This window comes from Nycticebus coucang, chromosome X (assembly GCF_027406575.1).
Source record: "Nycticebus coucang isolate mNycCou1 chromosome X, mNycCou1.pri, whole genome shotgun sequence".
Lineage (NCBI taxonomy): Eukaryota > Metazoa > Chordata > Mammalia > Primates > Lorisidae > Nycticebus > Nycticebus coucang.
In genome coordinates, this window is record NC_069804.1 from 68,867,375 (window position 1) to 68,939,463 (window position 72,089).

Sequence of the window (72,089 nt, forward strand, 5' to 3'; positions counted from 1 at the left end):
TTGTCGGATAAGAGTATGTCTATAATAGAATGCTTTGACTCTGAGGTTCAGTATGGAGTCATCAGTTAACTTCTCATTATTTTCTTCCAAAATCTCAAAAAAATAGACAAATAATATTTATAAATAAAAATAAAAGATAATTTCCAAAAACAGATCATGCCAAATCTTATAGACAATAGAAAAAGAAGAAATACTTCAAAATTATTCTACTTCATCTGGATATACCTGATATTAAAATTGGAAAAAATATATTATTGTAAAGGAAAATTACAAACATATTTCACTTATTAATGAAGATTCAATATTCTAAACAACATATTAACAAGTTGAATTAAAGATTAATGTTCAAGAAATGTACTTTGGTCAAAATTAAATCCAATTTATGTGAGAATTAGTCACTATTTTCTTTTATTTTTTTTCTTTTACTTCTCCTCACCCACTCCCCCATCTCTGTCTGCTCTCCCCTTCCTCCATTTCCTCACTGTGTCACTAATTGTCATTAATTGTCCTCATATCAAAGATGAATACATAGGATTCATACTTCTCCATTCCTGTGAGGCTTCACTGAGAATAATGTGTTCCACCTACATCCAGGTTAGTACGAATGCTGCAAAATCTCCATTTTTTCAATGGCTGAATAGTATTCCATGGTATAGATATACCACAGCTTGCCAATCCATTCCTGGGTTGAAGGGCATTTAGGCTGTTTCCACATTTTAGCAATTGTAAATTGAGCTGCGATAAACAGTCTAGTACAAGTGTCTTTATAATAAAAGGGTTTTTCTCCTTTTGGATAAATGCCCAGTAATGGGATTGCAGGATCAAACAGGAGGTCTAGGTTGAGTTCTTTGAGGTTTCTCCATACTTCTTTCAAAAAGATTGCATTAGTTTACAGTCCCACCAGCAGTGTAAAAGTGTTCCTTTCTCTCCATATCCACGACAGCATCAGCATTTTTGAGATTTTGTTATATAGGCCATTCTCGATGGGGTTAGATGATATCTTCTTCATAAAGTGTTTCCCCAGGCCAATATCTGTCAGTGTTTTTTCTATTTTTTCTTTGAGCATTTTTTATCATCAGCAAAGATGGAGAGTTTGACCTTCTCTGATCCCATTTGTATGAACTTTATTTTCTTGTCTTGCCTAATTGAATTGGCTAGAACTTCCAGCACTATGTTGAATAGTAATGGTTACAGAGGACAACCTTGTCTGGTTCCACTTCTAAGTGGAAAAGCTTTCTGTTTAACTCCATTCAGTAAAATATTAGCTGTGACTTTTCATAGATAGCTTCAACCAGTTTAAGAAAGTGACACCTATGCCTAAATTCTTCAGTGTTCTAATTGGAAAAGGATGCTGGATTTTATCAAATGCTTTTTCTGCATCTATTGAGAGGATCATATACACTTTGTTTTTGCTTCTGTTGATATGGTGACTAACAAATATGAATTTATGTATATTAAACCAGCCTTGCATCCCTGGGATGAAACCTACTTCATCACGATGTATGGCTTTTCATGTTAATTGTTAATTTATAGCTGTGTACATTAGTGCAATCAATGGGTACAATGTGCTGGCTTCATATACAACCAGAAATATTCTCTGCAAACTGTTCAATGTAGCCTTCATGGCATTTTCTTAGTTATTGTATGTAGACATTTGTATTCTGCATTTAGTAGGTTTCGCCTGTACCCATTCTAAGATGTACCACAGGTGTGGCCCCACCCTCTACCCTCCCTCCATCCTAACCTCCCCACTCCCTTCTCCTGCCTTGGCCCTTTCCCCATATTCTTGTGCTATAGTTGGGTTATAGCCTTCATATGAAAGCTATAAATTAGCTTCATAGTAGGACTGAGAACATTGGATACTTTTTCTTGCATTCTTGAGATACTTTGCTAAGAAGGATATGTCCCAGCTCTATTCATGTAAACATGAATGAGGTAAAGTCTCCATCTTTCTTTAAGGCTGTATAAAATTTTATGGTATACTTGTACCACAATTTGCTAGTCCATTCGTGGGTTGATGGGCACTTGGGCTTCTTCCATGACTTAGCAATTATGAATTGGGCTGAAACAAACATTCTGGTACAGATGTCTTTGTTATATTGTGATTTTTGGTCTTCTGGGTATATACCTAGTAAAGGATTTATAGGATCGAATGGCAGGTTTATTTTTAGATCTCTAAGTATTCTCCAAAAAATCCTTCCAAAAAGAACGTATTAGTGTGCATTCCCACCAGCAGTGTAGAAATGTTCCCTTTTCTCCACACGAATTCCAATATCTCTGGTTTGGGGATTTTGTTACGTGGGCTACACTTACTGAGGTTAGGTGATATCTCAAAGTAGTTTTGATTTGCATTTCTCTGATGATTAAGGATGATGAGCTTCTTCTCATGTGTTTGTAAATCATGCATCTGTGTTCTTTAGAAAAGTTTCTCTTCAAGTCCTTTGCCCACCCTGAGATGGGATCACTTGTTCTTTTCTAACTAATACGTTTGAGTTCTCTGTGGATTCTGGTTATTAAATCTTTATCGGAGATATAACCTGCAAATATTTTATCCCATTCTGAGGGCTGTCTGCTTGCTTTTCTTACTATGTTCTTGTCTGTGCAGAAGTTTTTAGTTTGATCAGGTAACAGTAATGTATTTTTGATACTGCTTCAATTTCCTGGGGAGTCCTCCTCATAAAGTTTTCAACCAGGCTGATTCCTTCGAGAGTTTTCCCTGCACTTTCTTCAAGTATTTTTATAGTTTCATGTCTTAAGTTTAAATCTTTTATCCAGTAAGAGTCTATCTTAGTTAATGGTGAAAGGTGTGGGTCCAGTTACAGTCTTTTACAGGTCGCCAGCCAGTTCACACAGCACCATTTGTTAAATAGGGGATCTTTTCCCCACTAAATGTTTTTAATTGGCTTGTCAAAAATCAGATAACAGTAAGTAGCTGGATTCATCTTTTTGTTGTAGATTTCTGTTCCAGACAGAATTCTTGCATTCTTGAGATACTTTGAATTCTCTGTTTTTGTGCCAGTACCATGCTGTTTTGAGCACTATCAATTTATATTACAGTCTCAGGTCTGGTAGTGTGATTCTTCCTGCTTTGTTTTTATTTCTGAGTAATGTTTTGGCTATTCGAGGTTTTTTCTGATTCCATATAAAACAAAGTATTATTTTTTCAAGATCTTTAAAATATTATGATGGAGCTTTAATAGGAATTGCATTAAAATTATATATTGCTTTGGGTAGTATACACATTTTAACAATGTTGATTCTTCCCAGCCATGAGCATGGTATGTTTTTTTCATTTGTTAACATCTTCAGCTATTTCTTTTCTTAAAGTTTCATAGTTCTCCTTATAGAGATCTTTCACGTCCTTTGTTAGATAAACTCCCAAATATTTCATCTTCTTTGTCACTACTGTGAAAGGAATAGAGTCCTTGACTGTTTTTTTCGGCTTGGCTATTGTTGGTGTATATAAAGGCTACAGATTCATGAGTGTTGAATTTGTATCCTGTGACATTGATGTATTTCTTGACCACTTCTAAAAGTTTTGTAGTAGAATCTCTAGTGTTTTCCAGATATATAATCATGTCATCTGCAAAGAGTGAAAGTTTGATCTCTACTGACCCTATATAGATACCCTTGATCTCCTTTTCTTTCCTAATTGCAATGGCTAAAACTTCCATTACAATGTTAAGAGCAATGGATACAATGGGAAACCTTGCCTGGTTCCTGATCTAAGTGGAAATGATTTCAATTTAACTCCATTCAATACGATGTTGGCTGTGGGTTTGCTCTAGATGGCCTCTAATAGTTTAAGAAATGTCCCTTCTTTACCAATTTTCTTAAGTGTTCTGTTCATGAAGGGATGCTGGATATTATCAAAAGTTTTTCTGCATCAATTGAGATAATCATATGGTCTTTATTTTTTAGTTTGTTTATGTTCTGAATTACATTTATAGATTTTCGTATATTGAACCAGCCTTGAGATCCTGGGATAAATCCCACTTGGACATGTTGTATAAATTTTTTGACGTGTTGTTGGATTCTGTTTGTGAGTATCTTATTGAGTATTTTTGCATCAATATTCATTAGTGATATTGGTCTATAATTTTCTTTTCTTGTTGGGTCTTTCCCTGTTTTAGGGATCAAGGTGATGTTTGATTTGTAGAATGTGTTGAGTAGTATTCCTTCTTTTTCTATATTTTGGAAGAGGTTTAGTAGCATAGGTACTAGTTCATTAATGGTTTGGTAAAATTCTGACGTAAAGCCATCTGGTCCTGAGATTTCTTTTTAGGGAGATTTTGTATAGTTGATGCTATTTACGAACTTGATATAGGCCTCTTCACCATTTCCATTTCATTCTGGCTAAGTCTTGGTAGGTGGTGTACTTTCAGGTATTGGTCAATTTCTTTCAGATTTTCACATTTCTGAGAATAAAGTTTCTTGTAATATTCATTAATAATTTTTTGAGTTTCTGAGAGGTCTTTTGTTATTTCATCTTTACCTTTTCTGATTGATAAAATCAGAGATTTTGCTCTTTTTTTTTTCCTGGTTAGGTTGGTCAAAGGTTTATCTATTGTATTGATCTTTTCAAAAAGCCCACTTTTGGATTTATTGATCTGTTGTATAATTCTTTTATTTTCAATTTCATTTAATTCTGCTTTGATTTTGCTTATTTCTTTTCTTCTGCTGGGTTTAGGGTTGGAATGTTCTTCCTTGTCCAGTTGCTTGAGTTGTCCCATTAAGTTATTAACTTTATCTCTTTCCGTTTTCTTGAGGAATGCTTGCTATCAATTTCCCTCTTAGGACTGCCTTTGAAGTATCCAAGAAGTTCTGATAATTTGTATATTCATTGTTGTTTTGTTCCAAAAATTTGGTGATTTCCTTATTAATCTCTTCTATAACCCTTCTGCATTTCAGCATAAGGTTATTTAGCTTCCATGTTTTTGTATGGGTATGCAGATTCCTGTATTTATTGAGTTCAACTTTTATTACATGATGGTCTGAGAAGATACAAGGAATAATTTCTATTTTTTTTAATTTGCTGAGGTTAGATTTGTGGCCTAGGATGTCATCGATTTTTGAGTATGTTCTGCAGGCTGATGAGAAGAATGTGTATTCAGTTTTGTTGGGATGAAATGTTCTGTAGATGTCTGTTAAGTCCAGATGTTGAATGGTTAAGTTTAAATCTAAAATTTCTTTGCTTAGCTTCATTTTGGAGGATCTATTCAGCACTGCTAAAGGGGTGTTAAGATCTCCAACTACTATGGAACTGTAGGAAATGAAGTTGCTCATGTCTGTTAGAGTTTCTTTTATAAATTGAGGCGCATTCTCGTTTGGTGCATAAATATTAATAATTGAACTCTCATCATATTGAGTATTACCTTTAACAAATATGAAGGGTCCATCCTTATCTTTCCTTATTTTGGTTTGTTTAAAGCCTATTGCATCTGTAAATAGGATTGAAATGCCTGCTTTTTCTGCTTCCCATTTGCCTGGAGTATAGATGACCATCCCTTCACCTTGAGTCTATATTTGTCTTTTAATGTAAGATGAGATTCTTGTATGCAATAGATATCTGGCCTGAGTTTTTTTATCCGGTCAGCCAACCTGTGCCTTTTTTTATTTTTTATTTTTTGTAGAGACAGCGTCTCACTGTACCGCCCTCAGTAGAGTGCCGTGGCGTCACACGCAGCTCACAGCAACCTGCAGCTCTTGGGCTTATGTGATTCTCTTGCCTCAGCCTCCCAAGCAGCTGGGACTACAGGCGCCCGCCACAACACCTGGCAATTTTTTTGTTGTTGTTGCAGTTTGGCCGGGGCTGGGTCCGAACCCGCCACCCTCGGTATATGGGGCCGGCGCCCCACTCACTGAGCCATAGGTGCCACCCCAACATGTGCCTTTTTAAAGGACAATTTAAACCATTCACATTAATTGAGAATATTGATAAGCTTTCTAGAGTCTGGTGGAAATTTTTAATACTTTTGCAACTGTGGAAGTTGGAATTTGATCAAAATTTTCTGGGTGGGTTTACTTTTGTGGTGGAGGATTATGCTGGTCTTTATGGAGGATAGGTTTGAGAATATCCTGAAGAGCTGGTTTAGTTAAGGCAAATTTCTTCAACATGTGAATGTCATTAAAGTATTTAATTTCTCCATCATAAATGAAACTCATTTTAGCTGGGTATAGGATACTGGGTTCAAAGTTATTTTGTTTTAGGAAATTAAAATTCAATGACCATCCTCTTCTAGTTTGAAAGGTTTCAGCAGAGAGATCTACAGTTATTCTAATATTCTTCCCCATTACCTAATGGTTTTCTTTCATCTGGCTGCTTTCAGAATTTTCTTTTTCATATTAATTTTAGTGAAATTGATTATGTTGTGTCTGGGGTATGTCTTATTCAGGTTGAGTCATGCTGTAGTTCAGAAACTGCTATCTGAATTTCAGTCTCTTGGCATGTCTGGAATGTTCTCTTTCATAATCTCATGGAGAAGAGACTTTGTGCCTTGTGAAGCCACTTCATCACTTTCGGGGACCCCTATAAGACGAATACTGATGTTCTTCAAATTATCACAGAGCTCTCTGAGACAGTGATCTGTTTTTGCCCTCCATTTCTCTTCCTCTTTGAGAGTTTGGAAGCATTTAACAGCTTTGATTTCAATGTCAGAAATCCTTTCTTCTGCTTGTTCCATTCTGTTGCTGAGGGATTATACTGTGTTTCTCAGATCTTTGAGGGCTGCAACTTCTTGTCTCAATGTGTCAAAATCTTTGGTCACTTGGTCTTTAAATTCATTTTATTCTTGAGACATCTTTTGCGTTACTGCTTGGAATTCTAATTCAATCTTATTTGCTCTCCAGATTCTGAATTAGATTTCTTAAATCTCAGCTATTTGTTTGTGCATGGGATCTTGTGCTGTGTGTGCCCCATTGTTACTTGGGGGAGTTGATCTACTATGATTATTTATATTGCAAGAGTATTTTTGTTGATTTCACCTCATGATTGTTCTTTATCATTGCCTCTCATCTTCCTCAGAGTTGGGGAGGTGTTTCTCTGGGATTAGACCCCAGTGGCATCACTCTACTGTTGCTGGATCTTTCTAGGGAATGTAGTTAGCTCCTCTGGGGCTGCCCTAGCCAGGGAGTTATGGTTGTGGGAGAAGCTCCAGAGTGTGACACACCCATATTCAGCAAGAGAGCTGGGGGTGGTGCACACGGTTCTGGGAGTGCCTGGCGCCCAGTGACTTTGGCTCAGAGGTCCCAAGACTCCATCAGTCTCTGGCCAGGAGAAGGGCTCTGTGCAGAGGCAGGGAGGGCTCTGGAGTGCACACGGCTACCAGAGTCCCTGGCCAGATTATCGGGCTGGTGTGGAAGCAGGGAGGGTGCAGGAAGGATGATGCGGGGTTGCGCTGCACCTGGAGTTCCTGGTCAGGGTGTGTAGAGGCTCAGCGGGCACAGGTCGTGGGTTGTGGCACCACTTGTATGGAAGTCCGGGCAGGTGCTGGTCACAGGTCGTGGCACAGCTCTTGCAAAGGTCCGAGCTGGCACTGATTGCGGGTTGGCCGCTGTACAGCTCTTCTGGAGGTCCCGGCAGACTTCGGTCATGGGTCACGGTGCAGGCATGCCTTGTTCACAGGCACAGTGCAGCTCTTGCGGAGTTCCAGGAGGGCGCCCATAGCGGGTGGCACCATAGCTCTTCTGAAAGTCCGACCAGGCACCGATTGCAGGTGCGGGTCGTGGTGCAGTTCTTACAGAGGTATGGGCGGGTGCTAGTAGCAGGTTGTGGCACAGCTCTTCCACAGGTCCGGGCAGTTGCCGATCGCGGGTCATTGGCCATGCTGCAGCTCTTTCAAAAGTGCCAGCAGGTGCCGGTTGTGTGTCCCGGCGCAGCTGTCATGGAGGTCCGGTTGGGCACCGGTCGTGGGCCACAGTGCAGCTCTTTCGGAGGTACTAGTGGGTGCTGATCGCAGGTTGCGTGTCTCAGCACAGCTCTTCTGGAGGTCTGGGTGGGCCAAAACCACAGACTTTTTTGTGTATCTATGTAAGCCTTTTGAACCTTGTCCTTTTGGAAAGACTTCAGACCAGTGTTCAGTTACTGTAATATGGCTGCCTTCTCTGCAAATAGGAAAGGTTACATGCAGCCCCAGTCAACAGGCTAGAGTGGAAGGGAGCAAGGCCTCGCCAAATATGGTTGAAAAAGACTGTGAGCCTCTACCCAGGATCTTGAAGCCAAGGTGGTGTTTTGTTCTTCTCATAATGGTGGCAAATAAGTAAGAAAAGAGTACACTATCTTCAGATAAATTAAGTCTGAAATTCTCCCTGGAGGTGGAAGAAGGGGCTCTCCTCTGGTAACTTACTGGTTTGATGTATGACTTTTTTGATGATAAACTGTAATCTATTGGCTAGGATTTTGTTGAGAATTTTTGCATCTATATTAGTTAGTGAAATTGGTCTAAAGTTATTTTTATTTGGGTCTTTTCCTGGTTTTGATATCAGGGTGATGTTTGCTTCATAGAAAGTGTTAGGGAAGATTCCTTCCTCTTCAATTTTCCTGGAATAATTTCTGCAGTATAGGAATAAGCTCTTCTTTGAAGGTTTGATAGAATTCTAGGGTGAAGCCATCCAGGCCAGGACATTTTTTTGTTAGGAGATTTTTTTATTGTTTCTTTGATCTCAGTGCTTGAAATTGATCTGTTCAGGAGACATATTTCATGTGGGCGATGTCTAGGGAGAGGATATGATTCCAAATATTTATCCATTTCCTTCACATTATCAGATTTCTGGGCATAAAGCTTCTGTTAGTATTCAGAGATAATCTCTTGTATCTTTGTGGAATTAGTTGTTATTTCCCCTTTATCATTTCTATTTGAGGTTACTAGAGATTTTGCTTTTTTTATTTCTAGTTAATCTGGACAAACATTTTTCTATTTTATTTATTTTTTCAAAAAACCAACTCCTTGTTTTATTACTTTTCTGAAATATTCACTTGTTTTCAATTTCATTGATGTCTAATTTAATTTTAGATATTTATTTTCTTCTGCTGGGTTTCAGCTTTGATTGTTCTTCTTTTTCCAATTCCATTAGATGGCTTGTGAGTTTGTTGATGTGCTCTCTTTCTGTTTTTCAAACGTAGGCTTCTAAAGTGATAAATTTCCCTCTCAGGACTGCTTTAGCTGTATCCCACAGCTTTGAAGGTTTCATTGTTGTGTCTTCGTTGTTGTTATACTCGAGGAAGTTAATGATATCCTCTTTTATTTCTTCCTGATCCCAACTGTCATTCAGCATAAGATTGTTTAACTTCCTTGCCTTTGTGTGAGGTTAAGTGTTTTTGTTGGAGTTTAGTTCCACTTTTATTTCCTTGTGGTCTGAGAAGATGCAAGGTAAAATTTCAATTGTTTTGATACTGTTGAAGTTTGTTTTGTGGCCTAGGATATGATCAATTTTCGAGAATGTTCCATGGGACGATGAGAAGAATGTATATCCTTTATCTTTGGGATGGAGTGTTCTATTTATGTCTATCAAGCACAGTTGTTCTGGGGTCTCATTTAAATCTCTAATATATTTGTTTAATTTCTGTTTAGAGGATCTGCTCAGCTCTGAGAGTGGGGTGTTAAAGTCCCCTGTTATGGTGTTTTAGGATATCATATTACTCAGACTATGGAAAGTCTTTCAAGAATCTGGGAGCATTTAAATTGGGTGCATAAATATTGAGAATTGAAACGTCTTCTTGGTGTATTTTTCCCTTGACCAATATGAAGTTACCATCACTGTCTTTTTTGAATTTAGTTGCTTTAAATCCACATATATCTGAAATAAGATTGCAACCCCTCTTTTCTTATGAATGCCATTTGCCTGAAAAATTGACTGCCAACCCTTAACTCTGAGTTTTAATTTGTCTTTTGATGTTTGATGTGTTTCCTGCAAACAGCATATAGATGACTTGTGTTTTTTAATCCAATCTATGCCTCTTCGGTGGAGAATTCAAGCCATTGACATTTATTGAGATAATTGATAAGTGTGGTAGCATTCTATTCATCTTATTTTGTAAAAGTCCATTGCTTAGTTATGTCTTTTGCATCATTGTGGAAGCTAGGTATTGTCTTTTAATTTCTGAGTGTTTACTTGCCTGAAGGTTCATTGTGAAGGTCAGTGTGTAGAACAGGTTGAAATATTTCATGTAATGCTGGTCTTGTTGTGGCAAATTTCCTCAATGTTTGAATATCAGTAAAAGATTTGATTTCTCCATCCATTTTGAAGCTTAGCTTAGTGGGATATAGAATTCTGGGCTGGAAATTGTTCTGTTTAAGAATATTAAAGATAGATTAATATAGTCTTCTGGCTTGAAAAGTCTCATTAGAAAAGTCCACAGTCACCCTGATAGATTTGCCCCTGTAAGTCAGTTGACACTTACTCCTGGAAGCTTGCAAAATCTTTTCTTTTGTCTTGAATTTAGATAGATTAATCACAGTATGTCTTGGATAAGCTCTATTTTTGTTGAGGCGACCAGGGGACTTATATTTCTCTGAAAAGAGTGTCAGAATCTTTGGTGATATTTAGAAAATTTTCAGTTATAATATTCTTTAGTATGGCTTACATTCCTCTGGAGCATTCTTCTTCCCCTTCTGGAATACCTATAACTCATATATTTGAACACTTCATAAAGTCCCATAATTCTGTTAGTGAACATTCTGCTTTCTCACCATTCTTTTCTGCCTCTTTAACTATACGAGCTATCTGAAGAGCTTTACCCTCTACCCTAAGATTCTTTCTTCTGCATGATCTAATCTGTTGTTGATACTTTCTATTGGATCTTTAAGGTCCCTAATTGACTGCTTCAGTTCCTTCAGCTATGCTATATCCTTTCTATATTCTTCATACCATTCATCTCTTATTTGATTCTGTTTTTGGATTTCCTTTTGGTTATTTTCCACTTTCTTAGGAGTTTACTTTATTGTTTTCATCATCTGCATTTTAAATTACCCCTCTATCATTTCTGAAATTTCATTATAGGTGGAATCCTCTGCTGTAGCTACCTCATGGTCCCTTGAAGGGGTTGCTCTGGACTAGTATTTCATGTTGCCAGAATTTTTCTGCTGTTCTTCTTCATGAGTATTTTCTTGTATCTGTTTCATTGCCCTTTCCTTTCACTTCCTCTTGCTCCATAATATACTATTTCTCTGGCCTAAAGTTTTAATAAGTCCTTTTGGTATGGCACCAGAAGGATGAGATTATTGAAGTGCAAGAAGGGAAAAAATATTTTTAAAAGAAAGAAAGAAGATGAAAAAGAAATATTGACAAAAAGAAGAAAGGCTGCAAAAGAGGGAGACAGGAGTAACATGGGTGTATAGAAAGGTACTTTGATCCAACCTTAAAAATCCCCAACCTCTGGGGGTGCTGGGTTGGGTGGTTCCCTTGAGGTCAACAGCTCTTTGCTAGCCTGATCAGACACAGCACTCCACCTCCATCAGGTAGAGAGGAAAGACAAAAATACTATAAATCAAATCAAAACAACCAAACATAAAACCGTACGGAATAAAATTGGGGTGGGGAGGAATACAAATGATAGGGGCAGAAAAAGTGGCAAAAATGAAACTCTAATTGTTAAGGAAGGGATAAATAGAAGATTGTGTTTAAACTAGAATATTGAATTTAAAAAGAGATAAAAAAGAATAACGAAAGAAAAATAGAAAAATGTTGAGGAAAAATGTTGAAAGTCAGAAAAAAACCTCAAAAACCTCAATATATCTTGCTGAATATTGTCCGATCAACTGGTGAGCTGAGCTATGAGATGTTAATCACAATGCTGTACGAGATGGAGACTGGAGACTTCTGCTGATTTCTCTTACCCCGCAGGCTTGGGAGCCCTAATATCTCCTCAGCTCATGAAATCGACCCTCCAAACTGTAAGTCGTGGCTAAGCAGAAGCTTTCTAAGAAAAGCACTTATCACTGGGATCTCTCCTGTTGTGTCTGCCTGCTTATCCAGTGTGCCAAAACTGATCTCACTCTATGCCCCTGAGAGCCAAGGCTCTTAATCTGCCGAATACTTAGATCCTTGCTCTTCCCCAGTGTCTCAGTCACCACTTTTGGACAGCTTAGTCACCAGATTACTCACTCGAGATCACGCTGCAATTCTCAGGGGCAGCTCCCCCACAGTGGCTGTGCGGGCAGCCCACAGCTGAACAATATTAGTTCCTTTCTGGCTCAGCAGCTCAGTCTGGGGCCCAAGACAATGTCCAAATTCTTCAGCACACCTATCCAAGATCTCCCAAGGAAGTTCAATCGAGTGCCTAAGCCCTCACCCCCAAAACAAAACAGCCTGCAAGTAAAGATTTTCCTGCTGAAGTCTCCCTGTTGCTATGGTTACAGCTGCGGGCAGCCTCTGACACAAATAACACACCTACCACTTGCCAGTTTTCCACTGCTTTTGTCCTCCTTTATGGGGTCCAGAAGTCTCTCACTGACTCCACGTGTCACCAAAGGGAAGCCTCTGGGCAGAACCCACCAACCAGCGATGCCTGGAGTTTTCTCTCCCCAATCTCACTGTGCCCAGCTTCAAAGGAGCTGTTAATCAGGCACCATCTTCATCAAAATGAAGTTTTATTGCAACACAGCCTGGCCTGCATACCATCTAGACTCTGGAGAGAAATGGCTGATAAATGAGTCCTTAGCCTTTTATAATGATGTAATATTGTTTAAAATTACAAGTCTCATTAAAATACTTAGGTTTGTTTTTTTCTTGGCAGGATTTATGAGTTTAAAATTAGTAATAAACAATATATTTTAATTTCTGATCTGTGTTATGTAGCTAATTTATAGTATATAAAAGTGGTTAACAGAAAAATAACTTAAATTAACTAAAACCTAGGTAAACTGCTAAGATAAAATGCTATGTACTTAAAAGATTAATAATCTGAATAAAAATATACGTATTAAACCTAGTAAATATAATTTCTGCCTCTGTCTGTGTGTTTACATATGTCATATAATTGTGATATTTCACTACCAAAATATGCAAAAGATCTCTAATTAATTGGCTTTTTTAAAAAAAGAAAAAGTAAGTGCTTAAATAAAATATTTTATCAAGAAAACAGAACTAAAATACTTTTTCATTCTAATGCCTTGATAATCTTTGATAAATAATATTAGTTTTAAAACTGTTTTAAAAGAAGGGGAGAGAACATGGTTGATGAGAGGCAACTTTAGCAAAAGGCTCCTGACCAGAAGGTGAGATTTTGGACAGATGTGGGCCCTGAAACTGAAGTAGGGGAGCTGAGATAGAAAACAAGATAGACAAATACACATCATCTTGGCTGTGGCAACCTGTGACTCTAAGAAAGAGGATCCTAGTAAACAAATTCCAGGTACAAAGCCCATTATCATGAGAACAAGAGACTATTCCCCCCTAGTGTGAGCCTCACTGCAGAGATTTGAGGAGAAGACAAATATTTGAGAAGAAGACAAATAATCTCTTATTTTACCCCATGGATGATAATCTCAAAGTACTGGGCATCCTTCCCCAGAGAGGTCCCCTGTGAGTCTAGGTATCATCCTGCCCAGCATAAAAATCAACAAATACTCTCACTGCAATACTGAACTTTCAGTACACCCATCCCCCTTTGCCCAGTGGTCTGAAAGTCTACCCTCTGAAGAACTCAGAGTTTATGGCTGTCCCCAAGGAAGTCTGGGCATTGTACACATAGAAATGATTTAATAAAAAAAAATTAAAATAAAAAAAAGAAGAAATGCAGAAAGAGTGACTCCAGTGGAGGTGGAGGTTGGTGGAAAGAGAGTGACTTTGGGAGAGAGAAACAAGTGTGATATTGCCTTGTGGGGCAACAACATAGATCCCACACCTTGGGCTTTCAGTACTGGAGCCTCTGATGTCAGGATAGGGTTGCCACAGGCAGGTGAGGTCACCCCATTGGAACATTTAGGGGTGGAGCCACTGACTCCCAGTTTGATGTTAAAGGGCAGAGACTTTGATGCCCAGTTTGGACTTTCGAGGGCAGAACCTCTGACACCCAGTTTGGACTTGCAAGAGCTGGCTGCTGATGCCAGGTTTGGACTTTCAAGGGAAGAAAAACTGAGGCCCAGTTTGGACTTACAGGGGTGGGTGGGCTGATGCCTTTGTCCTGACTGTGGATAGTGATCTTTCCTGAATTAGTGGTCTGCTGGAGGGGACCAGGCTCCATGCCCTTGTGTTTGTTGGTTGGAACTGTCTGTGGATTTCCACTATTGGGATATTGAAGACCCATTGAGCTCTCCAAAGGAACAGTGATTTTACTCTCTGGGTCAATTTGTTTGCCCCTCTAGACTTGGGCTGTCCAACTGGGATCCCTTTGAAGTTGAGTGCCCATTGTTTTAAAGTGGAAAAGGACAGAATATCCTACACCAGCTGTTGTTGGTGGGGAGGAAGGGCACCACAGATGCTTGTATTTCTCCCCAGATAAGATTCCAGCCTAACACCTCGATTCCTTGAGATTGGGTAGAGGTGGCTGATTTCAGGTCAGAGCAATCTTGTGCTCTTTTACTAAGCAGGTCGTCAGAGTCTTAGGCTACAGCTCTGAAAGGTACCTTTGTAAGGCTGTAGGGAAAAATGTACAGTCACAAGCATGAGCTCATTGGTTAAAGGTGGATTAACTCTACTTCTTGGGGCACCTAATCCAGACTTACCCTACCACATTAAATAGCAAAATTGCAGAAAATATTCATGGGAGAAGAACCAGAGGATGATCTCTAGCAACATGAATAATCAGAGTAGATCAAATCCCACAAGGAATGACAAAGGAGATAAAACAGAAGATGCCATTCATAGACAAATGGCTGAAGTATCAGAAATAGAATTCAGAATATGAATGGCAAATAAGACCAATAGAATGGAAGAAAAGTTAGAAATTGAAATTCATAGAGTACTTCAAAAGTTGTCTCAGGAAATCAATGAATTGAAAGACAAAATCTCCAAGGATACGGACATAATGAGAATAGAAATAGCAGAGCTCAAGGAAATGAGAAAGTTATGTGGAGAGCTTTGTAAGACTGTAGAATCCCTAAGTAATAGAGTTGAGCAGTCAGAAAAAAAGGATATTTGAACTTGAACACAAAGTTTTTGAATGCTCCCAAATGCTCAGAAAGGCAGAGAAGTGGAGAGGAAAAAGGGAAAATTCCCTGAAAGAGTTGTGGGAACACTGCAAAAGAGCAAACATTTGTATCATAGGAATACCTGAAAGAGAATAGGATGGTCCTAAAGACACAGATGATTTACTCCAAGATATAATGGAGGAGAATTTCCCAAGGATGGCAAGAGATACAAAAATACCCATAGACACTTCCCAAGAACCAGAAGTAAAGGGCTGCATCTGTCAGGACTTCTGGGTTTGCTGCAAATGAGTCACCAGGTCTACACTAATTTCCAGGGAGTGCAGGCAGCAAAGAATAGGAGTTCTGGGGAGGCAGAGCAAGATGGCGGTCAAGTAACAGCTTCTTTGCATCTGGGCACCGTGAGTCTGGGGAGATAGGAATCCAGGCATCTCTGGCTGGTGGGATCTGCCTTTCATCACCCCTGCAAGGATACAGGGAGTCAGTGAGAGACTTCTGGACCGCAAGAGGAAGAATAAAACAGTGGAAAAATGGCAAGTGGCTGCATGTATTCAATCCATCTAAATCCGCCCGCAACTGTAAGTTCCATCGCAGCAAGACTGCAAACCAGAAAGGCCTTACCTGTGAACTGTTTTGGTGTCTTTGGACTTGGCAATCAGTTGAACTGGCTTGGGGAGAGCCTGAGCTGGAGTGTGGAGAACTTTGGCCTTAGTCTAGGGCCCCAGTCTGAGCCACTGAGCCAGACAGAACTAATAGTGTTTGGCTGTGGGTCACAGGGAGCCATTGTGAGCGATCTGCCCCCGCAAGCTCTGCCATCAGGGAAGCAAAGCTAGAATCAGATGGGAGCTGGTAACCCAGTGACCAAGTAGCCTAAGGGTGGGGTCTGAGCCCCCTTGCAGCACTAACACTCAGGGGCAGAGTGAGAACAGTTTTGGCACACTGTGTATGTGGATAGCCACTTCAGCAGTCATTCCAGCAACAAGAATTTAATGGGAAAGCTTCTGCTCAGTAAGTTTACAAGTTCAAAATGCCTTTTAAGTGGGCTGAAGAGAGATTTAGGGTGTCTACCTGATGAGGTTTGAGAAATCAGAAGCGTCCAGTCGTACCAGAACTGTGATTGACATCTCATACCCCAGAGGAGTCGTACCAGAACTGTAATTGACATCTCATACCCCAGAGGACCACGAGTTGCCCAGACAATATTCACTAATATATACAAACTGCTTTGTTTTTGTTGTGTTTTTTTTTTTGTTTGGTTCTTTTTTTTTGTTTGTTTATTTTGATGCTGTTGATGTTCTTTTGTTTTTTAATTTCAACCTTTTCCATACAGATCCTTTTTCTTTCTCATTTTTTCTGGTTTAATTATAATTTCCCATTGCTGCCTTTTTCAATAACTAGAACTTCATTTTTGCTAGTGTTTCTACCGCTATTATTTGATTTATTCACCCAATTTTATCCTGTAAAGTTCTCTGTTTACTTGTTTTGGTTTGATTTATAGCATTTTTGTCTTTCCTCTCTACTTGGTGGAGGTGGGGTACTGTGTCTGATCAGGTTAGCAAAGAGCTGCTGACCTCAAGGGAACCACCCAACTGGGCACCCCCAGAAGGTGGGGTTTTTTTAAGGTTGTGTCAAAGTACCCTACTGTACACCTATATTGCTCTGTCTCCCTCTTTCTGTGCCTTTCTTCTATTTGTTAATATTCCTTTTATCTACCTACTCTCCTTTCTCTATTTTTCTTTTTTCTGCCTATCACTCAGTCTTCCATTCTTTCATCCCTTTTTTGCTCTTCAACCTTTTCACCCTTCAGGTCCTGTAACCCTTAGTCCACAGGCACAAGAACTTAAAGAGCAAGAAGAAGTAAAAGGAAAATTAGGGCAAGGAAACAGATAAAAGAAATCACTCATGAGGAAGAATCAGCAGAAAACTCCAGGCAACAAGAAGAACTAGTCCAGAACAACCCCGCCCAGGGACCAAGAGGTAGCTACTGCAGAAGATTCCATCTATAAAGAAATGTTAGGAATGACAGAAAGGGAATTTAGAATACACATGTTGAAAACAATGAAATAAATGACGGAAACAATGAAGGAAACTGCTAATAAAGTGGAAAATAACCAAAAGGAAATCCAAAAACAGAATCAAATAAGATATGAACGATATGGAGAATATAAAAAGGATATAGCAGACCTGAAGGAACTGAAACAGTCAATCAGGGAACTTAAAGATGTAATGGAAAGTATCAGCAACAAGTTAGACCATGCAGAAGAAAGAATTTCAGAGGTAGAAGACAAAGTTCTTGAGATAACTCAGATAGTAAAAGAGGCAGAAAAGAAGAGAGAGAAAGCAGAACGTTGACTGTCAGAATTATGGGACTTTATGAAGTGTTCCAACATACGAGTTATAGGAATTCCAGAAGGGGAAGAAGAATGCCTCAGAGGAATGGAAGCCATACTAGAGAATAATATAAAAGAAAATTTCCCAAATATCACCAAAGATTCTGACACCCCGCTTTCAGAGGAATATCGGACCCTAGGTCGCGTCAACTCTAACCAAGCTTCTCCAAGACACATTGTGATGAACCTGTCCAAAGTCAAGACAAAAGAAAAGATTCTGCAAGACTTCTCTAATGAAAATTTCCAAGCAAGAAGACAATGGCCATCTACCTTTAATCTACTTAAACAGAACAATTACCAGCCCAGAATTCTGTACACTGCTAAGCTAAGCTTAAAAATTGACGGAGAAATGCAATCATTTACGGATATACTAACATAGAGGAAATTCAACACAACGAGACCAGCTCTACAGGAAATACTTCAACCTGTTCTGCACACTGACCACCACAATGGATCAGCAGCAAGGTAAGAACTCAGAAATTAAAGGACAGAACCTAACCTCCACACTGATGCAAAAGATGAAACTAAGCAACGGACTCTCACAAAATAAGATAAATAGAATACTACCACACTTACCAATTATCTCAATAAATGTTAATGGCTTGAATTACCCACTGAAGAGACATAGATTGGCTTACTGGATTAAAAAACACAAGCCATCCATTTGCTGTCTGTAAGAAACACACCTGGCTTCAAAAGACAAATTAAAGCTCCTAGTCACGGGTTGGAAGATAATTTTTCAGGCAAATGGAATTCAGAAGAAAAGAGGAGTTGCAATCTTATTTTCAGATACATGTGGATTTAAAGCAAATAAAGTCAAAAAAGACAAATATGGTCGCTTTATATTGGTCAAGGGAAAAATACAACAAGAAGACATTTCTATTCTAAATATTTATGCACCCAATTTAAATGCTCCCAGATTCTTGAAACAGACCTTACTCAGTCTTAGCAATATGATATCTGATAATACCATACTAAAAGGGGACTTTAACACTCCTCTTACAGAGATGGACAGATCCTCTAAACAAAAATTAAACAAAAATGTAAGAGTATTAAATGAGACCCTCGAACAACTGTGCTTGATAGATGCATATAGAACACTCCACCCCAAAGATAAAGAATATACATTCTTCTCATCACCCCATGGAACATTCTCCAAAATTGATCATATCCTGAGACCCAAAACAAATATCAACAGAATCAAAAGAATTGAAATTTTACCTGGTATCTTCTCAGACCATAAGGCACTAAAGGTGGAACTCAACTCTTACAAAAATGCTCAACCCCACCCAAAGGCATAGAAATTAAATAATCTTCTGTTGAGTAACAGATGTTTGCAGGAAGAAATAAAACAGGAAATCATTAACTTCCTTGAGCACAACAACAATGAAGACACAAGCTACCAAAACCTGTGGAATACTGCAAAAGCAGTTTTGAGAGGGAAATTCATCACTTTAGTTGCCTACATTCTAAAAACAGAAAGAGAGCGAATCAACAATCTCACAAGAGATCTTATGGAATTGGAAAAAGAAGAACAATCTAAGCCTAAACTCAGTAGAAGAAAAGAAATATCCAAAATCAAATCAGAGATCAATGAAATTGAAAACAAAAGAATCATTCAGAAAATTAATGAAACAAGGAGTTGGTTTTTTTAAAAAATAAATAAAATAGATAAACCATTGGCCAGACTAACGAGGAATAGAAAAGTAAAATCTCTGGTAACCTCAATCAAAAATGATAAAGGGGAAATAACAACTGATCCCACAGAGATACAAGAGATCATCTCTGAATACTACCAGAAACTCTGTGTTGAGAAATTTGACAATGTGAAGGAAATGGATAAATACTTGCAATCACCCCCTCTCCCTAGACTCAGCCAGGAAGAAACAGATCCTCTGAACAGACCAATTTCAAGCACTGAGATCAAAGAAATAATAAAAAATCTTCCAACCAAAAAATTTCCTGGTCCAGATGGCTTCACTCCAGAATTCTATCAAACCTTCAAGGAAGAGCTTATTCCTGTACTGCAGAAATTATTCCAAAAAATTGAGGAAGAAGGAATGTTCCACAACACATTCTATGAAGCTAACATCACCCTGATACCAAGAGCAGGAAAAGATCCAAACAAAAAGGAGAATTTCAGACCAATCTCACTCATGAATATAGATGCAAAAATGCTCAACAAAATCCTAGCCAATAGATTACATCTTATCATCAAAAAAGTCATTCATCATGATCAAGTAGGCTTCATCCCAGGGATGCAAGGCTGGTTTAACATACACAAGTCCATAAACATTATCCACCATATTAACAGAGGCAAAAATAAAGATCACATGATCCTCTAAATAGATGCAGAAAACGCATTTGATAAAATCCAGCATCCTTTTCTAATTAGAACACTGAAGAGTATAGACATAGGTGGCACATTTCTAAAACTGATTGAAGCTATCGATGACAAACCCACAGCCAATATTTTACTGAATGGAGTAAAACTGAAAGCTTTTCCTCTTAGAACTGGAACCAGACAAGGTTTTCCTATGTCACCTTTACTATTCAACGTACTGCTGGAAGTTCTAGCCAATACAATTAGGCAAGACAAGGAAATAAACGGAATTCAAATGGGAGCAGAGGAGGTCAAACTCTCCCTCTTTGCTGACGACATGATCTTATACTTAGTGAAGCCCAAAGACTCAACCACAAGACTCCTAGAAGTCATCAAATAATACAGTAATGTTTCGGGATATAAAATCAATGTCCACACGTCAGCAGCCTTTGTATACACCAATAACAGTCAAGATGAGAAGCTAATTAAGGACACAACTCCCTTCACCATAGTTTCAAAAAAAATGAAATACCTAGGAATATACCTAACGAAGGAGGTGAAGGACCTCTATAAAGAAAACTATGAACTCCTCAGAAAGGAAATAGCAGAGGATATTAACAAATGGAAGAACATACCATGCTCATGGACGGGAAGAATCAACATTGTTAAAATGTCTATACTTCCCATAGCAATCTACCTATTCAATGCCATTCCTATCAAAATACCATCAGCATACTTTCAAGATTTGGAAAAAACGATTCTGCATTTTGTATGGAACCGGAAAAAAACCCGTATAGCTAAGGCAGTTCTTAGTAATAAAAATAAATCTGGGGCATCAGCATACCAGATTTTAGTCTGTACTACAAAGCCATAGTGGTCAAGACAGCATGGTACTGGCACAAAAACAGAGACATAGACACTTGGAATCGAATTGAAAACCAAGAAATGAAACTAACATCTTACAACCACCTAATCTTCAATAAACCAAAGAAGAACATACCTTTGGGGAAAGAATCCCTATTCAATAAATGTTGTTGGGAGAATTGGATGTCTACATGGAAAAGACTGAAACTGGACTCACACCTTTACCCACTCACAAAAATTGATTCAAGATGGATAAAGGACTTAAATTTAAAACATGAAACAATAAAAATCCTCCAAGAAAGCATAGGGAAAACCCTGGAAGATATTGGCCTGGGGAAAGACTTCATGAAGAAGACTGCCATGGCAATTGCAACAACAACAAAAATAAACAAATGGGACTTCATTAAACTGAAAAGCTTCTGTACAGCTAAGGAGACAATAACCAAAGCAAAGAGACAACCTACACAATGGGAAAGGATATTTGCATATTTTCAATCAGACAAAAGCTTGATAACTAGGATCTATAGAGAACTCAAATTAATGCACATGAAAAAAGCCAACAATCCCATATATCAATGGGCAAGAGACATGAATAGAACTTTCTCTAAAGATGACAGACGAATGACTAACAAACACATGAAAAAATGTTCATCATCTCTATATATTAGAGAAATGCAAATCAAAACAACCCTGAAATATCATCTAACCGCAGTGAGAATGGCCCACATCACAAAATCTCAAAACTGCAGATGCTGGCATGGATGTGAAGAGAAGGGAACACTTTTACACTGCTGGTGGAACTGCAAACTAGTACAACCTTTCTGGAAGGAAGTATGGAGAAACCTCAAAGCACTCAAGCTAGACCTCCCATTTGATCCTGCAATCCCATTACTGGGCATCTACCCAGAAGGAAAAAAATCCTTTTATCATAAGGACACTTGTACTAGACTGTGTATTGCAGCTCAATTTACAATTGCCAAAATGTGGAAACAGCCTAAATGTCCACCAACCCAAGAATGGATTAACAAGCTGTGGTATATGTATACCATGGAATACTATTCAGCCATTAAAAAAAGTGGACACTTTACATCCTTCATATTAACCTGGATGGAAGTAGAAGACATTATTCTTAGTAAAGCATCACAAGAATGGAGAAGCATGAATCCTATATTCTCAATTTTGATATGAGGACAATTAATGACAATTAAGGTTATGGGGGGGAAGCAGAAAGAAGGACAGAGGGAGGGGAGTTGGGCCTTGGTGTGTGTCACACTTTATGGGGGCAAGACATGATTGAAAGAGGGACTTTACCTAACAATTGCAATCAAGGTAACCTGGCTTATTGTGCCCTCAATGAATCCCCAACAATATGAAAAAGAGGAATATAATAACAATAATAAAATGTAAAAAAAAAAAAAAAAATTCACATAGACAGTTTAAGAACCCCAGAAAGACTCAATCCCAATAAAGTATCTCCTGGACACATTGTAATTAACTTTGCAAAAGTGATTATGAAGGAGAATATTCTGCAAGCATCGAGACGTAAGCGAAGCATTGCCTAGAAAGGGAGAAATACCAGAATGACTGCAGATCTCTTAGCCCAAATTATTCAAGCCAGAAGAGGATTGTCACCAACCTTCAATCTCCTAAGGGAAAACAATTTTCAGCCCAGTGTTATATATCCAGCTAAACTGAGTTCCATTTTGGGATTGAGAAATCAAATACTTCACTGACATACACATGTTGAAGAAATTTGCCATAACTAAAGCAGCTCTTCAGGATATTGTCAGACTCATTTTCCATAATGACCAGCACAATGGTCTACCAGAAATGTAAACTCACCCAAAATGTATTCAACAAAACCACACTTCCACTATAGTGAAAGGATTAAAAATATCCATTGGACCTTTGAATATCATGACACCTAAAATGTTACCATGCCTATCAATCTTCTCAATTAATATGAATGTCTTAAATAGTACTCTAAAGAGGTACAGAATAGCTGACTTGATATAAAAACTCAGGTCATATATCTGTTGCATACAAGAGTCTCATCTTATCTTAAAAGATAAAAAACAAGTCAGGGTGAAGGAATGGTCTTTTATAACACAGGCAAACAAAAATTAGAAAAACCAGGTGTTGCCATTCTATTTGTGGATATAGTAGGTTTTAAACCAATGAAGGTAAGAAAAGCTAAGGATGGAAACTACTTATTTGTCAAGGGAAACCCTCAATATGAAGAGATTTGGATATTTAAAATTTATGCACCCTACCACAATGTTCCACAATTTATAAAGCAAACCCTAACAGATGTGAACAATTTGATATCTTCCAGCACTATAATAGTTGGAGATTTTAAGACCCCTTTGGCAGTCTGGACAGATCCTCCAAGAAGAAACTAAACAAGGAAATAATGGACTTGAACTTGAGGCTAGAACAAATGGACTTAACAGACATCTACAGAACATTTCATCTTAACAAAACTGAGTATACATTCTTCTCATCAGCCCATGGATCATCATCCAAAATAGACCATATCTTAGGACACAAGTCAGATCTCAGAAAATTTAAAAGGATGGAAATTATTCCTTGTATCTTCTGTGATCATCACGGAATAAAAGTTGAATTCTACAGAAATATATATATATATATACTTTTAAGAGACAGAGTCTCACTTTGTCACCCTTGGTAGAGTGCCATGACATCACATCTCACATCAACCTCCAGTTCTTGGGCTTAGGTGATTCTCTTGCCTCAGCCTCCTGAGTATTTGGGACTACAGGCACCTGCCACAATGCCTGAATACTTTTGTTGCAATTTGGCCCAGGCCTGGTTTGAACCTGCCACCCTTGTTACATGGGGCTGGCACCCTACTCAATAAGCCACAGGTGTCGTCCAAGCAATAGAAATATTTATACTCAAACTAAACCATGTAAAATAAATAACCTTATGCTAAATGATAGCTGGGGTCAAAGATGAGATTAAGAAGGAAATCAGCATATTTTTAGAACAAAATGACAATGAAGACACAAATTATCAAAACATATGGGATGCTGCAAAGGCAGACATAAGAGGGAAATTTATAGTGTTAGAAGCCTTCATCAAGATAACAGAAAGAGAGGAAGTTAACAACTTAATGGGTCATCTAAAGCAACTGGAAAAGGAAGACCTTTCCAACCTCAAACCCAGTAGAAGAAAAGAAATAACCCAAATTAGAGAAGAATGAAATGAAATTGGAAAAAAAAATAATCATTCAGAAAATCAACAAAACAAAAAGTTGGTTTTCTGAAAAGATAAACAAAATTGATAAACCTTTACCAACCTACCCAGAAACAGAAAAATAAAACCTCTAATATTGTCAATCAGAAGCAATAATGGAAAAATAACAACAGGCATCTCAGAAATTCAAACACTCCTCTATGATTAGTACAGAAGACTCTATTGCTACGAAAGCTATGTTAACTAGTGTGATGAAAATGTGTCAAACGATCTATGAACCAAGTGTATGGTGCCCCATGATCATACTAATGTACACAGCTATGATTTAATAAAAATAAAAAAATAAAATAAAATAAAAATAAATTTGGACTTAAGGAACCAAAAAAAAAAAAAAAAGAAAAGAAAAAGAAAAGAAAATATGAAGGAAATGGACCAACACCTGGAAGCATGCCACCTTCCTAGACTCAGCCAGATAAATTTAGAAATTTGGAATAGACTTATATCAAGCACTGAAATAGCATCCACTATACGAAATCTCCCAAAAAAGAAAAGTCTGGAACCAGATGGCTTCACATCAGAATTCTACCATACCTTTAAAGAGAAACTGGTCTTATATTACATAACCTTTTCCAAAACATAGAAAAAGAAGGAATACTTCTGAACACATTCTATGAACCAAAATCACCCTGATCCCCAAACCAGGAATGGACCCAAGAAAGAAAGAAAATGATAGGCCAATATTATTGATGAATATCCATGTATAAATACTCAATAAAACCCTAGCAACCAGAATAAAACAACACATCAAAAAATGATACACAGTAATGAAGTTGCTTTTATCCCAGGGTTACAAGGCTGGTTCAACATACGTAAATCTATAAATATAATACATCACATAAAAAAAAAAAAAAAACAAAGACCGTATGATTCTCTTGATTGATGCAGAAAAGGCTTTTCATAATATCCAGCACCCATTTATGATCAGAACACTTAAGGAAATAGGCTTAGCCAGGACTTTTCTTAAACTGATAGAGGCCATCTATAGCAAACCCACAGCCAATATCATATTGAATGGAGTAAAATTAAAACATTTCTCCTCAGATCTGGAACTACACAAGAATGCCTTTGTCTCCACTGCTTTTCAACATAGTAATGGAAGTCTTAGCCATCGCAGTCAGGCAAGAGAAAGTGATCACGGGTATCCAGATGGGGTCAGAGGAGATCAAACTCTCACTCTTTGTGGATGACATGATTTTATGCCTGTAAAACCCCAGAGATTGAACTACACAATTCTTAGAAGTGATCAAGGAATACAGCAGGGTCTCAGGATACAAAATCAATATTCACAAATCAGTAGCTTTTAATATACAAACAATAGTCAAGCTGAAAAATCAGTCAAGGACTCTATTCCTTTTACAGTAGAGTCAGAAAAGAGGAAATATTTGGGAATTTACCAAACAAAGGATGTGAAAGGTATTTACAAAGGGAAGTATAAAAGTATTTCTCTATAAAAAAAATATCTGAAGGTATTAACAAAAACAAACAAACAAACAAAAACAAAAAACAAACAAAAAAACACATGCTTATGGCAGGGAAGAATTAACACTATTAAAATGTCCATACTACCGAAAGCAATATACACATTTATTGCAATCTCTATTAAAGCACATCTGTCATACTTTATCTTTTTTTTTTTTTTTTTTGCGACAAAGTCTCACTATGTTGTCCTTGGCAGACTGTCGTGGCATCACAGTTCACAGCAACCTTCAACTCTTGAGCTTAAGTGATACTCTTTTTTTTTAAAGATTTACTCCTTTTAATTAAATTATACCATTAACTTATAAAAATGTGAAGTTCAACATCTGTAGTCTTCAAAACTAAATAGCTTCCAATACAGTAACCTAGTTGATGGTTTACATGTGTCTAAAATGTATGAAGAACCCTTAAGACTTGAACACATTATGGAGTTCTTTTGAATTATGTACAGTCAAATGATGGTGTTATAATTCAAACTGGAAAAACAACACAATTATACTAGAAAAAGATATAGAGAAATAAAAATTGATTTCTGAACCAAATGTGTACTGCCTTGCTCTAAAGCGAATCACTGGGAAATACAGACATGGAACGGATATGTTCCATGTCAAATATTTGCATATTCAAATTAGAAGAGTCATAGCATATATGCTTTTTTCATTTCTTAAAAATAAATGTCAAAAAACTGTTTTATTAGTTTTGTTTAGTTTTTTTTTGTGGCACAAATTTTCTAAACAATTCTCAGTTTTCATTCCAGAAAATATAAGAAACAGTTTGCAAGAACTCATGCAAACATATTTCTCTTAAGGCCATGAACTGGTTTGCATTGTTTTATTCAAGTAGAAAGCCCTTCTAGAATAAGGGGTTTGTAAAGGAAAGCAATTACCTTCAATTCTTGGGCCTATACACTTGCTAGGAGCTCTATCACTCTGCAAGGCAAAAGACAGAATGTTCATTTAAGCATTAGCAAAATGTTCTCTATTCACATTTTAAAAAATCTAATACGCACTAAGTTTTTCTGGAGGATTCTTTTTGTATATTACAAAACAAAATAGCAAAAGCTTAGCATAAGAATCTTTTTTTCTTAGAAAGGTCAAGCACATACTTCTTGACCTCATGTCCTTTACACAATGGCAAATTGTTCGTATAAAATGTCTCTTATCCTATAAAAATCTTGACAAAAGCAGCCTTCTAATCCGATGCAACCAGTTTCTGCTCTACGGACCGCTACTTGATTTTTGCAAACAAGCACACCTCCTACAAATTCAGCTTGAATACCCTCCCTTAAAAGAACTTGCTTGAAGTCTGATAGTCTTGGTTCGTTCATAAAAACTGACTGATGTCCAGGTACCTCATGAGGTTGTAAGGGCTCCAAAGTAGGAATGATATCACTTTCTTCACCTTTTACTTTCTCATCATCTCCAAACAGCCTTTTCATGGCCTTTTGTTGTGCTATAACGCTAGAATCTGAAGGAGTATCTACTTGCATTTCTGAGTCTTCTCCATCATCCTTCAGTTCTCCTTCTTCTAAAATAAATCCTGTGTCCACTTAGGAAACTCTCATGTCTAAGACATCACCTATCCAAGCTAATTCAGCATCTTTTGCTTTACAAAACTGAAGGGAGCTGACAAGTGAGTCTTTTAATCTCACCTGGTAGATGTGTATTTCACTAGTGGCATCAACAGTTTCATGTAGCTTTGGCATGTACAATTTAATATCTTTTCCATCAAATACAGGGCAGCACTCAGCCAGATCTGGACTGGCCTCTGGTGGGCAATGGACAATAATCAACTGTCGTGGTTTCATCTGATTAATGATTTTTTTAATGGAATCTCCATAAGAGTGTCCTTCATAGTCTATGTAAGTAACCCTGGCTTTTATTTCAATAGACTCCGTAGTGGAAATACACTTAGTAGGAACATCAGATAAACCCTGATCCATAGGTTCATCTCCATTTGTCAAACCAGATTCTAATTTGCTTTTTTCTTCTTCAGTAGCTTGAAGTTCTGGCACTAAGAAATCCTCTGGTTTGATAATCTCTCCATATTCATCCCATTTAATTCTTTCTTCTGGAGCAGAAACCATAGCATAAGACTTTTTTGCCTGTATGAAGAAACTTCCTTAAGGACTCCCTTCAACCTTCATCATCAGGTCATGCTTTGTCTTATGAGCTGACGGCTGGTCAATATCTTCCTCAATGTTGCTCTCATCCATAGAATCTATATCCTCCTTTTTTGACTGTTCGAGTTTTTTTATTTTTTAAATTATTTATATATTTATTTTATTACATCATAGCTGTGTACATTAATGTGATCATGGGGCACCATACATTGGTTTTATAGACCGTTTGACACATTTTCATCACACTGGTTAACATAGCCTTCCTGGCATTTTCTTAGTTATTGTGTTAAGACATTTACATTCTACATTTACTACGTTTCACATATACCCTTGTAAGATGCACCACAGGTGTAATCCCACCAATCCCTCTCCCTCCGCACCCCATTTGCACCTTCCCCCTATTCTTAGCTTATAACTGGGTTATAGCTTTCATGTGACAGCCATAAATTAGTTTCATAGTAGAGCTGAGTACATTGGCTACTTTTTTTCCCATTCTTGAGATACTTTACTAAGAAGAATATGTTCCAGCTCCATCCAGCTTCTTTCTTTAGTTTTTCTTTTTCCAAATATTCCTCAAGTTATTTTCCTTCAAGCTTCACGTGTTCCTCAACTCGATTTCTGTATTTTTTTTTTAGAATAATTATCAATTAGGAAAAATACTAAAGTCCCAGGAGTAGTTCTGTAAGTTAGAATAATTGAGTTCTTAGGGTCCTGACACCACTGAATAAAGAGATCCCTTGAAAATGCACATTCTAGGTCAGGTTGGCTTCTGAGTACAACTTTGGGGCTAGCAACAGGAGCCAAGTCAGAAATACCATGACATAAAGAGAGCTGGCAAAACTGAAATGGATTATTTTATCAGTCATCCATTCTATCTGTGACTTAAAAAACTCCACCACGTTATAGCTGAAATTATTTAAAAGTGCCAATGAGTAAACACCCAGTCCTGCATCTTTAGTTCTCCAAATTTGATAAAGAAGTTGAGCAGGTTCCAAAACTCTGCCTGCTGTGTCCACTGCTACTAATACATTTCCATCACCTTGAAGTGTTTCTAGGACATTTGTCAGAAGCTGCTCATCTCTCTGTTTTTTCTAGGCTGCACATATGTAGCATTAAATGAATCTGTGATAAGTAAGGAGAGTCTGCTTAACAGTTAAAGTGAACATCCATTTAAATGGATCTCCCTCTTTTGGTTGAAGTCAACTGCATAAAAAATTTCTTGCTCTCCATCTCTGACTATTTTCCATATTGTTCCACCTATCATATGACCAGCTGGCAGAGGTGAGATGGAGAAGCCATGTCCTTTACCTTTCTTTCGTTATTTTTTATTATTAAAATATAGCTTGGTACATTAATGCAATCATGGGGAACTATACACTGGTTTTTTAAACAGTTTGACACATTTTTATCACGCTGATTAACATAGCCTTCCTGGCATTTTCTTAGTTATTGAGTTAAGACATTTATATTCTACATTTACTAGGTTTCACATGTACCCTTGTAAGATGCAACACAGGTGTAATCCTACAAATCACGCTCCCTCCACCCATCCTCCCCCCTCCCTCCCCTAACTCTCCCCCTTCCCCATATTCTTAGCTTATAACTGGGTTATACCTTTCATATGAAAGCCATAACTTAGTTTCATAGTAGGGCTGAGTACATTGGATAATTTTTCTTCCATACTTGAGATACTTTACTAAGAAGAATGTGTTCCAGCTCCATCCATGTAAACACGAAAGAGGTAAAGTAAATATCTTTCTTTAAGGCTGCATAATATTCCATGGTGTACATATACCACAATTTATTAATGCATTTGTGGATCGATGGGCACTTGGGCTTTTTCCATAAATTAGCAATTATTAATTGGGCTGCAATAAACATTCTGGTAGAAATATCTTTGTTATAATGTGATTTTTGGTCTTCTGGGTTTATACCTCGTAGAGGAATTATAGAATTGAATGACAGTTCTGTATTTAGATCTCTAAGTGTTCTCCAAACATCTTTCCAAAAGGAATGTATTAATTTGCATTCCCACCAGCAGTGTGGAAGTTTTCCCTTATCTCCACATCCACGCCAACATCTCTGGCCTTGGAATTTTGTGATTTGGGCTAATCTTAGTGGAGTTAGATGGCATCTCAAGGTAGTTGTGATTTGCATTTCTCTGATGATTAAAGATGATGAGCATTTTTTCGTGTCTGTAGGCCGTGCACCTGTCTTCTTCAGAGAAGTTTATCTTCAAGTTCCTTGCCCAGCCTGCGATGGGATCACTTGTTCTTTTCTTGCTTATACGTTTGAGTTCTCTGTGGATTCTGGTTATTAAACCTTTGTCAGAGACATTATCTGCAAATATCTTCTTCCATTCTGAGGGGTGTCTGCTTGCTTTATTTACTGTGTTCTTGGCTGTGCAAAAGCTTTTAGTTTAATCAGGTCCCAGTAATGTATTTTTGAAGTTGCTTCAATTGCCTGGGGGTCCTCCTCATAAAGTTCTCACCCAGATGGATTTCTTCAAGGGTTTTCCCTGCACTCTCTTCTAGTATTTTTATAGTTTTATGCCTTAAGTTTAAATCTTTTAATACAGTGAGAGTCTATCTTAGTTAACGGTGAAAGGTGTGGATCCAGTTTCAGTCTTCTATAGGTTGCCAGCCAGTTCACCCAGCACCATTTGTTAAATAGGGAATCTTTTTCCCACTGAATGTTTTTAATTGGCTTGTCAAAGGTCAAATAACGGTAAGTAGCTGGATTAATCTCTTGGTTCTCTATTCTGTTCCAGACATCTACTTCTCTATTTTTGTGCCAGTACCATGCTGTTTTGATTACTATTGATTTGTTGTATTGTCTGAAGTCAGGTAGCATGATTCCTCCTGCTTTGTTTTTATTTCTGAGTAATGTCTTGGCTATTTGAGGTTTTTTTCTGATTCTATATAAAATGAAGTATTATTTTTTCAAGATCTTTAAAGTATGACAGTGGAGCTTTAATAGGAATTGCATTAAAATTGTACATTGCTTTGGGCAGCATGGACATTTTAACAATGTTGATTCTTCCCAGCCTTGAGCATGGTATGTTTTTCGATTTGCTAACATTTTCAGCTATTTCATTTCTTAGAATTTCATAGTTCTCTTTATAGAGATCTTTCACGTATTTTGTTAGATAAACTCCCAAATATTTCATCTTCTTTGGCACTACTGTGAATGGAATAGAGTCCTTAACTGCTTTTTCAGCTTAACTATTGTTGGTATATGTAAAGGCCACTGATTTACGAATGTTGATTTTGTAACCTGAGATGCTGCTGTATTCCTTAATCACTTCTAAGAGTTTTATAGTAGAATCCCTGGTGTTTTCCAGATATACAATCATATCCTCTGCAAAGACAGAAAATTTGTTCTCTTCTGAACCTATACAGATACCATTGATCACCATTTCTTTCCTAATTGCGATGGCTAAAACTTCCATTATAATGTTAAAGAGCAGTGGAGAAAATGGGAAGCCTTGTCTGGTTCCTGATCTGAGTGGAAATGATTTCAATTTAACTCCATTCAATACGATATTGGCTGTGGGTTTGCTGTGGATGGCCTCTATCAGTTTAAGAAATGTCCCTTCTATACCAATTTTCTTAAATGTTCTGATCATGAAGGGATGCTGGATATTATCAAAAGCTTTTTCTGCATCAATTGAGAAAATCATATGGTCTTTGTTTTTTAATTTTTTTATGTGCTGAATTATACTTATAGATTTACATATATTAAACCAGCCTTGGGACATTGAGATAAAAGTGACTTGGTCATAGTGTATAATTTGTTTGATGTGTTGCTGGACTCTGTTAGGATCTTGTTGAATTTTTTTACATCTATATTCATTAGTGATATTTGTCTATAATATTTTTTTCCTGTTGGGTCTTTTTCTGGTTTGGGGATCAGGGTGACGCTTGCTTCATAGAACGTTTTGGGTAGTCTTTCCTCTTTTTCTACATTTTGGAACAGGTTCAGTTATATAGGTACAAATTCCTCTTTAAAAGTTTCGTAAAATTCTGACGTGAAGCCATCTGGTCTTGTGCTTTTCTTTTTTGGGAGATCTCATATGGTAGATGCTATTTCAGAACTTGATATTGGCATGTTCAACATTTCCACTTGATTCTGGTTAGGTCTTGGAATGTGACATGCTTCCAAGTATTGGTTAGTTTTCTTCAGATTTTCATATTTCTGAGAATAAAGTTTCTTGTAATATTCATTAAGGATTTTTTGAATTTCTGAGGAATCTGTGGTTATTTTGTCTTTGTCATTTCTGATTGATGAAACTAGAGATTTTACTCTTTTTTTCCTAGTTAGGTTACCCAAATGTTTATCTATTTTATTGACCATTTCAAAAAACCAACTTTTTTATTTATAGATCTGTTGTATAATTCTTTTGTTTTCAATTTCATTTCATTCTGCTCTAATTTTGGTTATTTCTTTTCTTCTACTGGGTTTTGAGTTGGAATGTTGTTCCTTTTCCAGTTGCTTGAGATATCCCATTAAGTTGGTCACTTCCTCTCTTTTCGTTCTCTTGAGGAAGGCTTGCAGTGCTATATATTTCCCTGTTAAGACTGCCTTTGTGGTATCCCAGAGGTTCTGATAATTTGTGTCTTCATTGTCGTTTTGTTCCAGAAATTTGGCGATTTCCTTCTTGATCTCATCTCTGACTCAGCTATCACTCCGCATAAAGTTATTTAACTTTCAAGTTTTTGTATGAGTATGCAGGTTTCTGTTGTTACTGAGTTCAAATTTTATTCCATGGTGTTCCAAGAGGATGCAAGGAATAATTTCTTTTCCTTTAAATTTACTGAGGTTAGACTTGTGACTGAAGATGTTATCTATTTTGGAGTATGTTCCATGGGCTGATGAGAAGTATGTTTATTCGGTTTGGTTGGGATGAAATGTTCTGCAGATGTCTGCTAAATCCAAATGTTGGATGGTTATGTGTAAACCTACAATTTCTTTGCTCACCTTCTTTTTGGAGGATCTATCCAACAGTGCCAAAGGAGTGTTGAAATTTCCGACTATTATTGAGCTGGAGGGAATCAAGTTGCTCATGTCTGTTAGAGTTTCTCTTATAAATAAAGGTGCATTTTGGTTGGGGGCATAAATATTCGTAATTGAAATCTCATCATATTGAATATGACTCTTAATAAATGTGAAGTGACCATTCTTTTCTTTCTTTACTTTTGTTGGTTTAACGGCTATTGTTTCTGCAAATAGAATTGCAATGCCTGCTTTTTTCTGATTACCATTTGCCTGAAATACGGATGACCATCCTTTTACCCTGAGCCTATATTTATCTTTTAAGGTAATATGTGACTCTTGTATGCAGCAAATATCTGTCCTGAGTTTTTGTATCCAGTCAGCTAACGTGTGCCTCTTTAGAGGACTCTTTAAGCCATTCACATTAATGGAGAATATGGAAAAGTTTGGTAACATTTTGGGTATCAAGTTTTTCAAAAGTCCAGTGGACATTTTTAATCTTTTCACCATTGTGGAAGTTGGAGTTTGATCAAAAGTTTCTGAGTGAGTGTACTTTTGTGGTAGAGGATAGTGCTGGTCTTTATGGAGAATAGGTCTGAGAATATCCTGAAGAGCTGTTTCGGTCATGGCAAATTTCTTCGACATATGAATGTCATTGAAGTATTGAATTTCTCCATCATAAATGAAATCCAGTTTAGCTGGATACAGGATTAGGGGTTCAAAGTTACTTTGTTTTAGGAGATAAAAAGTTGCTGACCACCCTCTTCTGGCTTGAAAGGTTTCAGAAGAGAGATCTGCAGTCATTCTAATATTCTTCCCTTTGTACATAATTGATTTCTTATGTCTGGCTGCTTTCAGAATTTTCCCCTTCATATTAACACTATTGAAGTTTATTATGATATGCCTGGGGGATGTCTTATTCGGATTGAGTTGTGCTGGGATTCTGAAACTGTCTGCTATCTGAATTTCAGAATCACTCGGCGTGTCTGGAAAATTCTTTTTCATAATTTCATGGAGAAGGGCCTCTGTGCCTGACGAGTCCACTTCATCACTTTTGGGGATTCCAATGAGGCAGATATTAGCCTTCTTCAAATTATTCCAGAGCCCTCTGAGAGAATGATCCATTTTTGTTCTTCATTTCTCTTCCTCTTTGTGAATTTCAAAGCGTTCAAAGGCTTTGTCTTCAATGTCAGAAATTTGCTTTTCTGCTCGCTCCACTCTGTTACTGAGGGATTCTACTGTATTTTTCAGATTTTTGGGGCTGCAAATTCTTGCTTCAGTGCATCAAAATCTTTTGTGGTTTTGTCTTTAAATTCGTTAAATTCTTGAGGAATCTTTTGAATTTCTTCTCTAATTTCTAATTCCAAATTTTCCTCCATTCTATTAATCTTGATTGCAATCCAAATTCTGAATTTGATTTCTGACATCTCAGCCAGCTGTTTATGAATGGGATCTTCAGTTACATCTGCCATTTCTTTCCTTGTAGCGAGCAATCTATTCTGGTTATTCATGTTACCAGAGTCTTTCCACTGATTCTGCCCCATTATTATTTTACACCGTTTGACTTTTCTCCTGGAGCTTTGTTGAGGACCCATACAATGCTACGGCCTGAGACACTGGGGACCTGTTTGGTGTGGTGGGTCTAAGTGGTTCTGTCTTGTTTTCAGTTGGTCTCTGTCCAACCCTAGTGAAACAATTACTCTGGGTTGAAGTCACAGCTGTGGAGAAATGCCAGCAATTAAGTCACCCTGCCCCCTGCAGGCAACAATTGGAAAAAGAAAATCAAACCTTCCTTCAACCACACAGCCTTGAATAGTCCTCGGTACCACTTGAATAGTCCTTGGATGATTGGCTTAGTTCAAAAAGTCCAAATCAATTGTCTCAGTCAGCACCTGTCTCAGATGGTAGAGCTTAAAATGCCTCTGGTGGTTGGAGGGGGTTGGCGGTTCAGGGTGAGGGGTGATCTGGCGGATGCCGATACAAATGGAAAACTCTCAACCATAAAACTCAGAATAAGGTCCCCAAGCACTTGAACCATGGGAAAAAGCTCAATCCACTGACCCGATGCCATCCCAGCTACTGCCACTGAAGCTGCTAAAGCCATGGACAGAGACGCGGGAGCCAGCTACAGCTGGTTGGAGCCACAAGCCCGCCAGCAACCATGCGAAACCAGTGCCACTCTCCCCAAAGCCGATTGTAGTCGCCAATTTGCAAGAGAACCTGAGAACAGAGTAAAAAGACTTAAGGGGCATGGACACTTGCACTGAGTGGAAAGGTCGGTCACAAGTGCTGTCTGGAAGGGAACAGCTGAGGTTACACAATTCTTGGGCCACAAATTTTACAGAAATTCCAAAATGGCGATCAGCCATGGAAGGTAGTTACCATGGTAACAACATAAACTGAAAATCAGGTATAAGCCTGGGAACCACTCACAGTGCCATCTGGTGTCCAGAAATTATATTGCAGTATGAATATATTCCTACGAAAGTTGATCCCTGCAGCAGACATATAGATGTATGTAGGTATATTTCTACACGCAAAAATATTTTTGTAGTTGGTGCCCTTTTCTTTCTTTGTTGTTGTTGTTTTTTGGGTTTTTGTTTTGTTTTGTTTTGTCCTGTTTTTTCCTCACCATTTTCTTGGAGGAGCTTTCGATAATTTTTTATTACTTTATATATAGATATATTTTTTATTTCTATGTTTTCTAATTTAATTTCCTCTATCTTCTCTTTTAACATTTATACTAACACTACTTTTTTCCCTCTTTTTTCTTTCTTTCAATTATTTTACAATTATCACTATTTTTATTGCAGTTGTTTTTATATTGCTGTTGTCGTGGGTGTTGTCTGTATGTCTATGTGTTTCCGTCTGTTTCTGTATCTATGGGCCCATCTGCCTGATAACCTTTGTATCTGTTTATTTTTTCATTTGGTCTCAATGAGATTGGTGTTATGACCTGCAACTCTGAGCTCCTAGCACTACCCTCCACTCTCACTCTGTGATCTGGTGACCTGCCACTCCAGGAGTCCAGATTCTTGGGTGAACTCTTGAGAGGCGTAGACAGGACCTGGACTGCAGATGGCCAGTGCTGACTATGTAACAAAGGAGCGAGAAGACAACGGTCGGCTAAGACGGAATTACACTGGAGCGGTGGTGCCCCAAGGTGCAGAGCAACAGCCGTCTTCAGCAATAACAAGGCCCACTCCCACATATCCCATAGCCTCTCCTCCTGTCTTCCTGGGCAACCAGATGAGGCCGAGCATCTTCTCAAATGGCAACCGCCATGGAACAGACCTGGGACTGAAACACAGGCCCCGTGAGTAAAGGGTTTGCCTGAGGCGACACAGACCTGGGTGGAACATGGGGACTAGAAAACACACCCACAGAGCCAGGAAACTCCCATGATGGGGCTGATCACGAGGACCACTCTACTGAGCCTAAGACAAAACTGGCCCTCAGGGGATCACCAGCCCACAGAAAAAGGAGGCCAAGAGGCTACAGCTGACAACTAATTGTGCTGCAAATACAAATCCGCAGGAGTAAAGACAGGGCCTGAGGCACAGGTTCTGGGAACACAAATCAGCCTCTCCTCTGCTGAGGAATCTAGCAAGGTCAGAACCAACCCCACAGGGTTGTTCCATTCACCCAATAACATAAACTAAGGGTGGGGGTGGAACTGAGTGAACACCTCCAGCCTCCATCAAGTGCCCGAGGTCGATAGGCCACACCACCACCTGCTGGATAAAGACAGAGAGCAGCAGCCTAGATGAGAAGACACAGACCACCCTGTGACATAAGCAGGTGCAAACCTCTGGAGTATCTGCTTACTGCTGAAAACTGACTAGGAAACAGCCCTGTGGGGCTAGAAGCGACTGGGTATGACAGAGCTGAAAGGTGGGGAAGGAGGCATCAACCTTCCCAGACTGATCTATTTACTGGGTGGCTCCTCCTGACCCCACGCAGCACTGGAGCAAGCCATAGTAGAGCGGTCACCAGACCCCTGTGATCCAGTTCCCAGGGACTTCTTGAACTCTCCCACCCAAGACAGCTGCTGATTGAGACAATTGATTTGGACCTTTTGAACTCAGCCAATAACCTGGGGACTATCCAGGTGGTGTCCTGGGTGTGTGATTGTAGGAACGTTTGATTTTCCTTTTCCATTCGTTGCCTGTGGTGGGTGGGTTGACTTAATTGCTGGTATTTCTCCACAACTGAGACTTCAACCCAGAGTAACTGTTTCACTAGGGTCAAATAGAAACCAGTTGAAAACAAGAGAGAATAACTTAGCCACTCTACACCAAACAGGGCCCCAGTTTCTCAGGCCAGAGCACTATACGGGTCCTCGACAAAGCACAAAGGGAGAAATCAAAGTGAGTAAAACAATCATGGGGCGGAATCATCAGAAAAACTCTGGTAACATGAATAACCAGAATAGATCAACCCCCCCCAAGGAAAGTTATGGCAGATGAAATTGAATATCCCATTCATAAACAACTGCCTGAGATGTCAGAAATCGAATTCAGAATTTGGATGACAAACAAGATTAACAAAATGGAACTAGGAATTCGAGGAGAAATTCAAAAGCTTTCTCAAGAATTTAATGTATTTAAAGACAAAACTACCAAAGACTTAGACACACTAAAGCAAAAATTTGCAGCACTCAAAGATCTGAAAAATACAGTAGAATCGCTCAGCAACAGAATGGAGAAAGCGGAAGAAAGGATTTCCAACATTGAAGATAAAGCCTATGAACACTCTCAAATTCTCAAAGAGGAAGAGAAATGGAGAGCAAAAACAGATCATTCTCTCCGAGAGCTTTGGTTTAATTTGAAGAAGGTCAAAATCCCAATCATTGGAATTCCTGAAACCGATGAAGTGGCCTCGCTGGGCACAGAGGCCCTTCTACATGAAATTATGAAAGAGAACTTTACAGACATGCCTAGAGATTCTGAAATACAGATAGGAGACAGCTTCAGAATGCCAGCACAACTCAATCCGAATAAGACATCCCAAAGGCATATCATAATGAGCTTCACTAAAGTTAATATGAAGGAGAAAGTTCTCAAAGTTGCCAGGAGAAAGAAAGTTATTACGTACAAAGGCAAGAATATTAGAATGACTGCAGACCTCTCTGCTGAAACTTTTCAAGACAGAGAGGGTGGTCACCGAATTTTAATCTCCTAAAGCAAAATAATTTCCAACCCCGGATCTTCTATCCAGCTAAAATGAGTTTCATCTATGATGGACAAATTAAATACTTTAATGACATTCATATATTGAATAAATTTGCCATAACCAAACCAGTTCTTCAGGATATTCTCAGACCTATGCTCCATAAAGACCAACACAATCCTATACCACAAAAGTAAACTCACTCAGAAACTTCTGATCAAGCTCCAACTTCCACACTGGTGAACAGATTCAAAATGCCCACTGGACTTTTGAAAAACTCGATACCCAAAACTTCAACAGACTTATCAATATTCTCCATTAATGTGAACGGCTTAAACTGTCCTCTAAAGAGGCATAGGCTAGATGACTTGATACCAAAACTCAGGCCAGATATTTGTTGCATACAAGAGTCACATCTTAACTTAAAAGATAAATACAGACTCAGGGTGAAAGGATGGTCATCCGTATTTCAGGCAAATGGTAATCAGAAAAAAACAGGTGTTACAATCTTATTTGCAGATACAATAGGATTTAAACCAACAAAAGTAAAGAAGGACAAGAATGGTCACTACATATTTGTTAAGGGTAATACTCAATATGATGAGATTTCAATCTTTAATATCTATGCACCCAACTAGAATGCACCTCAATTTATAAGAGAAACTCTAACAGACATGAGTAACTTGATTTCCTCCAGCTCCATAATAGTCGGGGATTTCAACACCACTTTGGCAGTGTTGGATAGATCCTCAAACAAGAAGCTGAGCAAAGAAATCTTAGATTTAAACCTAACCATACAACTTTTGGATTTAGTGGATATCTACAGAACATTTCATCCCAACAAAACCGAATACACATACTTCTCATCACCTCACGGATGTTACTCCAAAATTGATCACATCTTAGGTCACAAGTCTAACCTCAGTAAATTTAAAGAAATAGAAATTATTCCATGCATCTTCTCGGACCACCATGGAATAAAACTTGAGCTGAATAACAACAGGAATCTGCAAACTCATACAAAAACATGGAGGTTAAATAACCTTATGTTGAATGATAGCTGGGTCAGAGATGAGATTAAGAAAGAAAATGCCAATTTTTGGAACAAAATGACAATGTATATACGAACTATCAGAACCTCTGGGACACCGCAAAGGGCGTTCTAAGAGGGAAATTTATAGCACTGCAATCCTTCCTCAAGAGAATGGAAAAAGAGGAAGTTAACAACTTAATGGGACATCTCAAGCAACTAGAAAAGGAAGAACATTCCAACCCCAAACCCAGTAGAAGAAAAGAAATAACCAAAATTAGAGCAGAATTAAATGAAATTGAAAACAAAAGAATAATACAACAGATCAATAAATCAAAAAGCCAGTTTTTTGAAAAGGTCAATAAAATAGATAAACCTTTGGCCAACCTAATCCGGAAAAAAATAGTAAAATCTCTAATCTCATCAATCAGAAACAACAAAGGTGAAATAACAACAAACACCTCAGAAATCCAAAAAATCCTAATGACTATTACAAGAAACTTTATTCTCAGAAATATGAAAATCTGAAGGAAATTGACCGATACTTGGAGCACGTCAACTTCCAAGACTTAGCCAGAATCAAATGGAAATGCTGAACAGGACAATTTCAAGTTCAGAAATAGCATCAACTATACAAAACCTCCCTAAAAAGAAAAGCCCAGGACCAGAGGGTTTCACGTCACAATTCTACCACACCTTTAAAGAGGAATTAGTACCTATGTTACTCAACCTGTTCCAAAAGGTAGAAAAAGAAGGAAGACTAAACAACACATTCTATGAAGCAAACATCACCCTGTTCACCAAACCAGGAAAGACCCGACGAGAAAAGAAAACTATAGACCGATATCACTAGTGAATATAGATGCAAAAATATTCAACAAGATCCTACCAAACAGAATCCAGCAACACGTCAAACAAATTATACATGATGACCAAGTCGGTTTTATCCCAGGGTCTCAAGGCTGGTTCAATATACATAAATCTATAAATGTAGTTCAGCACATAAACAAATTAAAAAACAAAGACCATATGATTCTCTCAATCGATGCAGAAAAAGCGTTCGATACTATCCAGAATACCTTCATGATCAGAACACTTAAGAAAATTGGTATAGAAGGGACCGTTCTCAATCTGATAGTTGCCATCTATAGCACACCCACAGCCAACATCATTTTGAATAGACTTAAATTTGAATCATTTCCACTCAGATCTGGAACCAGACAAGGCTGCCCATTGTCTCCATTGCTTTTTAACATTGTAATGGAAGTTTTAGCCACCACAATTAGGGAAGAAAAGGTGACCAAGGTTATCCATATAGGGTCAGAAGAGATCAAACTTTCGCTCTTCGTAGATGATATGATTATATATCTGGAAAACACTAGGGACACTACTACAAAACTCTTAGAAGTGATCAAGGAATACAGCAGAGTCTCAGGTTACATAATCAACATTCATAAATCAGTAGCCTTTATATATACCAACAATAGTCAAGTTGAAAAAACAGTGAAGGACTCTATCCCATTCACAGTAGTGCCAAGAAGATGAAATATTTGGGAATTTATCTAACAAAGGACGTGAAAGATCTCTATAAAGAGAACTATGAAACTCTAAGAAAAGAAATAGCTGAAAATGTTAACAAATGGAAAAACATACCATGCTCATGGCTGGGAAGAATCAACATTGTTGAAATGTCCATACTACCCCAAGCAATATACAATTTCAATGCAATCTCCATTAAAGCTCCACTGTCATACTTTAATGATCTCGAGAAAACAATACTTCGTTTTATATGGAATCAGAAAAAAGCTCGGATAGCCAAGACATTACTCAGAAATAAAAACAAAGTAGGGGGAATCATGCTAGCAGACCTCAGAATATACCACAAATCGATAGTGATCAAAACAGCATGGTATTGGCACAAATACAGAGAACTAGACATCTGGAACAGAATAGAGAATCAAGAGATGAATCCAGCTACTTACCGTTATTTAGTTTTTGACAAGCAATTAAAAACCTTCAGTGGGGAAAAGATTCCCTATTTAACAAATGGTGCTGGGTGAACTGGCTTGCAACCTGCAGAAGACTAAAAATGGACCCAAACTTTTCACCATTAACTAAGATAGACTCTCACTGGATTAAAGATTTAAACCTAAGACATGAAACTATAAAAATACTAAAAGAGAGTGCAGGGGAATCCCTTGAAGAAATCAGTCTCGGAGAGTATTTTATGAGGAGGTCCCCCTGGGCAATTGAAGCAGCTTCAAAAATACAGTGTTGGGACTTGATCAAACTAAAAATCTTCTGCACAGTGAAGAACACAGTAAGTAAAGCATGCAAACAGCCCTCGGAATGGGAGAAGATATTTGCAGGCAATGTCTCTGACAAAGGTTTAATAACCAGAATCCACAGAGAACTCAAACGCATTAGCAAGAAAAGAACAAGGGATCGCATCGCAGGCTGGGCAAAGGACTTGAAGTGAAACTTCTCTGAACAATACAGGTGCACGGCCTTCAGACTTATGAAGAAATGCTCATCATCTTTAATCATCAGAGAAATGCAAATCAAAACTGCTTTGAGATATCGTCTAACTCCACGGATACTAGCCTATATCACACAATCCCAAGACCAGAGATGTTGGCGTGGATGCAGAGAAAAGGGAACACTTTTCCACTGCTGGTGGAACTGCAAATTATTACATTCATTTTGGAAAGATATATGGAGAACACTTAGAGATTTAAAAATAGAACTGTCATTCAATCCTGCAATTCCTCTACTGGGCATATACCCAGAAGACTAAAAATCACATCATAACAAAGATATTTGTACCAGAATGTTTATTGCAGCCCAATTCATAATTGCTAAGTCATGGAAAAAGCCCTAGTGCCCATCTATCCACGAATGGATTAATAAATCGTGGTATATGTACACCATGGAATATTATGTAGCCTTAAAGAAAGATGGGGACTTTATCTCTTTTATGTTTACATGGATGGAACTGGAAAATATTCTTCTTAGTAAAGTATCTCAAGAATGGAAAAAAAATGTACCCAATGTACTCAGCCCTACTATGAAACTAATTTAGGGCTCTCACATGAAAGCTATAACCCAGTTACAACCTAAGAATAGGTGGAAGGGGGAAAAGAAGGGGAGGGGGGATTGTGGGTAGAGGAAGGGGGACCAGTAGGATCACACCTGCGGTGCATCTTACAATGTTATATGTGAAACTTAGGAAATGTTGAATGTAAGTGTCTTAGCCCAATAACTGAAAAACGCCAGGAAGGCTATGTCAACCAGTGTGATGAAAATTTGTCAAACGGTTTATGAAGCTAGTGTGTGATGCCCCATGATCATATCAATGTACACAGCTATGATTTAATAAAAAAAAAATAAAAAAATATTAAAATGTCTCTGTCAACTGGATCACAGAGGTCTGTTGACAACTCAAAATTTTGAACTTGCTCGTTTTTTGTGGGGTTCCCCGAGCTCTTCTCATGGCTGAGGGGTCTCACGTCTGTTTGGTGATGGATTTTGTACATATTGTTTGTATTCTTGTAGTTGCAGATCGTCTCTGAGGGGTTGATTTGCATTATTCAACCTTCTCTCTTGGTGCAGCTCTATTCCACTAGGCTACTTGCTAAATTTCTGTCCTTTAACTCTCCTTCTGGATGGAGCCTCTGTGGAAAGCTGGCTTCAGTCAGCCATCTTGTCTATGCCTCTGAAAATAGTTTCTTTGTAGTTGAAGCTTGCCTCAGCAGGGAAGATGAGCAATTATTTATCTCACCTCTCAGCTAGGCTCCCCTCCTGAAGCTCTGGTGGGTTCTTTCTTGTCATTATCTCTCCCTCCAGACTGGGTCTTGTATTAAGAGCTGGCTCCAATCAACTGTCATCCCCCATTCCCCCTTGTTTTTATTAAAGTGAAAATTGGAGTTAGCTAAAATAGCCAACCCAAGAATTTAGCAAAACACCAAGCTCATTGAGACCAAATGAGCAAATAAACAGATAAAAGCTTACCAGACACACAAGCCCACAGATGCACAAACATTCAGAAACACATAGACATACAGACAACGAAAAATTACAATAAAAATAATGATAATCATAAAATAATTGAAAAAATTGTACAAAACAAATGAAATGAACTAGCAAACAAAAAAAAACCTCTCAAAATCTGATGTAAGCACTCTCAGAAACCATAAGAAGGGAAGAAGGGGAAGAGAGATGGGAAAAAGGAGAAGGAAAAAGTGGTTCTCTCAAAGAAGTTATAAAAGGAGAAGGAAAAAATTAAAAATAGAAAAAATAATATATATAGATGAAAATAATAGAAAATTAGCCATAGCTCCTCCAAAAATGATGAGGAAAAGAAAAACAAAAAGGCACCAACCACAAAAATATTATTCTTGTATATATGTAGAAATATACCTCTATATGTATGATGTAGGAATCAACTTTTCTAGGAATATATTTATAATGCAATATACTTTCTGCACACCAGGTGGTGCTGTGAGTGATTCCCATTCTTATACCTGGTTCACATTTTACACTGTTTCCACAGTAACCACCATACCTGACCAAGCGCCATTTTGGAACTTCTGTAAAATTTTATTGTCTAATTATTGTCCAACCTCAGCTGCTCTGTTCCAGACAGCACTCCTATCCTCCCTCTCAACTCAGTGCAGGAGTTCACCCTTCACAAATCTTTCCACTCTGCTCCCACATTCTCCTGTAAACTGTCAACTGCAATCAGCTGGGGGGGATGGTGCTGGCTGCCAGCGATTTTAGCTTCTGCTGGCTCCTGTGGCTGCAGCACATGGAGACCTTGTCCTCAGTTTTTGTGTCTCAGAGTCTCACTTTTGAATCTGGACTTTTGAGTCTAGCCACCTGCCAGTTCACTTCACAGCCTGAACTGCCAGCATACACCAATATTCCCCACCAGGAATGGTCCAGTCTATTTAATCACTCCTGTTGTTCTGGGGGAAGGTGTCCGCCATTTCGGACAATTGAAAATGTCTCTTTCCTGGGTGGGATCCCTTCCCTTCAATTTTCCATCGGGTTGCTTAGCCCCTTGTGGCTCTGAGCAGGACCCTTTTGGGGCTCTAAATTCGGCAGAAATAAATTTTTGTTAATTGTGTTTTGCCAGGAATTACAAGTTGCTGTCCTTTGTGAGGGAGGGGCCCGCCAGCCAGCATGGCTGAGCAGGGGAAATCTCTACAACAGAGTCCGTGGTTTTAAATTACACCTCATATACAGCAATCTGCCAATTCGCTGCACGTCTCCAGCTGTCTGTCCACACCAATAATCCATGCGGGGAAAAGTTCCAGACCTCCCTTCCTCTCACCTGATGACTTGGGAGAGGTGGGCTACATGTCCGTCCCATCCGCTATCATGCTCCACCTCCTCCTTTACATTTCCAATTCACAATTTGAGAGAAGGTTAGCTGCTGTATTTTATCAAATGCTGCATCCACATCATCCAATGTAAAAAGTGTAAAGCCTTCTGTATTGTGTCAAGACTGGTAAAGATCATATATAAACATCTGTCCCATTTTATAAACAGGAATGGTTGCATAGATAGCACAGTTCAGACCCAGCTTTCCGACAGCATATGTCAGAGCACCAAGATGGAGAGTATCAGGATGAGACAATAGTACTTCAGTGATCTGGTGAACATGCTTTCTCAGGGAAACTGTAATATCCATTGAAAAGTGCTCATCCCAGCCACAGTCCAATAAAAATCTAAACTCATCAACTTGGAGAAGATAGGAAAGAGCAGATTCTTCTTGAACCCCAGACAGGGTAGTCAATATGATAATAGATGTCATTTTTTTTTTTTTGGACAGTAAGAACAAACTAAAAGATTTGATAACTTAGTTGTATATATGATGAAACATTAGGAGTTCAGAAGAGTTCTCTATAAATCTGAAAGACTGCCAATTTCCTTTCATCTAGTTTTCCTGGTCCCAGTTGATCCTTCAGACAGCTGTCAGAGACCATGCACATCAGGCCTCCCCCCAAACCGTCCACTGCCCTTCCCAACCCCTTGACAAATCCAGGTTCGAGAGAGACAAAAGCTGGTGGTGTTCATTCAACAGCACTTGTGGAGGTCAGCCGGCAGAAGGCCCTCATGGTGGCTGCCATTTTTGATCTGGAGGTGAACTTCCTTAAGTGATACTCTTGCCTCAGCCTCCCAAGTAGCTGAGACTGCAGGTGCCTGCCACAATACCTGGCTATTTTTTTGATTGTTGTTGTTGCTGTTGTCATTGTTGTTCTGCTGGCCTGGGCCAGGCTTGAACCCGACACCATTGGTGTATTTGGCTGGTGTTGTAACCACTGTGCTACAGGTGCTGGGCCCATTGTCATACTTTACAGATCTTGAAAAAATAGTACTCCATTTTATATGTTTTAAGAAAAAACCTCAAACAGCCAATACATTACTTATAAATAAAAAGAAATCAGGAGCCATTATGTTGTCAGACTTTAGGCCATATTATAAATCTATAGTGATCAAAACAGCCTCATTCCAGCACAGAAATACAGAGGCAGACATATGGAACAGAATAGAGAACCAAGAGATGAACCAAGCCACTTATTGTCATTTGATCTTTGTTAAGCCTATCAAAAACATACTTTGGGAGAATATTCCCTATTTAAGAAATGGTTTGGGTGAACTGGCTGGTGACCTGTGGAAGACTGAAACTGGACCCTCACCTTTCATCATTAGCAAAAATTGATTCTCACTGGACAAAAGATTAAAAAATAAGACAGGAAGCTATAGAAATACTAGGACAGAGTGTATGGAAAATACTTGAAGAAATTGGTCTGGGAGAATTTTTTCTGAGTAGGACCCCCTGGAAATTCCAGAAACATCAAATTATATTACTGGGATCCAATCAACCTAAAAAGCTTCTGCAAGGCCAAGAGTACAGTAAGTAAAGCAAACACACAGCCTTCTGAAAAGGAGAAGCTATTTTCAGATTATGTTTCTAACAATGGTATGATAACTAGAATCCACAGAGAACTAAAACTAATCAATAAGAAAAGGACAAATAACCCCATTTCCTTGTGGGCAAGAGACTTGAACAGAAGCTACTCTGAAGAAGACAGGCACATTGGTGGCCTACACATGAAAACAAATGAAAAATGCTCATCATCTTTAATCATTCGAGAAATGCAAATCAAAATCACTTTCAGATATCATCTAACTCCTGTAAGATTAGCTCACATCACAAAATCCCAAAACTTCATATCTTGGGGTGGATGTGAAGAGAAAGGAACACTTCTACAGTGCTAGTGGGAATGCAAACTAATAAATCCTTTTTGGAAATAAGTTTAAAGAATACTCAAGGAACTAAAAGTAGACCTGCCATTAGATCCCGCAATTCCTCTACTAAGCATATATCCAGATGATCATAAATCATATTAAAAGAAAGACATTTGCATCAGAATGTTGATTGTAGCCAAATTCATAATTGCCAACTCATGAAAGCAGCCTAAGTGCCCATTGACCCATGAATGGATTAACAAATTGTGGTATATGTATGCCATGTAATACTATGCAGCCATAAAAATGATGGATCCTTAACATATTTTATGTTTACCTGGATGGAGCTGTAAAATATTCTTCTTAGTAAAGTATTTCAAGAATGGAAGAAATGGGAAGAGCTGAGAGAGGGAATGTAGGAGGGCGTGGGGGGTCAAGTGATAGGGTTCAGCTGTTGGGGACAGAACACAAATATAAGAGAGTCCTTACCTAAAAAAAGCAATTAATGTAACCTGCTTCTGTGTAGCCTTAATTAATCCCAACAATAAAAAAATGGAAGAAGAAAGCATACAATGTACTCAATAATATTATGAAAACAATATATAATCACCTACACTTTCATATGATTGATTAAACTATAGTCAAAAAGAAAGAGGGAAGAGGAGAGGGAAAGAAAGGGAGAGGGGAGGCCAAAAGGAGGGAGGGTATTTGGTTGGAACTCATTTATGGTTCATAATGCAATGGTACATTTTAAAACTATTAAGAGGGAGGGAGACAAGATGGCAGACTGAAGCCAGCATTCAACAGAGGCTCCCGTCCAGAAGGAGAGTTAAGGGACAGGAATTTAGTCAGTATCCTGGTGGACTTGAGCCACACCAAGAGAGAAGGTTGAAGAACGCACATAAACACCGCTGAGGCAAGCTGTGATCACAAGGAGAGAAACAAAAGGTACAAAATCCACCACCAAGCGGACGGGAGTCCCCCTCCCCCATGAGACCAGCTCAATAGCCCCACAATGAAAAAAATGGGCAGAAATTAAAGGCCCTCCCACTACACTCCACGGGAGAGACCTTCTAAAAACTGGACCTACCTCCCCTACTGGGGTGCCGTGGCGTTCTCCTGCTGGGCATAAAACTGAATAAAACTTTAAAAATCCTTTGCCGGCAACCCTGAATCCCCAACACTCCCCTCCCGCCCACTGAGGTCTGGAGGCCTGTCCCCCAGGAGTTCGGATTCTTGAGCGATTTCTCAAGGGGAGTGGACCGTCCCCGAGTTGCAACTGGTCAGCATTGACTCTGAGGCACGCGAGTGAGGAGAGGGCACCGGGCTGAGGAGGGGTCACGCCTCGGCAGCACTTCCCTGTGGTGCGGAGCAGCAGCCCTCCCTGTGCATCAATACAGCCAGACATAAAACTGAATGAAAATCTAGCTTCCCCCCCACTCTCACTCGGGGTCTGGGGGCCTGTCCGCCAGGAGTTGGAATCCTTGGGTGATTTCTTGAGGGGAGCGCAAAGTGCCTGAGCCGTGACTGGTCAGCGCTGACTCTGAGACACGGGAGCGAGAAGAGGGCACCGGGCTGAGGGAGAGTCATGCCTCAGCAGCACTTCCCTGCGGTGCGGTGCAGCAGCCCTCCCCGGGCAACATTACGGCCGGGCACAAAACTGAATAAAACTCTAGCTTCCCCGCTGAGCGCCCCTACTCTCACTCGGGGTCTGGAGGCCTATCCCGCAGGAGTTCGGATCCTTGGGTGATTTCTCGAGTGGAGTGCTCAGTGCCTGAGCTGTGTCAGGTAAGCCCTGACTCTGAGACACGTGAGCGAGGAGAGGGCACTCTGAAGAGGGGAAATCAAGCCTTGGTGCTACTTCCCTGCAGTGCGGTGCAGCAGCACTCCCTGGGCGGGCAACAATACGGCCGGGCATAAAACTGAATGAAACTCTAGCTTCTCCCCCACTCCCACTCGGGGTCTGGGGGCCTGTCCCCCAAGAGTTTGGATTCTTGGGGGAACTCTCGAGGGGTGTGGACCCAGCATAAACTGCGGCTGCTCAGTGCTGACTCTGGGGCATGAGACAGAGGAGAAAAGGGACGGCTGAGTGCCCACACCAGAGTGGCAGTTCCCAGGAGGCAGAGCAACAGTCGTTTTTTCTTTAACGGCAGAATGGCTCACTTCTGGATATTCTGAGGCCACACTCCCTGTCTCCCTGGGCAACCAGAGGAGGCCACAGGTGAGCGGGGGATTTTCTGACACTGCTCACAAACCCGGGAAGCTTCCAGGGCGGTGCGACCCAGAGAGGTGATCAGACGGAAACCTTCAGCAGCAAAGAGGACAGAAACCTCCAGCATAAAAGACGTTTGAACTCAGAACAGCCCGTCTTCTATAGGTGATTTCGACAGGAACAGAGACAGAACCCTGCAAAGTTGTCTGTTCTGTTCTGTTCTGTTAACAGCATCCATCAGGGACGGGGCTAAGCCTCAGTGAACACCTCCTTCCCATCACCTGCATCAAGCACTCAAAGATGTCAGGCCCCATCTCCTCCTGCTAAATAGCGGCAGCCTGCGGGGGCCTGGCAGACTTCCTTGCGATTCAGGCAGGTGCAAACACCTGGAGTGTCTGTTCACTGCAGGCAACTGGGTTAGCCATCTGCAGAGATAACAGTGACTGGGTCCGACGGAGGGGCAAAGTGGGGAAGGAGACGTCAACCTTGCTAGACTGCTCTGTTTGCTGGGTGGCTCCTCCTGACTCCACGCTGCACTGGGCTGAGCCGTGTCAGAGGAGTCACCAGGCCCCTGTGATCCACTTCCCAGAGACCTCTTGAACTCTCCCACAAGAGACAGGTGCCGATTGAGGCAGTTGATTTAGACCTTTTGAATGGGGCTAATAGACAGAGGACTTTTCAGGCGGTGCCCTGGGTGTGCGGTTGTAGGAAGGTTTGATCCTCCTTTTCCCACTGGGGCCAGAGGGGGTCAGGAGGGGTGACTTAATTGCTGATTTTTCCACACAGCTGAGACTTCAAGCCAGAGTAGAATTTGCAATAGGATTGAACAGAAACCAGCTGAAAACAAGACAGAACCATTTTGCTCCACCACACCAGACAGGGCCCCAGTTTCTCAGGCCACAACACTGTACGGGCCCTTGATAAAGCCCCAGGGGAAAAATCAAAGGGAGCAAAATAACCATGGGGCGGAATCAGCGGAAAAACTCTGGTAACATGAATAACCAGAATAGATCAACCCCCCCAAGAAAAGATACGGCAGATGTGATTGAGGATCCCATTCATAAACAACTGGCTGAGATGTCAGAAATCGAATTCAGAATTTGGATTGCAGACAAGATTAATAAAACGGAATTAGGAATTCGAGGAGAAATTCAAAAGTTGTCTCAAGAATTTAATGAATTTAAAGACAAAACCACCAAAGACTTAGACACACTGAAGCAAGAATTTACAGCCCTCAAAGATATGAAAAATACAGTAGAATCCCTCAACAACAGAATGGAGCAAGCAGAAGAAAGGATTTCTGACATTGAAGATAAAGTCTTCGAACGCTCCCAATCTCTCAAAGAGGAAGAGAAATGGAGAGCAAAAACGGATCACTCACTCAGAGAACTCTCAGATAATTCGAAAAAAAAAAACAACATAAGGGTTATAGGAATTTCGGAGAACGATGAAGTGGCTGCCAAGGGCACAGAGGCCCTTCTACATGAAATTATGAAAGAAAATTTTCCAGACATGCCTAGAGAATCTGAAATTCAGATAGCAGACAGCTTCAGAACCCACGCACGATTCAACCCAAATAAGTCATCTCCCAGACATATCATAATTAGCTTCACTAAAGTTAACATGAAAGAGAAGATTCTCAAAGCAGCCCGGTGAAAGAAAACTATAACGTACAAAGGTAAGAATATTAGAATAACTGCAGATCTCTCTGCTGAAACTTTTCAAGCCAGAAGGGGGGGGTCATCAACTTTTAATCACCTAAAGCAAAATAACTTTGAACCCAGGACCTTGTATCCAGCTAAACTGAGTTTTGTCTATGATGGAGAAATTAAATACTTCAATGACATTCATATTTTGAAAACATTTGCCATAAGTGAACCAGCTCTTCAGGATATTCTCAGACCTATCCTCCACAATGACCAACCCAATCCTATACCACAAAAGTAAACTCACTCAGAAACATCGGATCAAACTCCAACTTCCACACTGGCGAAAGGATTAAAAATGTCCACTGGACCTTTGAAAAACTCGATACCCAAAATTCCACCAGACTTATCAATACTCTCCATCAATGAGAAAGGCTTAAAATGTCCTGTAAAGAGGCATAGGTTAGCTGACTGGATACAAAAACTCAAGCCAGATATTTGTTGCATAAAAGAGTCACATCTTAACTTAAAAGACAAATACAGACTCAGGGTGAAAGGATGGTCATCCATATTTCAGGCAAATGGTAATCAGAAAAAAGCAGGTGTTGCAATTTTATTTGCAGATACAGTAGGATTTAAACCATCAAAAGTAAGGAAGGACAAGAATGGTCACTTCATATTTGTTAAGGGTAATACTCAACATGATGAGATCTCAATTATTAATATCTATGCACCCAACCACAATGCACCTCAATTTATAAGAGAAACTCTAACAGACATGAGTAACTTGATTTCCTCCAGCTCCATAATCGTCGGAAAATTCAACACTCCTTTGGCAGTGTTGGATCGATCCTCCAGCAAGAAGCTGAGCAAAGAAATCTTAGATTTAAACCTAACCATCCAATATTTAGATTTAGCAGACATCTACAGAACATTTCATCCCAACAAAACTGAATACACATACTTCTCATCAGCCCACGGAACTTACTCCAAAATTACCACATTTTAGGTCACATGTCTAACCTCAGTAAATTGAAAGGAATAGAAATTATTCCTTGCATCTTCTCGGACCATCATGGAATAAAACATGAATTGAGTAACAACAGGAATCTGCATACTCATACAAAAACATGGAAGTTAAATAACCTTATGCTGAATGATAGCTGGGTCAGAGATGAGATTAAGAAAGAAATCACCAATTTTTTCAAACAAAACAACAATGAAGACACAAACTATCAGAACCTCTGGGACGCTGCAAAGGCAGTTCTAAGAGGGAAATTTACAGCACTGCAAGCCTTCCTCAAGAGAACGGAAAGAGAGGAAGTTAACAACTTAATGTGACATCTCAAGCAACTGGAAAAGGAAGAACATTCCAACCCCAAACCCAGTAGAAGAAAAGAAATAACCAAAATTAGAGCAGAATTAAATGAAATTGAAAACAAAAGAATAATACAACAGATCAATAAATCAAAAAGCCAGTTTTTTGAAAAGGTCAATAAAATAGACAAATCTCTGGCCAACCTAATCAGAAAAAAAGAGTAAAATCTCTAATATCATCAATCAGAAACAACAAAGACGAAATAACAACAGACTCATCAGAAATCCAAAAAATCCTTAATGAATATTACAAGAAACTTTATTCTCAGAAATATGAAAATCTGAAGGAAATAGACCGATACTTGGAAGCACGCCACCTTCCAAGACTTAACCAGAATGAAGTGGAAATGTTGAACAGACCCATATCAAGTTCAGAAATAGCATCAACTATACAAAACCTCCCTAAAAAGAAAAGCCCGGGACCAGGTGGTTTCACGTCAGAATTCCACCAAACCTTTAAAGAGGAATTAGTACCTATATTACTCAACCTGTTCCAAAATGTAGAAAAAGAAGGAAGACTACCCAACACGATCTATGAAGCAAACATCTCCCTGATCCCCAAACCAGGAAAAGACCCAACAAGAAAAGAAAATTATAGACCAATATCACTAATGAATATAGATGCAAAAATATTCAACATGATCCTAACAAACAGAATCCAGCAACACATCAAACAAATTATACATCATGACCAAGTTGGTTTTATCACAGGGTGTCAAGGCTGGTTCAATACACGTAAATCTATAAATGTAATTCAGCACATAAACAAATTAAAAAACAAAGACCATATGATTCTCTCAATTGACGCAGAAAAAGCTTTTGATAATATCCAGCATCCCTTCATGATCAGAACACTCAAGAAAATTGGTGTAGAAGGGACTTTTCTTAAACTGATAGAGGCCATCTACAGCAAACCCACAGACAATATCATATTGAATGGAGTTAAATTGGAATCATTTCCACTCAGATCAGGAACCAGACAAGGCTGCCCATTGTCTCCATTGCTTTTCAACATTGTAATGGAAGTTTTAGCCACCACAATTAGGGAAGAAAAGGCGATCAAGGGTACCCATATAGGGTCAGAAGAGATCAAACTTTCGCTCTTCGCAGATGATATGCTTTTGTATCTGGAAAACACTAGGGACTCTACTACAAAACTCCTAGAAGTGATCAAGGAATACAGCATCATCTCAGGTTACAAAATGAACATCCATAAATCGGTACCCTTTATATACACTAACCACAGTGAAGTTGAAAAAGCAGTTAAGGACTCTATCCCATTCACAGTAGTCCCAAAGAAGATGAAATATTTGGGAATTTACCTAACAAAAGATGTGAAAGATCTCTATAAAGAGAATGATGATCAAGTCCCAGTAGTGTATTTTTGAAGCTGCTTCACTTGCTGTGGTGCATATTACAGGAGTATTTGCGAAACTTGGTAAATGTAGAATGTAAATGTTTTGGCACAGTAACTGAGATAACGCCGGAAAGGCTATGTTAACCACTGTGATAAAAATGTGTCAAATGGTTTATGAAGTGAGCGTATGATGCCCCATAATCATATCATTGTATACAGTTATGATTTAATAAAAAAATTAAAAAAAAATAAAAAATTAAAAAAAAAGAGAACTATGAAACTCTAAGAAAAGAAATAGCTGAAAATGTTAACAAGTGAAAAACATACCATGCTCATGGATGCCAAGAATCAACATTATCAAAATGTCCATACTACCCAAAGCAATATATAATTTCAACGCACTCCCTATTAAAGCTCCACTGTCATAGTTTAAAGATCTTGAAAAAACAATACTTCGTTTTATATGGAATCAGAAAAAACCTCGAATAGCCAAGACATTACTCAGAAATAAAAACAAAACAGGAGGAATCACACTACCAGACCTCAGACTTTACTACAAATCGATAGTGATCAAAACAGCAATGTATTCGTACAAAAACAGAGAAGTAGATATCTGGAACAGAATAGAGAACCAAGAGATGAATCCAACTAATTACCGCTATTTGATTTTTGACAAGCCAATTAAAAACATTCAGTGGGGAAAAGATTCCCTATTTAATAAATGGTGCTGGCTGAACTGGCTGTCAACCTGCAGAAGACTGAAATTGGACCCATACCTTTCACCATTAACTAAGATAGATGCTCATTGAATTAAATATTCAAAATTAAGACATGAAACTATAAAAATACTAGAGGAGAATGCAGGGAAAACCCTTGAAGAAATTGGTCTGGGTGAGTATTTCATGAGGAGAACCCCCCGGGCAATTGAAGCAGCTTCAAAAATATACTACTGGGACTTTATCAAACTAAAAAGCTTCTGCACAGCTAAGAACACAGTAAGCAGAGCAAGCAGACAGCCCTCAGAATGGGAGAAGATATTTGCAGGGTATATCTCTGACAAAGGTTTAATAACCAGAATCCACAGAGAACTCAAACGCATCAGCAAGAAAAAAACAAGGGATTCCCATCGCAGGCTGGGCAAGGGATTTGAAGAGAAACTTCTCTGAAGAAGACAGGAGTGCGGCCTTCAGACATATGAAAAAATGCTCATCATCTTTAATCATCAGAGAAATGCAAATCAAAACTACTTTGAGATATCATCTAACTCCACTGAGACTAGCCTATATCACAAAATCTCAAGACCAGAGATGTTGGCGTGGATGCGGAGAAAAGGGAACACTTCTGCACTGTTGGTGGGAATGCAAATTAATACATTCCTTTTGGAAAGATATATGGAGAACACTCAGAGATCTAAAAATAGATCTGCCATTCAATCCTGTAATTCCTCTGCTGGGCATATACCCAGAAGACCAATAATCACAACATATGAAAGATATTTGTACCAGAATGTTTATTGCAGCCCAATTCATAATTGCTAAGTCATGGAAAAAGCCCAAGTGCTCATCGATCCACGAATGGATTAATAAATTGTGGTAAATATGCACCATGGAATACTATGCAGCCTTAAAGAAAGATGGAGACTTTACCTCTTTCATGTTTACATGGATGGAGCTGGAACACATTCTTCTTAGTAAAGTATCTCAAGAATGGAAGAAAAAGTACCCAATGTACTCAGCCCTACTATGAAACTAATTTGGGGCTCTCACATGAAAGCTATAACCCAGTTACAACCTAACAATTGGGGGAAGTGGGAAAGGGAGGGGGGGTGGTGGGTAGAGGGAGGGGGATCGGTGGGATCACACCTGTGGTGCATCTTACAGTGGTATTTGCGAAACTTGGTAAATGTAGAATGGAAATGTTTTGGCACAGTAACTGCGATAACGCCGGAAAGGCTATGTTAACCATTGTGATAACAATGTGTCAAATGGTCTATGAAGCGAGTGTATGATGCCCCATGATCATATCAATGTATACAGTTATGATTTAATAAAAAAAATAAAAAAAATATAAAACTATTAAGAGTAGAGTATAAATGTCTTAACAAAACAAATAAGTGAAGTGCTGGTTATGCTATCAAGTTTGATGTAAGCTTTCCACATTGTCTATAAAATTATCACATTGTACCCCATAAATGCATTAATGTACACAGTTATTATTTAATAAAATATTAAAATAAATACATTATAAAAGTACAGATATTTAAATATTATAGAATTGCCACTTCTTTAATATTTCTAAATTCCGCAGGATGTTGCTATGAACTTATTTTCTTAATGTTGAGCCTCTGAATTCTGAGGTCTAGACTGGTGACTGTGGCAAGGCCTAGAGACATGTTCTCAGTGAGTAGGACAGAAACTACAGGGCACAATCTCGCCCACATTGCCCTTATACAATGTTACCCTGCTCAGAGTTGAACAGGGACCCCATTTTCTAGGCCTTGTTGACCTTAGAAATCAGTCTCAGCACATCCTATCTCTAGGCAAAAACATTTTCTAGACTGCATTCTAGCAAGGTCATGAACAAAGCAGCTTAAAAGGATCTGGAGTTTCCTTCTTCAGCAGGGAGCACACACCCTAATTCCTGACCTGAAACAAAAATCAAAAGATTTTTTCCTGTGCTTAATTTTAGGATTATTTTCTACCTTCCTGCAGACCTCTAGCCAATTGTGGCATATTTCCCCCAAGACCCCTGTTCTCAGGATAGGAAAAGCGGAATTTAACTCCCCTAGACTGAAGACTGGGGGCTTCCCATTTGGATCCTCCCTCCACTGCCAGAGGTTCTTTTTCCCTTCTTTGCTTCTCTCTGTTTTGCTTATTTAAAAAAATGGGCATTTTATTCCTCCCTGGAAGGTTTCCCTGCTGACCACGAGCCTGTGTGGTAGTAGCCCAGGGTGACCCTCCAAGGCAAGAGTGGCCCCATAGGGAACACTCCACAATCTATTTAAAAGATGGCTCTTACATATGAACAGTGGGAGCACACCTATGGTGCATATTGCACGGGTACATGTCAAATCTGTTAAGTGTAGAGTATAAATGTTTCAACACAATAATTAAGTAAGTTAGGTGAAGGCTATGTTAACCAGCTTGATGTAGCATTCCAAAATGTATATAAAGTCAGCACATTGTACCCTATAAATGCATCAATGTATACAGTTATGATTTAATAAAAAAATAAAATGGCTCATGCCCGAAATGCATATAAGAGGTGATCACTCTGTATTTTGAGCCCTTTTGGAAGTTTTAGACTTTCAAAGAGAGACACTGAAGAATGTAATAGGATGGACATGGCTCAGTGGATGACATTTGAGAAGGTATGCCCACAACTCACTATACTTTGATCAGAAAACATTCAAACCCTAGATTACAGTTCAGCACCTTCTTCAAAAAATTATCAAGTGAGAAAAAAAAAGCTTTAAAAATGAAGAAAGGCAAAGAAAATGACCCTGAGTGTCCTATTTAGTTTTTTGTAAATTGGTGAGAATGGAAAGGTTCAAAGGCATACAAGTTATTTCTAAGATTTCAACTGATTGTGACTAACCAGGTGCAAATCTTTTTACTAAAGGAAATGGTCATACTGCAACTATGATTTGACCAACCCACCCCAGTGATGTGAAAATGTCTCTCAAACCCACTTCTTTCAACCGTAATTTGAAACCTGAGTTTGCCTTGCTGACTTTTTGGGAAGGAAGGTGGGTGGAAAACATGGTGCTTATCAGTCTTTTTCAGGGAGTAAAAAAAGAAAAAAAAAAAGAGTAGAAACATGGAGTTGTAAATAAAAAAAAAAGTTTTGTTCATAATTTGGGTATTCTAGGGAACTTCTCACTGGAATGCCTCCTCAACGATTGCAGTAGCTAGATCAACAGTCCAAGCCTGGAAGATAGTGGGAATTTGACAAAAAAAAAAAAAACTGTACAGCAAATCAGGCATGGTAGCTAATGCCTGTAATCCTAGCATTCTTGGTAGCTGAGGTGGGTGAATTGCTTTGAGCTAAGGAGTTCCAGACTAGCCTGAGCAAGAGTGAGATCACATCTCTAAAAAAAAAAAACAATAAAAATAGCTGGGTGCTGTGGCAGACACCTGTAATCCCAGCTACTCAGGAGGCTGAGGCAAAAGGATTGCTTAAGACCAAGAGAGTTTGAGGTTGCTGTGAGCTATTGTTGAAGGAAGACAAGGCTAAATGGAGAGAAAGAGCACCCAAACATCGTGTTTATAAGATGAAGGGCTTTATTTCAGCTGTGGAGCAAACAGTATAGAAGAATTCAAAATGGCCATGCTCCCTGACTGGCTTGATCTTTCCCTTTTTATTTTAAGTCAAAAAGTTCCAACCCATGGATACCTTTTTCATTGGTCAGTTTGAATCAGGTTGGAGAAGCTGTTTCAGTCCTCCACAGAACTACAGGATTTCACAGAAGCTGAAATGTTCAGGTTCCAGAAATTTAATTTTACAAATTCCTAAGAGCTGAGTCACCACGGAGAAGAACCTGCAAGCATATCATTGGGGTCTCCTTGAGAAGACCTGTTCTAGACCTCACCCTTCCTGAGTTTACTGTTTTATTCCCCCCTTTTGAGACTCCATATCTATTTTTAATTTGGGGTCTCAATATCAGCTTGCTTCCGCAGGAGCTGATATTAATTTGCAAGACTGGCTTCAAGGGTTACACTTACTCTATGGAGCAATCTGTTTTCACTACTACTTTTGAGCACATTACTTTTGCTGTAGTTATCACTGTCATGGGTGCTCTCTAGCATATATTTTTACCTTTCACATTTGACTTTACACTACTTTTCTACAAAATCTAAGGCACAGAGTTAATTCTGTTTGTCCTATAGTTTCTTTCCTAGCTTCATCTATTGCAGCACTTTTACATAGTATCACAGACATCAAACTTCAGTCACCTGCCTGGGCTTTCCTATTTCCCTGCTCTGGACCAGCATTTAGATTTCAGGGACTGTGACTCCTCTCAGGTTCTCTATTCAGGCCTTAATTTTACTGTGGTGGGGGTTGGGGTTAATATACATATGAGTTTTCACTTTTCCTTGTGTCACATATTGAGTACTGTGTCCAATTATGAGTGTAAGCCCCCTTGTGGGTGACTTTGCATTTATAAAAGCTATAAGGAATCACCTTTTTTCCTATCTTAGTGGTGTGGGTGCACAGATCACATACCTCCTCCCCTTTTCACAAAGTCCAAAGTCCAATTAAGACAAGTCCCATGAGGAGTTTCCTCATGTTTCAGTCAAGCGTTGATCAGCCAGCCCCCAGTATGTGGCTGGAGCACGGTATGTTGTCCATCTTAAAGTTACCTTTGTTCCCCATGGAGAAGTGAAGTTCTCTTCAGCCAGCTGTGATTAATCCAAGCAAGGATCTCTTACACCTTCGCTGCTGTGGATGTGGTCAGGATGATGGTGTAGGGTCCCTTCTACATTGATTTGAGGGGGACTGGGTTCTGATTCTTGACCTAGACTTGATCTACTTGATCCTGCAGAGAGAACGTCTCTACAGAGACAAAAGACGAAACAGAACACAGTTAATTATGCAAGTGGAGATTTTCCTTGCTACTCTTCCTAGGGCTTCTAACTGCCTGTTCAATTCAGCCTCTCTCAGTTCTTTTAGGAGTCCCTGCTAAATTGCAGAGGACTGATGTACGCCTGTTTGAACAAGACCAGCATCCAATTAAGCTTTGATTCCTGGCAGAGTTATCAATTCTTGTTCTTATGACCCTGTTCATGCCCTCTACCTACCTGAGCTTTGAGACCTATATGTCATATATAGTTTCCAGGTGACATTCCAAGATTTCGCTAACATTTGCCCTATTTCCGTTATGAAGGCTAGCCCATTGTCAAACCAGAGTGGAATGTTAAACCATGGGATGATTTCTCTGGGCAACAGTTTTATGACTTCAGGAGTCCTCTTTATCATGGCGGGGAAAACTTCCACCTATTCCACGTACTGGCAGACAGAACTAGTGAGCACCAGTTTCCTTTACATCTGGACAACTCAGTATATAGTCCATTTGTACATCTTTAAAAGGGGCTTCCTTATAGGACTGAATTTAAGGTGGAAGGTATGGTCCCTGCCTAGCATTGGGTTGGTTGCATGCCACACAATGTTGGCTGACTTTCTTGGCAAGGGTGGCCAACATGGGAATGTAAAAGAATCTATCCAGAAGCCTCTTAATTTTCTTTTTCCTCTGTCCTAAGGGCATGGCCTCATGCATACAACCTCTATAACAAACTTGGTTTTTTCCACAGTAAGCTTTGATATTCAGTGAGGAATGAGTTGAGTAACCAATGATACCCCTTGGTGTTCATAAGAGTGACGACTGTATGTGGTACCCAGACTCTTAAGTTTTGTCCCAAAGTCAACTAATCAGCCTCTTGCACCAGCATGACAGTGACTGCAAGTGTAAGGCATGGGGGCCATCCTTTCGAGACCTGGTCTAGTTGCTTAGAGAGATAAGCAACTGGTCTTGCTCAGAATGCTACATTCTGGATGAGCAATCCCTTACCTGTTCTCTTTTTTCTTTCCTGATATGTACAGTTCAAAAGGTTTGGCCAGGTCAGGGAAGCCTAGCACTTGGAATGCCCACACTTTTTCCTTTAACCTTTTGAAGGCTTTTGGCTGGATGAATTTTTACTCAATTAGTCCATTCTGTCCCTCCTTTGTAGCTTAATACAATGCTTTGGCCAGTCCTGATGTTTCACACAGTCTTTCACAGAAATTCTCAGGGCTTTCATATGGCTTTTCTATGACCTCAGATACCTTGCATACATTTGTGGCTTTCTGGCTCCCTTACACTGACAGGGACAAAGTCAAGTTTGGGTTCAGCATAAGAGACTGAAACTATTTAGCAGTTACTTACAAATATCTATAAGCTCTGGATTTTGAGTCTAAGGTTCATACAATGAGAACATTAGTATTCCTGTGTACATACTTACAACAGTTCTTAAGATAATACCTAATTTTGTCTCTATGTGTGACACACCTTTTGGGAGTAAGGCACAATCGTAAGAGGAACTTTACTTAACAAATGAAATCAGTGTAACCTGGTTTCTTCTACCCTCAATGAAGACTAATAATAATAATAATAAAAGAAGAATCCCTACAGTAGTGATCCAAAGTTCTGGACAATTCAAGTGAATATTCCTGAACATCAGTTGGGTGTGGGGCCACTTATGAAGCCATGTTACACCATTTACTGGGAAATTCTCATTCAGGTTCCAATTTTTCCTGAGGTATTTATGTAAACACTGCAGATAATGTTTAATACTGCACAAATTTGCCCAGTGTGCCAACAGGTGACCTTTGTTGGGCCTTAAGGCTTCAGAGAAAATATAACTTCTGTATATAATTCTATATCCTTTGGCCAGTCTCTTAGTTTCATTTAACAAATCAGTTTAGTAAAACAGCTATGTCTCATTTTATTAGTTGTCATTGCAGACAAGCCTGGAATCTAATACAGGTGGGCCATATTTTTTCCCTGATTTTGAACTTTTTCTCTCTCTAATTTCTCAATTTACTAAAAACAAATAATAGTAGAACTAATTCAATTGCCAAAATAAACTGTACTTTTAGTATACTGGGTCTGATTATTTGCATAAAGTGCAGCAAGAATAATGATTAGCCATCTGGATTTTTCTTTAAAATTGGCTTTGCTGGAACCTTTTATATGGAATATCAGGTTACACTTGAAAGCCTTCCACAAGCCCAGGTTTCAGCTGTATCATTGGATACCTGTATTCATTGGGTAAATTCCTCTTCTCTTGAGGTTTCCCAAGCACACTGTGATTCCTCGATCTGTCAGCAAGTGACCTTCTTTAAAAACGGCAGATCAGGAAATGTTATTGTTGAGGTATTTGGCCAGTCTTTCCAATGGGCTTTTATTATTGGCTTCATAAAGTCAACCTTAATTCCTTGATGCAGTCTGGAAACCTCTGAAAATGCTATTTTAGTCAAAGCTTTGGTAAAATAATCAGTGCCTTTGTCATGTCCTATAGAACACAACAGATACTTTTTTTTATCTTATTTTTTTTTATTGAATCATAATTGTATACATTGATATGATCATGGGGCATCATACTCGCTTCATAGACAATTTGACACATTTTTATCACAATGGTTAACATAGACTTTCCGGCGTTATCTCAGTTACTGTGCCAAAACATTTACATTCTACATTTACCAAATTTCGCAAATACCCCTGCAAGATGCACCACAGGTATGATCCCACCGATCCCCCTCCCTCTACCCACCACCCCCTCCCCTCCCTTTCCCACTTCCCCCTATTGTTAGGTTGTAACTAGGTTATAGCTTTCATGTGAGAGCCCCAAATTAGTTTCATAGTAGGGCTGAGTACATTGGGTACTTTTTCTTCCATTCTTGAGATACTTTACTAAGAAGAATATGTTCCAGCTCCATCCATGTTAACATGAAAGAGGTAAAGTCTCCATCTTTCTTTAAAGCTGCATAATATTCCATGGTGTACATATACCACAATTTATTAATCCATTCGTGGATTGATGGGCACTTGGGCTTTTTCCATGACTTGGCAATTATGAATTGGGCTGCAATAAACATTCTGGTACAAATATCTTTGTTATGTTGTGATTTTTGGTCTTCTGGGTATATGCCCAGCAGAGGGATTACAGGATTGAATGGCACATCTATTTTTAGATCTCTGAGTGTTCTCCATATGTCTTTCCAAAAGGAATGTATTAATTTGCATTCCCACCAGCAGTGCAGAAGTGTTCCCTTTTCTCCGCATCCACGCCAACATCTCTGGTATTGAGATTTTGTGATATACGCTAGTCTCAGTGGAGTTAGATGATATCTCAAAGTAGTTTTGATTTGCATTTCTCTGATGATTAAAGATGATGAGCATTTTTTCATATGTCTGAAGGACGTGTGCCTGTCTTCTTCAAGAGAAGTTTCTCTTCAAATCCCTTGCCCAGCCTGCAATGGGATCCCTTTTTTTTTTTTTTGCTGATGCGTTTGAGTTCTCTGTGGATTCTGGTTATTAAGCCTTTGTCAGAGATATACCATGCAAATATCTTCTCCCATTCTGAGGGCTTTTTGTTTGCTTTACTTACAGTGTTCTTCGCTGTGCAGAAGCTTTTTAGTTTGATCAAGTCCCAGTAGTGTATTTTTGAAGCTGCTTCAATTGCCCGGGGGGTTCTCCTCATGAAATACTCACCCAGAGATTGGAGGCGGAGCAAGATGGCGGCCGAGTAACACCTTCCTTGCATCTGGGCACCGTGAGTCTGGGGAGATAGGACTCCAGGCATCTCTGGCTGGTGGGATCTGCCTATCATCACTCCTAGGAGGATACAGGGAGTCAGCGAGAGACTTCTGGACCCCAAGAGGAGGACTAAAACAGTGGAAAACCGGCAAGTGGTCGTGTGTGTTCAATCTGCCTAAACCCGCCCACAATTGTAAGTTCAGTAGCAGCGAGACTGCAAACCAGAAAGGCCTTACCTGTGAACTGTTTTGGTGTCCTTGGACTTGGCACTGAGTTGAACTGCCTTGGGGAGGGCCTGAGCGGGAGTGCAGAGAACTTTGGCTGTTGTGTAGCACCCCAGTCTGAGCCGCTTAGCCAGATGGAGCTAATAGTGTTTGGCGGTGTGTCAAACGGAACCATTATCAGTGATCTGCCCTGGAGAGCTCCGCCTTCAGGGTCACAGAGCTAGAAACGGGTGGGAGCTGCTAACCCAGCAACCAAGTAGCCTAAGGGTGAGGTCAGAGCCGCCTTGCAGCCCTAACCCTCAGGTGCAGAGTGAGACCGGTTTTGGCACACTGGGTAAGTGGATAGCCACTTCAGCAGTGATTCCAGCGAGAAAGTTGGGAAAGCTTCTGCTCAGCAAGTTTACAAGTTCAAAGTGCCTTTTAAGTGGGCTGAAGAGAAATTTAGGGTGTCTACCTGCTGGAGTTTGAGAAATCAGCAGCCTCCAGTTGTATCAGAACTGTGATTAACATCTCATACCCCAGAAGACCACGTGTTGCTCAGACAATATTCAATAACATATACAAACTTCTCTGTTTTTGGTTGTGTATTTTTTTCTTTTTTTTTGTTTGGTTGTTTTTTTTTTGTTGTTTATTTTGATGTTGTTGATGTTCTTTTGTTTTTTAATTTCAATCTTTTCCACACAGATCCCTTTTTCTTTCTCAATTTTTCTAGTTTAATTATAATTTCCCATTGCTGCCTTGTTTAATAACTAGAACTTCATTTTTCCTAGTGTTTCTACCGCTATCATTTGGTTTTTCACTCAATTGTATCCCTGTAAAGTATTCTGTTTGCTTGTTTTGGTTTGATTTATAGCATTTTTGTCTTTCCTCTCTACTTGGAGGAGGTGAGGTACTGTCTCTGATCAGGTTAGCAAAGAGCTGCTGACCTCAAGAGAACCACCCAACTGGGCACCCCCAGAAGGTGGGTTTTTTTTAAGGTTGTGTCAAAGTACCCTACTGTACACCTATATTGCCCTGTCTCCCTCTTTCTGTGCCTCTTTTCTTTTTGTCAATATTCCTTATACCCTCCCCCTCTCCTTTCTCTATCTTTCTTTTTTTTCTAATCACTCGGTCCTCCTTTCTTTCATCCCTTTCTTGCTCTTCAACCTTCTCACGCTTCTGGTCCTGTAAACCTTAGTCCACAGGCACAAGAACGTAAAGACCAAGAGGAAGTGAAAGGAAAATTAGGGCAAGGAAACAGATAAAAGAAATCACTCATGAGGAAGAATCAGCAGAAAACTCCAGGCAACATGAAGAACCAGTCTAGAACAACCCCACCAAGGGACCATGAGGTAGCTACTGCAGATGATTCCACCTATAAAGAAATGTTAGGAATGACAGAAAGGGAATTTAGAATACACATGTTGAAAACAATGAAAGAAATGATGGAAACAATGAAGGAAATTGCTAACAAAGTGGAAAATAACCAAAAGGAAATCCAAAAACAGAATCAAATAAGAGATGAATGATATCAAGAATATAAAGAGGATATAGCAGACCTGAAGGAACTGAAACAGTCAATTAGGGAACTTAAAGATGCAATGGAAAGTATCAGCAACAGGTTAGACCATGCAGAAGAAAGAATTTCAGAGGTAGAAGACAAAGTTCTTGAGATAACTCAGACAGTAAAAGAGGCAGAAAAGAAGAGAGAGAAAGCAGAACATTCACTGTCAGAATTATGGGACTTTATGAAGCGTTCCAACATACGAGTTATAGGAATTCCAAAAGGGGAAGAAGAATGCCCCAGAGGAATGGAAGCCATACTAGAGAATATTATAAAAGAAATTTTTCCAAAAATCACCAAAGATTCTGACATGCTGCTTTCAGAGGGATATCGGACCCCAGGTCGCATCAACTCTAACCGAGCTCTCCAAGACACATTGTGATGAACCTGTCCAAAGTCAAGACAAAAGAAAAGATTCTGCAAGCTGCCAGGAGCAAGCGCCAGTTGACCTACAGGGGCAAATCCATCAGAGTGACCGCAGACTTCTCTAATGAAGCTTTCCAAGCAAGAGAACAATGGTCATTTACCTTTAATCTACTTAAACAGAACAATTTTCAGCCCAGAATTCTGTACCCTGCTAAGCTAAGCTTCACAATTGACGGAGAAATCAAATCATTTACGGATATACAAACATTGAGGAAATTCGCCACAACAAGACCAGCTCTACAGGAAATACTTCAACCTGTTCTGCACACTGACCACCACAATGGATCAGCAACAAAGTAAGAACTCAGAAATCAAGGACAGAACCAAACCTCCACACTGATGCAAAAGATAAAACTAAGCAATGGACTCTCACAAAATAAGACGAATAGAATACTACCACACTTATCAATTATCTCAATAAATGTTAATGGCTTGAATTCCCCACTGAAGAGACATAGATTAGCTGACTGGATTAAAAAACACAAGCCATCCATTTGCTGTCTGCAAGAAACACACCTGACTTCAAAAGACAAATTAAAGCTCCGACTCAAGGGTTGGAAGATAATTTTTCAGGCAAATGGAATTCAGAAGAAAAGAGGAGTTGCAAACTTATTTTCAGATACATGTGGATTTAAAGCAACTAAAGTCAAAAAAGACAAAGATGGTCACTTTATATTGGTCAAGGGAAAACTACAACAAGAAGACGTTTCAATTCTAAATATCTATGCACCCAATTTAAATGCTCCCAGATTCTTGAAGCAGACCTTACTCAGTCTGAGCAATACGATATCTGATAATACCATAATAACAGGGGACTTTAACACTCCTCTTAAAGAGCTGGACTGATCCTCTAAACAGAAATTAAACAAAGATATAAGAGATTTAAATGAGACCCTAGAACAACTATGCTTGATAGATGCATATAGAACACTACACACCAAAGATAAAAACATACATTCTTCTCATCACCCCATGGAACATTCTCCAAAATTGATCATATCCTGGTACACAAAACAAATATCAACAGAATCAAAAGAATTGAAATTTTACCTTGTATCTTTTCAGACCATAAGCCACTAAAGGTGGAACTCAACTGTAAGAAAAATGATCAACCCCACCCAAAGGCATGGAAATTAAACAATCTTCTGTTGAAAAACAGATGGGTGCAGGAAGAAATAAAACAGGAAATCATTAACTTACATGAGCATAACAACAATGAAGACACAAGCTACTAAAACCTGTGGGATACTGCAAAAGCAGTTCTGAGAGGAAAATTCATCGCTTTAGATGCCTATATTCGAAAAACAGAAGGAGAGCACATCTACCATCTCACAAGAGATCTTATGGACTTGGAAAAAGAAGAACAATCTAAGCCTAAACTCAGTAGAAGAAAAGAAATATCCAAAATCAAATCAGAGATCAATAAAATTGAAAACAAAAGAATCATTCAGAAAATTAATGAAACAAGGAGTTGGTTTTTTTGAAAAAAATAAATAAAATAGATAAACCATTGGCCAGACTAACTAGAAATAGAAAAGTAAAATCTCTAGTAACCTCAACAGAAATGATAAAGGGGAAATAACAACTGATCCCACAGAGATACAAGAGATCATCTCTGAATACTACCAGAAACTCTATGCCCAGAAATTTGACAATGTGAAGGAAATGGATCAGTATTTGGAATCACACCCTCTCCCTAGACTTAGCCAGGAAGAAATAGACCTCCTGAACAGACAAATTTCAAGCACTGAGATCAAAGAAGCAATAAAAAAGCTTCCAACCAAAAAATGCCCTGGTCCAGATGGCTTCACTCCAGAATTCTATCAAAACTTCAAGGAAGAGCTTATTCCTATACTGCAGAAATTATTCCAAAAAACTGAGGAAGATGGAATCTTCCCCAACACATTCTATGAAGCAAACATCACCCTGATACCAAAACCAGGAAAAGACCCAAACAAAAAAGGAGAATTTCAGAGCAATCTCACTCATGAATATAGATGGAAAAATTCTCAACAAAATCCTAGCCAATAGATTACAGCTTATCATCAAAAAAGTCATTCATCATGATCCAGTAGCCTTCATCCCAGGGATGCAAGGCTGATTTAACATACGCAAGTCTATAAACGTTATCCACCATATTAACAGAGGCAAAAAGAAAGATCACATGATCCTCTAAATAGATGCAGAAAAAGCATTTGATAAAATCCAGCATCCTTTTCAATTAGAACACTGAAGAGTATAGGCATAGGTGGCACATTTCTAAAACTGATTGAAGCTATCTATGACAAACCCACAGCCAATATTTTACTGAATGGAGTAAAACTGAAAGCTTTTCCTCTTAGAACTGGAACCAGACAAGGTTGTCCTCTGTCACCTTTACTATTCAACATAGTGCTGGAAGTTCTATCCAATACAATTAGGCAAGACAAGGAAATAAAGGGAATCCAAATGGGAGCAGAGGAGGTCAAACTCTCCCTCTTTGCTGACGACATGATCTTATACTTAGAGAACCCCAAAGACTCAACTGCAAGACTCCTAGAAATCATCAAAAAATACAGTAATGTTTCAGGATATAAAATCAATGTCCACAAGTCAGTAGCCTTTGTATACACCAATAACAGTCAAGATGAGAAGCTAATTAAGGACACAACTCCATTCACCATAGTTTCAAAGAAAATGAAATACCTAGGAATATACCTAACGAAGGAGGTGAAGGAACTCTATAAAGAAAACGATGAAATCCTCAGAAAGGAAATATCAGAGGATATGAACAAATGGAAGAACATACCATGCTCATGGACGGGAAGAATCAACATTGTTAACATGTCTATACTTCTGAAAGCAATCTACCTATTCAATGCCATTCCTATCAAAGTACCTACATCGTACTTTCAAGATTTGGAAAAAATGATTCTGTGTTTTGTATGGAACCAGAAAAAACCCCATATAGCTAAGGCAGTTCTTAGTAATAAAAATAAAGCTGGGGGCATCAGCATACCAGATTTCAGTCTGTACTACAAAGCAATAGTGGTCAAGACAGCATGGTACTGTCACAAAAACAGAGACATAGACTCTTGGAATCGAATTGAAAACCAAGAAATGAAACTAACATCTTACAGCCACATAATCTTCGATAAACCAAACAAGAACTTACCTTGGGGGAAAGACTCCCTATTCAATAAATGGTGTTGGGAGAACTGGATGTCTACATGTAAAAGACTGAAACTGGACCCACACCTTTCCCCACTCACAAAAATTGATTCAAGATGGATAAAGGACTTAAATTTAAGGCATGAAACAATAAAAATCCTGAAACTAATTTGGGACTCTCACATGAAAGCTATAACCCAGCTACAACTTAACAATAGGGGGAAGTGGGCAAGGGAGGGGGGTGGTCAGAGGGAGGGGGATCAGTGGGATCACACCTGTGGTGCATATTACAGGGGTATTTGCGAAACTTGGTAAAGGTAGAATGTAAATGTTTTGGCACAGTAACTGAGATAACACCGGAAAGGCTATGTTAACCACTGTGATAAAAATGTGTCAAATGGTTTATGAAGCGAGTGTATGATACCCCATGATCATATCAATGTATACAGTTATGATTTAATAAAAAAATAAAAATTAAAATTAAATAAATACAATTGCAAAAAAAAAAAATCCTCAAAGAAAGCATAGGAAAAACACTGGAAGATATTGGCCTGGGGGAAGACTTCATGAAGAAGACTGCCATGGCAATTGCAACAACAAAAATAAACAAATGGGACTTCATTAAACTGAAAAACTTCTGTACAGCTAAGGAGACAATAACCAAAGCAAAGAGACAACCTACACAATGGGAAAGGATATTTGCATATTTTCTATCAGACAAAAGCTTGATAAGTAGGATCTATAGAGAACTCAAATTAATCCACATGAAAAAAGCCAACAATCCCATATATCAATGGGCAAGAGACATGATTAGAACTTTCTCTAAAGATGACAGATGAATGGCTAACAAGCACATGAAAAAATGTTCATCATCTCCATATATTAGAGAAATGCAAATCAAAACAACCCTGAGATATCATCTAACCCCAGTGAGAATGGCCCACATCACAAAATCTCAAAAGTGCAGATGCTGGCGTGGATGTGGAGAAAAGGGAACACTTTTACACTGCTGGTGGGACTGCAAACTAGCACAACCTTTCTGGAAGGAAGTATGGAGAAACCTCAAGCATTCAAGCTAGACCTGCCATTTGATCCTGTAATCCCATTACTGGGCATCTACCCAGAAGGAAAACAATCCTTTTATCATAAGGACACTTGTACTAGACTGTGTATTGCAGCTCAATTTACAATCACCAAAATGTGGAAACAGCCTAAATGCCCACCAACACAGGAATGGATTAATAAGCTGTGGTATATGTATACCATGGAATACTATTCAGCCATTAAAAAAAATGGAGACTTTACATTCTTTATATTAACCTGGATGGACGTGGAAGACATTATTCTTAGTAAAGCATCACAAGAATGGAGAAGCATGAATCCTATGTACTCAATCTTGATATGAGGACAATTAATGACAATTAAGTTTATGGGGGGAATCAGAAAGAGGGATGGAGGGAGGGGGGTGGGGCCTTAGTGTGTGTCACACTTTATGGGGGCAAGACATGATTGCAGGAGGGACTTTACCTAACAATTGCAATCAGTGTAACTGGCTTATTGTACCCTCAATGAATCCCCAACAATAAAAAAAAAAAAAGGAAAAAAAAAAAAAGAAATACTCACCCAGACCAATTTCTTCAAGGGTTTTCCCTGCATTCTCCTCTACTATTTTTATAGTTTCATGTCTTAAGTTTAAATCTTTAATCCAATGAGAGTCTATCTTAGTTAATGGTGAAAGGTGTGGGTCCAATTTTAGTCTTCTGCAGGTTGCCAGCCAGTTCTCCCAGCACCATTTGTTAAATAGCTAATCTTTTCTCCACTGAATGTTTTTAATTGGCTTGTCAAAAATCAAACAGCGGTAAGTAGCTGGATTCATCTCTTGGTTCTCTCTTCTGTTCCAGATATCTACTTCTCTGTTTTTGTGCCAATACCATGCTGTTTTGATCACTATTGATTTGTAGTAATGTCTGAGGTCTGGTAGTGTGATTCCTGCTGTTTTGTTTTTATTTCTGAGTAATGTCTTGGCTATTCGAGGTTTTTTCTGATTCCATATAAAACGAAGTATTGTTTTTTCAAGATCTTTAAACTATGACAGTAGAGCTTTAATAGGGAGTGCGTTGAAATTATATATTGCTTTGGGTAGTATGGACATTTTGATAATGTTTATTCTTGGCAGCCATGACCATGGTATGTTTTTCCATTTGTTAACATTTTCAGCTATTTCTTTTCTTAGAGTTTCATAGTTCTCTTTATAGAGTTCTTTCACGTATTTCATTAGGTAAATTCCCAAATATTTCATCTCCTTTGGCACTACTGTGAATGGGATAGAGTCCTTAACTGCTTTTTCAACTTGACTGTTGTTGGTGTATATAAAGGCTACCGATTTATGGATGTTGATTTTGTAACCTGAGACGCTGCTGTATTTCTTGATCACTTCTAGGAGTACAAAACAGATTCTTTTGAACTTATGCAAGTAACTGTATTGTCAGAAATTAAGAATAATTAAAATGGCTTTCAAATTCCAGAGAAATGAAGAAGAGAGAAAAAAAATAAATGTTTCAAATTCTGCCCATAAATACATACATTCCTGAAAGCTACAAATAGCTCAAGAAACAGAAAATGGTTTTCTTGACGTGTGGAAAACGTAACAGAAAGAATTACCAATTTTTTTAACCCATAAAAAATCAGGTCATTTCCATGTAAATGACTTCTGTTCTGTTTGAAGTTAGGTAGCAATACTCAAGGACATGTTAACTTCCTAATCTAATTGCCCTAGAATTTTGAGTTTAGCCCAATGGTATTTAATTTCCAAAGAAATTAGAAATTTGAATTTGAAAAAATTCCCCAGCCTTTCCTAATAATTTCTCTTGAGGACAACATTGGGCACAGCCAATTACAAAAAGCAATTTCTGACATGAATTAAAATTATTACTGACAATATAAACTAAGGCAGACCAATAATTTTTAATATTGGAGCATACATATATAAACATGATGCACTGAAAATTAACCACCATTTCATATTTGATATTTCCCATACATTTTTAACATACTAAATAAGAATACTATGTCTTTCTCAAACTTTCAGTGGTCTTAATATTTCAAAAAGACCAAATTTAGAGTTTTGATTTTGGAAGGTTTGTCAAATATCAAAGGCTTAAAACATTTGTTCAAACAAGATTACAATCCAAAAGATTCAAAAGGTAATACTGGATAGTCAACTGGATCACATGTAAATTTCTTCACAAATTTCTTCTTAAAACCTTATTCATCCAAGCACAAACAGTTTACAAAGATTCTAAACCTTCTGGATTCCCCTGCCTATCAATTTCTTAAATAACCGTTCTGTTTCAGGGCAAAATTCAAGAACACAAGATCCTTTTCTTATACAATGCCATTTTCCTTTCTGCCTAAATTTTCTTACTCTCAAAAATACAGTTTTTCACAAAACAGGATCACAGTTTACTATGAATTAAATTATTGACTTGGCTAAACTGATAATTAGAAACTTTCAGAAATCTTAGTCTTTTTTTGCGTGCCAAAATAATATTTTAGTATATGTACTTGCTATTTATTTAATAATTTAACATTTAGCTGCTTTTTTATTATTATTAAATCATGGCTGCGTACATTAATGCAATCATGGGGCACCATACATTGGTTTTAGGTACCATCTGACATATTTTCATCACACTGGTTGACATAGCCTTCCTGGCATTTTTTTAGTTATTGTGTTAAGATATTTATATTTTACATTTACTAAGTTTCACATATACCCTTGTAAGATCCACTGTAGATGTGATCCCAAAAATCACCCTCCCTCCGCCCATACTCCACCCTCCCCTCTCTCTCCCCCTTCCACATATTCTTAGGTTACAATTGGGTTATAGCTTTCATATGAAAGCCATAAATTAGTTTCAAAGTAGGGCTGAGTACATTGGATACTTTTTCTTCCATTCCTGAGACACTTTACTAAGAAGAATATGTTCCAGCTCCATCTATGTAAACATGAAAGAGGTAAAGTCTCCATCTTTCTTTAAGGTTGCATAATATTCCATGGTGTACATATACCACAATTTATTAATCCATTCATGGATCGATGGGCACTTGGGCTTTTTCCATGACTTAGCAATTATGAATTGGGCTACAATAAACATTCTGGTACCAATATCTTTGTTATAATGTGATTTTTGGTCTTCTGGTTATATGCCTAGTAGAGAAATTATAGGATTGTATGGCAGGTCTATTTCTAAAGCTCTAAGTGTTCTCCATACATCTTTCCAAAAGGAATGTATTAATTTGCATTCCCACCAACAGTGTAGAAGTGTTCCCTTTTCTCCACATCCACACAAAGATCTCTGGTCTTGGGGTTTTGTGATATAGGCTAATCTTACTGGAGTTAGATGATATCTCAAAGTAGTTTTGATTTGTATTTCTCTGATGATTAAGGATGATGAGCTTTTTTTGATATGTCTGTAGGTCATGCACATGTCTTCTTCAGAGAAGTTTCTCTTCAAGTCCCTTGCCCAGCCTGAGATGGAATCACTTGTTCTTTTCTTGATAATATGTTTGAGTTCTCTGTAGGTTCTAGTTATTAAACCTTTGTTGGAGAAATAACCTGGAAATGTCTTCTCCCATTCTGAGGGCTGTCTGCTTCCTTTACTTACTGTGTTCTTGGCTGTGAAGAAGCTTTTTAGTTTGATCAGGTCCCAGTAGTGTATTTTTAAAGCTGCTTCAATTGCCCGGGGTGTCCTCCTCATAAGATATTCACTCAGACTGATTTCTTTAAGAGTTTTCCCTGTATTTTCTTCTAGTATTTTTATAATTTCCTGTCTTAAGTTTAAATCTTTTATCTTTAGTCT

The 72,089-nt window shown here is 38.7% G+C and overlaps 1 pseudogene; it reads right to left on the reverse strand.

Moving 5' to 3' along the window:
• Positions 1–26,541: 26,541 nt before the first annotated feature.
• On the reverse strand, positions 26,542–44,555 carry LOC128577936 (cleavage and polyadenylation specificity factor subunit 2-like; annotated as a pseudogene).
• Positions 44,556–72,089: the final 27,534 nt, after the last annotated feature.